General features: G+C 39.8%; 1 protein-coding gene and 1 pseudogene across 1 annotated transcript; one reads left to right on the top strand and one right to left on the bottom strand.

The window, feature by feature from the left end:
- Positions 1-4,583: 4,583 nt before the first annotated feature.
- LOC129250483 (polycomb protein PHO-like) lies at positions 4,584-13,999 on the bottom strand (annotated as a pseudogene).
- Positions 14,000-43,469: 29,470 nt separating this feature from the next.
- Positions 43,470-45,779, top strand: LOC129250482 (uncharacterized protein K02A2.6-like). Its single transcript, XM_054890108.1, has one exon. It carries the CDS (start codon positions 43,470-43,472, stop codon positions 45,777-45,779), a length of 2,310 nt encoding a protein of 769 aa, XP_054746083.1.
- Positions 45,780-70,681: the final 24,902 nt, after the last annotated feature.

Below are 70,681 nucleotides of genomic sequence, written 5' to 3'. Positions count from 1 at the left end.
AGCTCTTTCAACATTCGATGGCCGGCGTTTCCTTTTTCCGAGCGAAGTAGTAGCAGAAAGCAACTCATGAGCAATTTCTAGTTGAAATTTTATTAGAGGAGTATGCTTTTGCCTCGGATTTATCAAGTTTAAATGCTTTTTATACAATAGCCATGCGTTTTGGTGGTTGACTTTGTAGAACTCCATGAGCATGTCAGCCAAATCTACTCCTCCCATACCCTTATTGTAACAAGCAGCAATCGCTGGTCTTGCAACATCAATATAAGCTTTTTCGTTTAGATTCCAACGTTTGCATATGCTGTTAAAACAACAACAACAACAACCAACACGTTCAATGCTTTCACACGAGGATATAAGTTGAACTGGCTTATTGTCAAACCACTTGACGCATGCAATATTATTGTTGATTTCACATTTCATATCGAAAGATCCCCTTCCACGCTTTTTTAACTCAGCATCTGAAAGTAGCTGGCAATTGCTTATGCGGTTTTTACGTACGGTTCTTGTTGCAAATATGCCCATTTCTTTCAAAGAGATCAGAAGGCTTATTGACGTAAGCCAATTATCGAAATAAAGCTTAAAATGTTTGTCCTTAGGAAGACCTTTTGCCAAATATAAAACTATATCCGAGGATAGGCCCAATCCATAATCCATACCTTTGAACGCAATGATTTATTCATCAATGCTTTGATGTTATTCCTGGGGTATCTTTCCAAAATTTTCTTGGAGACAGTCTAGTAAAGGTCGTATTTTGTACAACTTGTCATAGTTTAAATCGCCTTTTTTGGATTGTTTAGTGTTATCTTTGAAATGTAAACATTGTTTTATTTTTTCAAACTTCCCACGCGGCATTGACTCTGTTACAGCGGTAAGATTTAAATCTTTTGACCATGCCATTTTGAGTTGAGGCAATTTTAAAACACCCATGTGCAACAAAATACCAATATAGCGTTTAATATCTTCAACAGTGCATTTGAGCTCAATGTCGTGTTCTTACAGCGCATACAGATCTGTTTGTTGTGTGATCAAATCAAAAACTTGGCTATTAAAAAAAAATGCAGAAATATTCTACTGGCGTCATTACATTGTCGACCATCAAAGTATTTTCTTCCCAATTGGTCTCCAAAGGTACAAATGGCCTTTTTCTCCACTTTAGTGTCTTGGGGTCAACTTTTTCAAAGCAATTATCAGCCACATAAGATTTCGGCTCACATTCCTCTGCAATCATATTTTCGAGAAGGTCCATCTCTATAGTTTCCCCTCTTTGCACGATCCCTTCCAAGTTCTTCTCTAGCACTGCAGAAATGTCATCCATCTCGTCATCACTTTCGTTGTCAGAAGAGGCATCCCAATCAAAGTTAAGAATCCTCTCAATATCGTCATTTGACAATCCTTTTTCTTTCGGTCTCATAACTAAGTACAAAATATTTATTAGCACAATGGCCCAAGGTTGCCCACAAGCAACATTGCAACTTTGAAAACTACTCGTCTGGTTAATATTTTTAGCAAATTAAATTTAAATTCAGTTTTGTGAAGTTCAATCTTTGTTAAAAAACATGACATATAAACTTTTTAAATTTTTTCATTATTATAAAAGTTGATTACTCACTTTAAAAACTCTTTTGAATTTCACAACAATATTTTCTGCGTTGCACTTGCTGTTTATTCAATATAACTTTGCTAAATGATCTGCAAATGATTTTTTTTTGGGTCATATTTTGAGTAGATACATAAAAGTACCTTTATCATTTATTACGAACAGACAAAAACAAAACGAACGCTTTCCGTAAGCTGCTAAACTGCCGAAGTTGCTCACAGGCAACGTTGGTGTCGAAAGGGTTAAAATCTTGCGAATTTAACCTCAGTATTTAATATTTTGTTGTATTTAGTTGTTAAGCATGGCACCTAGAAAAATAAACTTTATCTCATCAAAAGTTATCACATAAAGAAAAAGTTCAAAATGCCTTATTTAAAATAAACGACTAATCTAGGATTAAAGTCATGTTATTTAGGGTCATACACAAGGAAAATTTGTATTGGATGGAAGTGTTTTACTACGGCTGTGTTGCGCTAAGTGAAAAAAAAACATATATTTGGTACTCAAAACATATATTAAGTCAAAATACGAAATTGAAGTGAGTTTGATTTATGCTTCTTCAAATTTATTTAAAGTTCCTTAAAACATCCAATGTGATATCACCACACGTTTTTTAATATAAAAAACCACTTACACCTTGAAGATTCCCTTATCATTCTAACTTTTTCTTAAACTATGTCACTATCATTAACTTATGAACATACTTTACTTTTAATATTAATATTTACAAATAATTTATGTGAAAAAATATATGTATTTATAGTTTTTTGTGAAGCATTTAAATTCACACCGTATCAAAATGTGTTTTTCTTTTTTAACAAAGTATATCTGTATTATTGAAAGGTACGTAATGGCGGATGGTCTTTATAGTAATGTAAAGATCCGCATTGTTAGAGATGGTTTAAATATTGTAATCGTCCGTCTTTTATAAAACAAAGGAATATCTAAAAAACCAAAGAGGCGAGTGACTATTTTTTTTTTCAGTGATCAAACTAATAATTATTTTATATTATAATTCTTATAAAAGTACTACCGAAACACACGCTTAGACTTTAGAAAGCATCTAGGAAAGATTTAGGTATAATAAAAAACGGGCCTTGTAAGAAAACGCTACCCTACTTTACACTACGCATTTAAAGTTGCAAGATATATGATCAAACTTTTCCACCCAATTATTTTTAACACCACTTACCAACAATAACATACACTGAGATGAGTGGTATTATGGAGGAGCCGCATCGTGAGTCGGTTCGAATCAAATGAAATAAAATAATACATTCTTATTTGCATAAAAACTCATTATGAAGGTCTGGAATTGCGACAAGTTTTCAGCTTCTTAGCAGCCATATTTTGAGTATTAATTTTTATTAAATTAATGTTAACTTATTTCCTTAATGTAGGCGACAATATCACGTATTCGCTATTTTGACTCTAGGTTTTACAGATTTATCACTGCTAGAATCATTTTGCTAGTCCGGCTTCTCGTAATACATAATGAAGGAATTCGTGAAAACTTAAAGTCCCTTTCTTTACTATATAAATTTACAGTTTTTAATAATATTTAGAATAGTTTTCGCTTAGTAAATCTTTCAATAGTTTAATTTTTATCCAATACGTGAAACATTTAATTCGCTTAATAACCGTAACCCAAAACAGCCGTTCAAAATATTTTTAATGGATACCTTTGAAGAATAATTCGTGAGACCTAAGGAAATCGTATTCAAGGCAATCGATTTCGCGAAAAGACGCTTATTTTAAATAAATACGCACTAAATGTACTGCAGTTATTTTAGGCCTTTGACCAATAAAAGCCATTTTTTAAGAACTAATTCAACTCCAAGAAGCTGAAATCTACTCACTTAGAAATTTCTTCAAGTCTACTTTCAATCCAGTTACAGCAGCTCTTCTCTTCAAACTTTATTAAGTCTAATAAAACTGTAGTATAGCGTTCCAATTTAAATAAAAACATAAATTGAAATGATTCGTCTATTTTCTTGCTGACCTAATTTAACAACTCATTTTAAAGAGCTTAAGTTCGGACATAATTATTTTTAATCAGTTTTTCTGTATTAGTTTAGTAAAGAAAATGAATAAGTGTCTTCATTATGTTCTGACGTCAATCCTTTTTGATAAAAATTTTAGTATTGATGAAGTATTTGGTGAAAATTTAGTTTGAAAATTGTGAGTTACTAACACAATATATTTCCAACATATACATGTGCGGTATGAAACTTTTTACATAAAAGACTTCAACATTATTACATTATTAATGTATCTCATAGATTATTGTGCTATCCGTATTTCACATATGTTTAGCTCCAACGAATTTTTTAGTCAAACGAAAAATCACATATCAAAGTCAGAATTTAGGAGACCCAAAAAGAGCATCCAAAAATGTATTTTTTCATCGTTTAAGGTTATCTGCATGAACAAATTTTGTTTGAATTTTGGATTTTTACATTAACAGTAACAGATACTATACATGTAATGATTAAATTCAATATAATTTAAGAAAAATTGAAATCAAATATATTCACAGAGCCATGAATATTATGATTAAGTACATGTAAACTTAGTAACAAATATACCGAAAGGCAATACCGAATAAGTGCAAGAAAAACGGTTTTCTTTATTTTATAATTTACCTTTGCATTACAAGTGCTTTTCAAGCTCAGCAACTTTTTTGGTCTTCAATTACTTTTCAGTAAATTTATTCACAATGTTGTATTAAAACTAACCATTTTTACAAACGGACTAGACCGCATACCTGGACATCAGTTTGGTTTAAATGAGTTACATGGGAGGATCTCAAAATCTACGACATGTCTATGATGAATGAATTTATTCAAACTGTATATAAACTATAAAACTGAAATTTAAGCTATATAAACGGAAATTCCAACGATAAGCACTACAGATAAAGTAGCTCATCAAGTATATGTTAAAATATAAAATCATTAAAAAACTAAATGTTCTAAATGTATTATCATGGAAAGCACTTGAATAAAATTACGATTGATTTAAATAAGTTACGTGGGAGCAATTCAAAACCAAACCATTATTAAAATTGTTATATATTAACTGAAACTTCAACGTTATGTAGTAAGTGGTAGTAGTACCTTATCCAAATAATTCATATACATTCTTATGTTCAAATATAAAATTATATGACGATATTGCCTTTTAATTTATGCCTCTTCGTCCAAAAGAAACATTGAAAATATAAGGATTTAAAATAAAGTGGGCAGATTTCGCAAAACGAAACTCCTCTTCAGTGACCGTCTGTACTTGATACTACTTCATGCTGATAAAATTATATTTTAATCCGTATACACAACATAGGAAGAGTTGGAATCCATCCCATTCATCTCTACCTTTATAAGGTTTTGTGTAGCTATCTGCACCGGACTATTGGAATCATTATTGATATTACTGCGGCTCCCCCCGAGGGAATTTCGCCTGGAATATTACAATAAAATTTTTAGATGAGAAAAGTTAAAAAATAAAGTATTTACTTAGTTTCGCGTGCGTCAAAATATGCGATTTTAGATTGGTAGATTGCGCAAATTTTTTATTACAACCGTCAAAAGGACAAACATATGGCCGATCACCTGTGTGAATTCGTACATGAGTTCTGAAAGCAGATAAATTAAAGCAAAAGATCAGTATTAAACACTATTTCAAGAAGTCGAATAATGGTCATTCCCATGGCAGCCGGTTCTACGTTACCGGAATAACTCGGGTTTTTCCCGACCAAGGGCTGCCGCCCCAGTAAACTAGCCCTGTCTAGTAAACAGTATATCACCACACCCCTTACATCACAGGAGCAACTCCTCGCAGCAACCTTGCTCCAAATACTTCTCCTCAGGGCTGGAGTTGAATCCGAACCTGCTGCGTCTGCCATAAACGGCTCCACCCGAACTCCATCTCGGTTAGGTGCAACAAGTGCAACGGGTGGAGCCATCTTAAGAACTGTTCAGGCCTTAAGACACATAAGGAGTGGTCCACACGGTATGTGACCTCGTGTTGCTCCCGCCAGCAGGCGTCAAATGCCTCCACGGCTACTACCCCCCCTGATAGGCCGGCACTACCAACCGCCACCACAACCCACACCTCCACGGTGAGGAGCCTATCGGAGCAACACCACTCCCCTGACTTAACCCTCCCCCTTCCCTCCGTGTGTCAGACCGGAATACCTCGGAATCTGGCATCAGTCAAGTGCAATTTTTGCAATGGCTGGTGCCATTTTCGGAGATGTTCCGGCCTGCGCATCACCCGTGAGTGGACAACTGTCTACGTTAACCCCTACTGTAGAGCCCTGCACCCGCAACCGCCACCCATGGCGCGGCAGCCCACCATCATCAGGCCGCAACAACAATAGCGGATTGCACAGCAGGCCCAACGTAGGCAACCCCATGCGTCCCTCACCACCCGATTTAAAACGACATCACCCAGAAGCTTTAAGCTTCTTCAATTTAACTGTAACGGACTCACGAGCAAGGTCGACGACATAGTTGACTTCATGAGCCGGCACAGTATCAAAATAGCTGCGGTCCAGCAAACCAAGCTGCACGCTAGGTTCTCTCTGATCACCAAGGATGGCAACTACGTGCACAGACATGATCGCGAGCGAGATAATGGTGATCGTCTCATTGATGAAGGAATCGACCGCAGGGACAGCACCTTAGAATGTCAAGGTATAGCTGTTCAGACAGGCGATTCCGAGCTCGAAGTTTTTAACATTTATATACCCCCTGTCACCTACTGCGCGGCAGGATATCACCCTGATATAGATGCGCTCATCAGAGGTGAAATACGATTGGTTGTAGGTAACTTTAATGCGCATCACGATCTTTGGCATTCAAGCCAGCCAAATGATCGTAGGGGGCAGCAATTGGTAGAACAAATGGACGATTCGACATTCAGCACTGTGAACGACGAAGGCCCCACCAGGGTAGTGGGCAATTGTAGCAGCTCGCCTGACCTAACAATTGCTAGCGCGGGTCTGATAAATAGCATAACGTGGCGCCCTATGCTATCGCTTGCATCAGACCACTTGCCCATTATCGTCTCAATTGAGAGACCTGCCGACTTTGTTTCCGCGAATGACCGGTCCTATTTTAACTTTAAAAAAGCTAATTGCGCCGGCTTCACGGAATTCACTGAAGACACCTTCGTCGCTCTTCCCATCCCCACCGATGTGCGCGCAGGCGAACGCGCATTCCGCAAGGTGCTCACAGCTGCGCGGCCCGCTTCATCCCAGCTGGAAGCTTTAAGGACATACGTCCTCATTTCCCAGCCGAACCAGCCAGCTTGGCAAACGAGCGTGATCACCTACGCCAGGCCGATCCCGGGGATCCCCGCATAAGGGATCTCAATTTGGAGATGCGGCAGCTGGTAGACCAACACAAGCGGACAAAATGGTTTGGGCACTTGAAGACCTGTAATTTCACCTCTGGGGTGTGTAAGCTCTGGTCCACCGTTACGTCCCTGTCGAACCCGACGAAGCACAACGACAAGGTGGCTATCACCTTCAACGGTTTTACTTCGTCGGACCCGAAGAGATGCGCGAGATATTTTAACCGGCTTTTTATACTGAATCCTGCGGCCGACAGATCCAACCGTCGTGTTACCAGAAGCCTGCACAAACTGACGAACGACAGTGCGCTACTTACTTTCTCCGGTGATAAGGTTCAGGGGGCCATCAACAAGTCGAACACATCTAAAGCCATTGGCCCTGACGGACTAAACGCGCTGATGCTGAAGCACCTGGGACCTTTGGGAGTAGGATGTCTCACAAGGGTGGAAAGCAGGGAGAGTGGTCCCACTACTGAAACCTGGGAAACCCGCTAACCAAGAGGAATCTTATCGTCCGGTAACTCTCCTTTTCAAAGTAGTGAAGACACTTGAAGCCCTCCTACTCCCACTCTTCGCAAAACACCTGTCCCCAGCCCCACATCAGCACGGCTTCCGACGAGTGCATAGCACAACCACCGCCATAAACGCCCAAATAAACCGCGGGCTTAACAAAAACCGCCCCTGCGAGAGGATTGCCCTACTAGCGTTGGACCTGAAGAAGGCTTTCGACACAGTCAGCCATTCCACGCTACTAGATGATATTTATCAGTCGACACTCCCGCCAGGGCTGAAGTGGTGGTCCGCAAACTACCTGAGCGGTCGTCCCTCGTCAGTGATTTTTCGAGATCAACATCAAAGCAGAGGAAGATTAAGCAAGGTGTACCGCAGGGTGGTGTCCTTTCTCCCTTGCTGTTCAACTTCTCTATCTCGAAGCTCTCCCAACCACCGGCGAGATTTTCTCTGACGACTGTACGATAACGGCGTCGGGCAATGACATCGATGGCCTGTGTTCCAAAGTGAACAACTACCTCACCGACCTTTCTCGCTTTTGCACTGCGAGGAATCTCCAACTTTCCCCCACCAAGTCCACAGCGACCCTCTTCACCACCTGGACAAAGGAGGTCAACTTGTCCCTTAAGGTAAAAGTCGATTCGATGACACACCAATACCGACAGTAAACAACCCCAAAATTTTGGGTGTAACCTTTGACAGATTGCTCTCCTTCTCAGCGTACACAACCGCAATTGCCACTAAAGTCCAAAACCGCTACAAGGTCCTCAATTCGCTTGCCGGCAGCACTTGGGGCAAAGACAAAGAACTGTTGCTATCGACATTTAAGGTCATTGGTCGGCCGGTTCTAAACTATGCTGCGCCTGTCTGGTCGCCTGGAACTAGTGACACGCAGAGGACAAAGCTTCAGACATGCCAAAATACTGCCATTCGGACAACGACGGGTTGCCTCCTGACGTCTCCGGTTCAACACCTAAACAACGAGACACAAATGCTTCCAGTAATGGAGCTTAACAAACTGCTCACCAAGCAGTTCCCGCTGGAATGTTACTGCAGGTTTCACTCCTGCAGACACCTGCTTGAGCCTGAGCCACCTCCCAGGCACGTCAAGAAACATCTCTTAGACTACGCTGACGAAATCCAGGACAAAGCTGACCACAATCTACTAGACCTGACAGTATTTAGACAGTCAATAAACGACATTCACCGGGAGACCGTCACCACCTTCTTAAGCTCCCGTCCTGTGAATGCTGTCATCGGAGTCCAACCACCACCTACAGCAGATGAAGAGCTCCAGCTTCCTCGTGAGACGCGTGTAACACTGGCACAATTACGTTCTGGATATTGTAGCAGGTTAAACTCCTACTTATCCAGAATTGACCCCGACATACCAAACACATGTCCGGCAATTCCCCTAAAACCGATTCATCTAAAACCCCTCTCTCTCTTGACCCATCCCGTCGAAACAGCATGTTTCCTGGGCCTACCCCTAGATGAGCTAGACGAAGATGACAGGTGATATACCCGACACTGGCGGGGCTATTATTACTGTTAGCAAACAAACAATGGAGACGCAGTGGTACAAAAAAAACAAAAACTATACAGTGCAATATACGTAGAAAGACTCTGATTACCTTAAATTAAAATCCAACGAGAATCGTTTTCCACAACCTTCAAACGTGCATTGAAATGGTTTCTCACCAGTGTGTACCAACTGATGGCGCTTTAATTTTGAACTCTCAACGAATGCTTTACCGCATTCAGCGCAAACATGGACTCGGGGTCCGTGGGTATGCAGGTGCTTACGCATAGCAGAATTATCACGAAAAAATTTGTAACATCCTTTTTGAGGGCATGCAATTCGTTTTTCGCCAGGACCATTGCAATTCGTTTCCGTTGCCGGAGTATTTATTTTGTTACTATAGCTCAATGGTGGGGGTGAGGAAGAAATAGTATGTGAATTTGGTTGTAAAACAACGCCCACTGGCATGGCTGAGGCTGATAAACTACCATCATCTATACTGGTCATAGTGATCACAGCAGTATTGGCAGGATGAATGAGTGGTGCAGTCAATACAGTAGTGCGTGAAATTGGCAAAACTACATGTTTGCCGTTGTCTTCATCCGATGATATAATCGTATCGGCTCTATTATTTGATGCAGTCTTCTTTGATTTTAGTTTATCTATACTTCTAGTATTCGCTAGGTCAGATAATTGTTGTTTATTAGACACATTTAAACCTATTATTGTGGGTGTGATTGCAGCACATGCAGTGTCTGTAGTTGTTAAAGAGTCGACACCATGTACAGTATTTTGTGCAAGAACTTGTTGAGGCTGCAGTTCTTGTTGTTGCAAAATCAGTTGCCGCTGCATCAATTGCTCTTGTTGGTGCTGGAAATTATTACCTTCGATGGTGGGCATAAATCCCTGTACAGAATCTGTAATATTACATTCGTTATCGACTTCCCGTTCCTCACAAGATAAAAAATCTTGGAAGTCTGTGTCGTTCTCTGGGTTAGAAGCTTCGTCGTCGGAATTACCGGAAGCCCACATGGTCACACTGAATTCCCCCTCCAATGGTTTTTATTTGTACCTGCTTTTGTTCCCGCGGTTTAGCATGCTCTTCCATTATTTCAATACGCTTATTATAGCAAATTCTATTACCCGCACTTGAACCTACACCGCCAACGGTTTGTAATTGTGGCACTTCTGTTTTGTTTAAATATTTTTGACGTTGATTTCGTTGATGGTTAAATGATATTTCGTTATTACTGAAAGCGCCAGTGAGATTTTGGACATAATTTACATCAATGTTTATATTGGTTGAGTTGAATTTGTTTGTGTCGGATTGGTTGAGTTGAATTTGTTTGTGTCGGTCGCATAGTAATCGGCTCTCTATACAAAACAGATTTTCAATTGTAATTAGTGCGAAAACTGAAAATAAAACGTTATTAAAGCAAGTGCGAAGGTGTAGTGCTTCTATCGTGATAAATGTGGGTGCTACCCGGGACACAATAAAGAAAAATAGACTAAAACTTTATAAAATTACCTAAGTTTTGGATGAAAATTTCTCCTTCGTTATCAACATCCAAATCTCCCGCGCAACTTTTTATCAGTTGATAAACAAAAACAGCTGATAATTAACGTCAACATAGATTTTAATTAAGTGTATACCTAAAAGTATACTACAAAAATTAAGGTGTTATAATATTGTATAACAGTTTAGAAGTTCAGAGTTGCAATCTGTCCAATAGAACTTATTAAAATAAAAATTTGTAAACTTTACAATTCAAAAAAACAAAAAAAAAAAAAATAAAAAATAAAAATAAAAAAAATTATAAACATTAAAAATGACCCAAACACCACCTCCAGGAGGTGGAAGGGCCGCGGAACCATCTATAAGTCGGAGTGTTAGAGGTAATACTAACTCAGAGATCGACGATTTAAAAAAGAAATTGAAAGAACTAGAAAAGCTTTGCCTCCAATTAAAAGTTGAAAACCAAAAACTCAAAGAGGAAAGTAATATTTCAAACTCATCCAATACAAAACAAACTTCAAACATAAATCCGGAAAAGTATGAGACTGATGAAGAAGATCTTGCACGGGAAACCGACTGGATCCTTAAAAAAAGCAAGAGACAAAGCAAAAAACGAAAGGCTGAAGAATCTCCTGAAATGGAACATATAAATAGTTTTCCACTGAGAATTCAAAATGCCACTGTCATAAATCAAAGTAAAAAGCGTAACCTTCGGCCCCCACCAATTATGGTTTCAAACGTCGAAAATTATCAGGACCTTAGAAATCTTGTTCAAAAAGCAGCCAAAAGTCACTTTGCTATAAAACTTTTAAATAATGAAACATACAAAATTAATGCATCTTCAAGTGATGATTACAGATCCATTACAAAAATGCTCACCATTTCAAATTCATCTTGGTACTCCTACGAAGATAAACAAACACGTCCAATAAAAGTGATGATCAAAAACTTACACCATTCATATCCCCCAATTTCGATAGTGGCTGACATTAAAGAACAAGGCTTTAACATAACGAATGTCGTAAACAAGTTAAAATGGAAAACCCGCGAACCACTAAACATGTTTCTTGCCACATTCGACTCCACCGAAGACATCAAGAAAATTTATGAAATTAAATACATTCTGCATTCTGTCGTTATAATCGAACCAGTTAAAAACTCCAAAGTTATTCCACAATGCAAAAATTGCCAAGCTTTTGGCCACACAAGAAACTTCTGCGGCAAATCACCCAGATGTGTCAAATGCAGCGGAAAACATAAAACTATCGAGTGTACTAAAGAAATGGATGAAAAGCCCAAATGCTGTAACTGTGGTGAAGACCACCCGGCCAATTACCGTGGATGCGTAATTGCGAAAGAGCTTCAAAAAAATGCGAAATAAAACTGGTCAAAAACAAAATACGGCTACTGATAATCAGCCTAATAATATACGTCCTGTTAATATGACAAAACATAATAATAGCCAAGCAATTTTACATAGTAATCGGAATAAACCAACCCTTTCCGATGTAGTAAAAGGTAAAGGTAGTGAAAAACTGGTTATAACCAAAACCCAAACAAAAAGTGAAGATATTCTCGCTCAAATCCTTAATAAATTAAATAAGCAAGAAGTTTTTAATACAGACCTCCAAAAGAGACTAAATAATCTCGAACAAAAGTTAAAAACATTGTTATGATTGATAACCTTCGAATTGTAGCGTGGAACTCGAATGGATTATTAAAAAACCAAAAGGAACTCGAACTACTTTTAAATATAGAAAAAATAGATATTTGCCTAATATCTGAAACACACTTTACTACACAAAACCACATTTCCTTCAAAAATTATAATGTCTATCACACAATACATCCAAACAATTGCGCAAGAGGAGGTACTGCAGTAATTATTAAAAACAGTCTAGAACACTACGAAGAAAATAAAACTAGCTGTGACATTCTCCAAACAACAACTGTTTCAGTAAGGTTAAAACACCAATATATGTCAATCACAGCTATTTACTGTCCACCGAGGTACACGATATCATCTGACGACTTCAAAACTCTTATTAATATGCACAAACGCAAATTTATTATTGGTGGAGATTTTAACGCGAAAAATACTTATTGGGGATCGCGCCTTACTACAACCAAAGGTCGGGAGCTACTTAAAGCGGCCCAAGAAACCGGATGTGATTTCATTTCTACTGGAAAACCAACGTACTGGCCAACAGATGTAAACAAAAAACCAGATTTAATTGATTTTTTCATGGTCCGAAAAGTATCCCAAAACTTCGTCAAAATAGAAGAGGGATTAAGTCTGAATTCTAACCATTCCCCTATATACTTGACCATAAGTGAATCAGTTGTTGAAAAATAACCAAATCTGACACTGTACAACAGATACACTGACTGGGCTTCGTTTAAATCAACACTTAGCACCGCAATGCATTTTTCTGCACCAATATTGACAGCTGAAAGTTTGGAGGTTGAGATCGATTCTTTTACGAATAAAATTCAGAAAGCTGCTTGGGAAAACACGCCGGAATTGAGGCGGAAAACGATAGGCACCAACTACCCTAAAGAAATAAAACTTCTTCTTGCAAAAAAGAGAAAACTTCGCCGGAAGTGGCAGCAAACTCGTTCACCTGCAGATAAAACGAAACTCAACAATGCAGCAACTGCATTAAAAAAAGAAATAGCAGTTATTGAAAATGAGTCAATGCAACGTTACCTATCAGAGCTTTCAGCTGATAAAAAAGATGACTATTCTCTCTGGAAAAGTACAAAGTATTTAAAACGACCAATATGCCATGTTCCACCTATTAGAAATGAAAATAGTAATATACTTGGGCTAGAAGCGATGCAGAAAAAGCCACTGCTTTTGCGAAGTATTTGAAAAAAACTTTCACACCTAATAAGAGTAACTACGACTTAAACTCCTGTGGTACATATGAAAACCGTTCTGAAATTCCACAAATTACATTAAATGAGCTCAGAAAGGAAATCAAGCAACTTAAAGATAAAAAAGCTCCAGGCTTCGACCTTATAACTGCAGAAGTTTTAAAACAATTGCCAAATAAAGCCCTAAAACGATTGGCTTATCTTTTCAATACAGCTATTAAACTAAAATATTTTCCTGGACTGTGGAAAGTTGCGGAAGTTATAATGATTCCAAAACCAGGAAAAGATCCTCACGACGTGTCTTCATACCGTCCGATTTCTCTGTTATCACAAATATCCAAGTTGTTTGAAAAACTAATATTCCTCAGGTTGAAACCCATTATTGAATTAAAAGATCTAATACCTTCTCACCAATTTGGTTTCCGAAGTAAACACTCCACGTTGGAACAAGTCCATAGAATAATATCAGAAATCGAAAAAGCATTAGAGGAAAAGAAGGTATGTTCAGCAGTTTTCCTCGACGTCGCACAGGCGTTCGATAAAGTATGACATGAAGGCTTGATTTACAAATTAAAGACTTGCCTCCCATACCAATATTGTAGTCTGCTGGAGTCATATATTACTTCAAGATATTTAAGAATTAAACAGGGAAAGGAATATTCTGAACTGGTTGAAATAAAAGCCGGCGTACCACAAGGTAGCATCCTGGGTCCAATCCTGTATATTCTTTATACCCGAGATTTACCACTAATGGCAAATTGTTTAACTGCCACCTTCGCTGACGACACTGCAATTTTATGTGTTGAAAAGACAGAAGAAAAAGCTGCAAGGAACCTTCAAACTGCAATCGACTCTATGGTATCATGGACGAGCAAATGGGGAATCAAACTCAATAACAGTAAATCCATTCACGTGAATTTTACAAATTAAATTACAAAATACCAACCAATAATGATTTCTAATGAAAAAGTCCCTTTCGCTAATACTGCAAAATACCTAGGTATTACCCTAGATGCGAAGTTGCGATGGAAAGAGCATATAAAAATAAAACGAAATGAGCTTAACATCAGGCTAAACAAAATGAACTGGCTAATTGGATGGAAATCGCATTTATCCATATATAACAAATTATTGCTCTATAAACAAACATTAAAACCATTATGGGCCTATGGTGCACAGCTTTGGGGTTGCGCCAGTGAAGAAAATATCAATGTAATACAACGCTTTCAAAACAAAGTGCTGAGAATCATCGTTAAAGCACCCTGGTACGTCAGAAATGCTGATATTCATCGGGACCTTAAAGTTAACACTGTAACTGAAGAAATTAAGAAAATAGCAGAAGCGCACCAAATTCGACTTCAAGGGCATGTAAACGAAGAAGCTAGGAGCATCCTTAGTAACCCGTGCCCAGTTCGAAGATTAAAGAGGAAAAAACCACATGAACTTGCTGGCTATTAACAGAAAATAAGAAATATTGTTTGTAATTTCTTTTTATCAATTGTAATTTATTTTCGAATCAAACTGCTCGTTAGTTTCTGAACTAGTTGTAGTGTAATTAAACATTGTAATTTACTTATTATGTTTGAAAAAAAAAAAAAAAAAAAATGTTTATATTGCGCATTTGACCAACATTTGCTTTCATAATATCGGCAGTAGCTACGGAATTAACTTGTTTAACTGTATCCCTTCCTTTTCTAAAAGAACATAATGTTTAAACTACTGATTTTATTTTGGAAAATTTAACTTACCGTGTTGAAACGACTGTTGACGAAGTGGGCGTTGTGGTTATTTGCACGGTTGTGTCCACATACAGATGTCTCTTGGTATATGACAAAAAATCCTTATCATGTTCAACAGAAATTTTCTTGCGATTAAACAGTGGCAATCAGAATGTATGACTCTACCTTCTCTTTCGAATACTGGAAGAATTTAAGTCAACAACATCGTTAGTATATAGAAACAATTTTCAGTCTTAATTTTTAAAGAAAATTTTCTTTTGAAAACATAAGAAAGTTAGAATCAGATTTTACGACTACATATTTGATAAAATTTAAATTTCTAAGCACAATTTTCAGTCAAATGTATACATTATGAATTTTGTTACACACTTCTTTCTTATCCAATATGTGAAAACGACTGCCGTTATGCATTTGTTATAGTCCAACACAAATTGGAGCGAAGAACACGGTGCGGGAGCCATGGTTAACCCTTTCACCTGGGCTAGTGAACCTGGAAATTAGTCACAAGCATTACACCAAGATAGACACCCGTCGAGCAACCCGAGATATTGCAGCGGTCTCGAGGTTATGTAGGCGAAAGGCGACTCGAAGCGTGGACCAATCAGATCTGGTTGCTTTGATTGGGCTAAACTTATTAAACAAAGCTCTGATCTACTTTGAACTGTTTGAATGGATTGATTTCAAATGTAGTAATGTAGTTTTGGAGGATGGTTCCACGCAAGTGGGGAAAGTACCTGATCGCCATTCACTTGGGCGTGGCCAGGAGGATTCTTCTACCAATGGTTCAAGCATCTCACAACATCCGGGTTTCGCCCAAGTATCGCTTGGGAAGCTTTCGCACATCTGTTTGAGAGCGAGCTAGTATGAAAAGGCCAAGCAACTCAGGATATCTGGTTGTGCGCTAGGTTTGGGACTTGCCACGTAAAAATCTTCTCCCAACGAAAAACAAAGTCTCGGACGAGAACTGCCTGCTTTGATGACGACCACTGCAAAATACACTAAGGATTATGATTTGAGTGCTGGCACCTGGAATGTCCGGTCTCTTAATGGGGAAAGTGTCTCTGCCCGGCTGGTTGATGTAATCGTGGGAGCAAAGGCAGACAACACTGCCATTCACGAGATGCGATAGACGGGGCAAGACAAGAATACCATTTGACCTTGAAACGTCTACTATAGCTACCGTGTAAAGGAGCGTAAATTTGGTGTTGATTTATAATGGGAGAGATATTTAACGTGAAGTACTTCCGTTCACTCCGGTGGACGAACGTCTCACAATAAGGACGAAGCGTTCAAAGATTCCTTCGAAGAGCGCTTGGAACGTTCTTATGAGCACTGCTCCGTCCACGATATAAAAATCATGCTTGGCGATTTCAATGCCAGAGTGAACATGGAGGCAATTTTTGGTCCCACAGTCGGTAAATACAGTCTGCACAACGAAACACCCGGTAACAGACAGAGACTGATCGCCGGGTCCGATACATGGTAGTCCGCAGCACCAGATTCCAGCATAAGAAAATACACCAAGCAACGATAGATCATGTTGTGATAGATGGAAGACACGCTTCTAGTGTTTTAGATGTACGTATGATCCGAGGACTCAAAATCGACTCGGATCATTACCTTGTTGCAGCCAAATTACGCACCCACATGTGTGCAGCAAAAAACATACATCTAACCACACAAAGAATGTTCGACATCGGAAAGCTGCAATCGCAACAGACAGCCAGAAGATTCGCCACTCGACTCTTATTGCTGCTCTCAGAGAGTACTGTCCAACAATCCGGCATGTACGAACAATGGAGCAGCATTTATCGTTCTTTACGTCCGCCGCAGAATGAGTCGGATTTCGGAACCCGACAAACAAAGTACAGTTTGTCAAGAATATCTTTGCATAGTGAAGAAAAATTTAAAATTTTAACTTTGATCGAGAATTCCAACAACAAATAAAAAAGCAAACAAAAAATTTATACATACATTCCATTACTGTACTTGTCTACGACTATTAGGCGCCAACAGTTATTAAATAAACACACACATTACAAAAACAACAACAAAAACGATGTTTACTCTATTTAAAAAGTGTCAAAAAAATCTTTGCATAGCTGATGAAAAACAACCAAAAAATGCAATTAATATATTTTCCGCGAATTTCATTGCAAATGGTATGGAATGTGAAAGGGGTAAGAAATTATTTAGTTATAAAGTGATTGTCTTCAGTGCTACAAGTGATCTCAGATTCGAATAAAAAAAATGCCAGGAAAACGAGTTTCAAAAAATATTATTCAATTAGTGTTGTTGACTACGGCAGTTTGACGCGGCTCGATTCCGTTTTATCTAGCTCTGGTGCAGTTAATAAGGAATGTTTATTTACTGTTTGTAAAGGCTGAAAACTTTATTTTATTTATTAATAAGTTTACAAAGGTTACAATAGTTATGTGAAAATATTTTATGTTACATGTTCCTTACAATCGTTTATACGCGCGTCCATGCGCTTCCGTAACGTCTAGAATCGAAAAGAAAGCTTGCTTCTTTGACAGCTGTTGATTGGCGAATGAGAAAAACAGAGAGGTGATAAAATGCGAAATGGGTTGCCAAAGTAATCTTTCGCAACACCCCCCTTCGTAAATCTTATGCGGTTTTATGCATGACGTTTACCCCACGTGTTTCAACCTCGACGTCCAATTTTACCAACTTTACTATCGGTCGTGTACATAATCCATTTACTGTCTTGACTACTGCTCCAAAACCAGTGTGGGGACAAACCAGCAGCTCTTGGTCCCCCGCTCAGTCTGTTCCGTGTGTCAGACCGGAATACCTCGGAATCTGGCATCAGTCAAGTGCACTTCTTGCAATGGCTGGTGCCATTTTCAGAGATGTTCCGGCCTGCGCACCACCCGTGAGTGGACAACTGACTACGTTACCTCCTGCTGCAGAGCTATGCACCCGCAACCGCCCCCCCATGGCGCGGCCGCCCACCATCATCAGGCCGCAACAACTACAGCGGATTGCACAGCAGGCCCAACGTAGGCAACCCCATGCGTCCCTCACCCCCCGAGTAACAACGACATCACGCAGAAGCTTCAAGCTTCTACAATTCAACTGCAACGGACTCACGAGCAAGGTCGACGAGATAGCTGATTTCATGAGCCGACACGGTCCAGGAAACCAATCTGATCTAACAATAGCTAGTGCGGGTCTGATAAATAGCATAACGTGGCGACCTATGCTATCGGTTCCATCAGACCACTTGCCCATTATCGTCCCGAGAGAGCTGCCGACTTCGTTTCTGCGAATCACCGAACCTATTTTAACTTTAAAAAAGCAAATTGCGCCGGCTTCACGGAATTCACTGAAGACACCTTCGCCGCTCTTCCCATCCCCATCGATGTGTGCGCAGGCGAACACGCATTCCGCAAGGTGCTCACGGCTGTGCGGCTCGCTTCATCCCAGCTGGAAGCTTTAAGGATATCCGTCCTCATTTCCCAGCCGAAGCAGCCAGCTTGCCAAACGAGCGTGATCACCTACGCCAGGCCGATCCCGGGGATCCCCGCATAAAGCATCTCAATTTGGAGATCCGGCAACTGGTAGATCAAAACAAGCTGACTAAATGGGTTGGGCAATTGAAGACCTGTAACTTCACCTCTGGGGTGTGTAAGCTCTGGTCCACCGTTACGTCTCTGTCGAACCCGACGAAGCACAACGACAAGGTGGCTATCACCTTCAACGGTTGCACTTCGTTGGATCCGAAGAGATGCGCGAGCTACTTCAGCCGACTTTTTATACTGAATCCTCCGGCCGACAGATCCAAGCCTCGTGCTACCAAAAGGCTGCACAAACTGATGAACGACAGTGCGCCACCTGCTTTCGCCGGTGATGAGGTTCAGGGGGCCATCAATAAATCTAAAACATCAAAAGCCATTGGCCCTGACGGACTAAACGCGCTCATGCTGAAGCACCTGGGACCACTGGGAGTAGGATTTCCCGCGAGGGTTTTCAATCTGTCCTTGGCCACTCTCATCATCCCTGACAAGTGGAAAACAGGGAGAGTGGTCCCACTACTGAAACCTGGGAAACCCGCCAACCAAGGGGAGTCTTATCGTCCGGTAACTCTCCTTTCCCCAGTAGTGAACACACTTGAAGCCCTCCTACTCCCACTCTTCACGAAAGACCTGACCCCAGCCCCACATCAGCACGGCTTCCAACGAGTGCATAGCACCACCACTGCACTCACCGCCATAAACGCCCAGATAAATTACGGGCTTAATCTAAACCGCCCCTGCGAGAGGACTGTCCTAGTAGCGTTGGACCTGAGGAAGGCTTTCGACACAGTCAGCCATTCCACGCTACTAGATGATATTTATCAGTCCACACTCCCGATAGGACTGAAGAAGTGGTTCGCAAACTACCTGAGCGGTCATCACTGAGATTTTTCGAGATCAAACATCAAAGCAGAGGAAGATTAAGCAAGGTGTACCGCAGGGTGGTGTACTTTCTCCCTTGCTGTTCAACTTCTACATTTCGAAGCTCCCTGAACCACCAGAGGGAGTCTCCATGGTCTCATACGCTGACGACTGTACGATAATGGAGTCGGGCAATGACCTCGATGGTCTGTGTTCCAAAGTGAACAACTACCTCACCCACCTTTCTCGCTTTTGCACTGCGAGGAATCTCCAACAGCGATGGGTTGCCTCCTGATGTCCCCGGTTCAACACCTTCACAACGAGGCACAAATGCTTCCAGTAATGGAGCATAACAAACTTCTCAGCAAGCAGTTCCTGCTGGGATGTTACCGCAGGTTTCACCCCTGCAGACACCTGCTTGAGCCTGAGCCGCTTCCCAGGCACGTCAGGAGACATCTCTCAAACTACGCTGACGAAATCCAGGACAAAACTGACCGAAAGCTACTGGACCTGTGTATAGACATTCACCGGGAGACCGTCAATACCTTCTTAAGCTCCCGTCCTGTGAATGCTGTAATCGGAGTCCAACCACCATCTACAGCAGATGAAGAGCTCCAGCTTTCCCGGGAGACACGTGTAACATTGGCAAACTTACGTTCTGGATACTGTAGCAGGTTAAACTCCTACTTATCCAGAATCGACCCCGACATACAAAACATATGTCCGGCATGTGAAGGCACCCCGCACGACACTAACCACCTTTTCACATGCCCCCTAAAACTGACTCATCTAACACCCGTCTCCCTCTGGACCCAACCCGTCGAAACAGCATGTTTCCTGGGCCTATCTTTAGATGAGTTAGACGAAGACGACCTACACTGGCGGGGCTCCTATTACTGTTAACAAACAAACAAACAAACAAGCCAGTGCAAGCATGCAGTTAAGTTTTTCTTCAAAGCTGCAATCACGGACCCTATGCCTGCCTTCAGCATGATAGAATATATGCCATCTAGTCCGGGCGACTTGTACCCGCCAAAAGATTTGATGGCAAATCGAATGGCGGCCTCATTCAGCACAGATCTGGCAACGTACCAGTCCTGCCGAGAAGGTGTAGCAACTCTAACAACCGCGTCTTTCAATAAGGGCTGTTGCCGGCCAATGTTTTTCTGATTTCCTGAAAAGTGTTATTCCATCAGCAAGCTGAGTGTCTCACTTTTCCTCTCCATGAAGGAGTCATCAGATTGCCTAAGTAAACCCAGCTTTGCGGTGAGATTCCTCTTTGCCGTGTCACTCAGAGATTAAGAATTCCCTATAAGAAGCTCTTTTCGATTCCCGAATTAACTTGTTGTAGTTCTTCTGAATATGACGGTATCGCTACCAGTCCCCAGGAAGATGAGTCTTGAAGACCCGGCTTGGAAGTTTCCACGACTCACGCCTCAACACCTGAAACTCTCAGTTCCACCAAGGAACGGGAGTCCGGTCACGGAGAGGTCGGATTGGGCACTGTGACTAAAACACTCAGTTAAGGCAGTGTTGAGTTTCCCCACCAGCCGCCTCAATGCTCTGTTGTATCCAAAGCTTTGGTAAGGTGGTGGCCTTTCCTTGTAAGGAAAATACGCAGATGCAATCACAAATCTTAGCCTTCCGCTTTTGCACTTATAACGCACCTCAGCAGCTACCAGGTCTTTGCAACAGAATTGCTCAAGACCTATCACAGCGAGATGGGATGATATTATAGGGTGGGCCATGTAAAATTTGCTTTTTGAATCGGCTATAAAAAAAAAAAGAAAGTGTGTGGTAGTTCACGGAACCCGCACGATTGAAGTGAAACTTCTTTTATCAACAAATCAATAATTTAACTATTATTTCAATATAATGCATGCAGAAGTCATGGAAAGCATGGAATGGAATTTTATTAAACAGAATTATTTATTTATTTTAATATAAAAAGAAATGAATTTATTGTACTCAATTACATTTGGTTCTCGGCATTGTCATTATCATTATTGGATTCGTTTTCCAAAAATGAAACAAGGTCTTTATGGTAACTGAAATACGTAAAAAATGATCTACATTCTAATCTATCAAGGTATCGATGAAATACTGCATCAATGGTAGTTCCGCATCTTGTTGTTGGTACTACAAATTATCACTTATCGTACAACCGGAGGATTCCCTGTCACGGTGTTCAACAGTAGCTCTTAATTTTTTACGCTCCAAATACTCACGTTGCCGTTCAGCACCTGTTTTCGGTTTCCGTTTTTGTTGATTTGATGCCATATTTAACAGAAATCAATCAACAAAACAAAATATGTTTGTAAGATTTGCTCAAAACTACACACACACTCTATGACGCGTCTCGCGTTACTAATAATATTGTGTTTGGGATAACTGTCAACTGTTTCCACCGAAATGCGTTCGCAAAGTGTATGGTCTTTGGTATGGTAAACAGATTTATGATACATTATTTTGCGGCGACAGCACAGCGCGATAGCCCAGCGGCTAGCAATGTGGGCTTCCGATCCGAAATCCTTGGTTCGAATCACAAGAAAATTTTTTTTTTTTTTTTTTATACATTTATTTCATTTTGTTTTATGATATGTTTATGAGCAGATTTTTTTCATGGCAGAAATACACTCGGAGGTTTGCCATTGCCTGCCGAGGGGCGACCGCTATTAGAAAAATGTTTTCATTAATTTTGCTTTCACCGAGATTCGAACCAACGACGTCTCTGTGAATTCCGAATGGTGATCACGCACCAACCCACTCGGCTACGGCGGCCGTCAATCAAATGTCATATTTACAAATTACATTCGATAAGAATGCAATAATAAACGACCGCATTACATTCACGACGACACGCCACGCCAGTCTTTTAACAGATGGCGCTGGCATAGCGTGAGTTTTACGTAGTTTAGCGTAGTTTTACTCCTCACAGCGTTTCATCCACGCCACGCTTTTAACAGATGGCGCTGGCGTAGCGTCACATATCGATGAAACGCTATGGTTTTACTCCTCACAGCGTTTCATCCTTCGAGACAAAAGAAGTTTCACTTCAAAAACGTATCAATATTTTTTCAAACTTTTTTTTTTATTTTGAAGATTAAGCATTGTCATTTTTGAATGAAAAATAATATCGTTCAAATAACTGCCACGACTGGCTTTACAGTAGGCCATTCGATCAACCCAATTTTTAAGCATATTTTCGATTGTTCGGGCTCCAATTTCATGAATGGCAACTTCGATTTCGTGTTTTAAAGCATCAATCGTCTCTGGATGGTTCGCATAACATTTGTCCTTAACGGCTCCCCACAAAAAAAAGATCCAACGGGCTTAAATCACAGCTCCGAGGCGGCCAATTGATATCGGAATTTCGGCTGATTATTCGGTTTTCAAAAAAGGTAGCCAAAAATTCAAGTGTAACTTTGGCAGTGTGACAAGTTGCACCGTCCTGTTGAAACCAAATGTCGTCCATATCATCCTCTTCAATTTTTGGAAACAACTCGTTGAGAATGTCACGGTAACGCTCGCCATTTACTGAACCCGCGGCTCCTCGCTCATTTTCGAAAAAAAATGGCCCGATGATGCCGCTAGACCAAAAACCGCACCAAACACTGACTCGTTGTGGATACATTTGCTTCTCTACAGTAACGTGTGGATTTTCTGAGCCCCAAATCCGACAATTTTGCTTATTGACGTAGCCACCGATGTGAAAATGAGGTTCATCAGAAAAGAAGAAGAAGACTCACCACTTAGGAAATAGATTTTTAATATTTCCCAATTTTGTTCAAAGGTATAGCGTCCCATTTCGTAAATGTCAAACCTTTAAGTAAATTATGAACACATTTGACATGTCATTTGTGTTACCATTCTCAAAAAAATAGGTGGTTTAAAAAGCAAACGCTATATGGCCCACCCTGTTGTATTAGACCGGTCGTGTGTCTACTTGAATTCCTGTCATATAATACCATGGCCTCTTTGAATCTGTATCACCGTCAAGATACGGTAGCTACAGGAACCGTCTAAAACGATCATATGGGAGAAACGTGGAAGCTGACAAAGCAAAGTTCAGTCTGAGTGTCTTAGGAGGTTCCCGTACCGAGACCCCATGACATTAACACTGGCTTCATCCATTCGCACCACAAGAACAGCCACTCCCTTTCCTTCCCGTATGTGCGAAAATACTCGCCAGAGCCTTGTGCTCCCTTATGGTGCCGTCCTTTGTCTCAAAGCTCTTCGCATTGGCTTCAGGATCGGAGACAAATACCTGAAGCATCAGCCGATTTTTGCAGTATTTGATTTCTGCATCAGTCAGCTGATGGCCAGGCCCCAGTTTTCCGATCGGAGAGGACTAACAGCCTTTTCGCTATAGGTTGGCTTGGCATCACTCTTGGATGTTCTCGGGCGAAGGTCCAGCTCGCCATCCTCCACTGGCAAAATTTGCGCTGAGTAGTCAACAGTGTTGGATTTTTTTCGAGGGGCTGGTCCGCCCGTGGCTTAGTGGCCGTTTTGTTAATAAGTGTTATATCTAGTCTACTGTTAACAATGGTTTTATCTGTATGTATTGCTATGTCCCAGTATGGTGTGTATATTTCATTTTCTATTATATTGCAGGGTGTGTATTTATAAAATTGTTTCTCGTTTTTCAACAGTTGTAGTTTGTTTGCTATTTCTTGGTGTATGATTTTTGCCACTATATGTCTTCCTGTGTTTCAGGATAAAGTTCTCCATTTTGTAGCCAGGTGTAGCTGTTCTTCTGGTCAATATTTTGGTCCGGCATTATGTGTAAGTGTTTACCGTGTGATCGAATGGTTTTTTTGTCTATTGTTGTACATGCTATTTTATGATCTGTGTTGTACAAGTTAAGTGGCGAAAAGTTTCTGTCTGCTATAACTATTGCTCTATGTAGATTAGATGTTTCGTTTCGGAAAAATTGCTTGAGATTATTTATTTGATTGTTGTGCAGGCCTATAACGCCTCTTCCTCCTTGTGTTCTTGGAAATGTAATGTGTTGTATGCATGATTTTTGAGGTAGCTTTCTATATTTTGTCATCTGTTTTCTAGTTGCTATTTCTATGTTAGACTCACGTATGATCCCAAATGAGTATGATAGGATGGGTATAGCATACATATGTATTTGGGGCTTTGGTTAGATTTTTGGAATTCAGATATGTTTTAAGGATTTGTTTGAGGCGTTTTTCATATTGTGTTGCAAATTGGTTTTTAATAGTTGTGTGGTCTAGTTTGATGCTTTGTTGGAAACCCAAATATTTATAGGTTTCGTTTTCATGTAAATTGTCCATTGTTTGCAGATGTGGATGTAGATTTATGTAGATTAGATATTTGGTTTTGGAAAAAGTGGTTAATATTATTTATTTGATTGTTGCGAAGGTTGTATGCATGATTTTGGATGTAATTAGCTTTCTATATTTTGTCATCTGTTTTCTAGTTACTATTTCTATGGTATTGAGATCTGTGTTAGATCAACGTATGATCCCAAATGAGTATGATACTATGAATATAGCTTATGTATATCTTTTATAAGATTGTTCGGATTCAAATATGTTTTAAAGATTTATCATATTGTCTTGGAATTTTTTTTTTAATAGTTGTCTGGTCTAGTTTGATCCCTTGTTGGAAACCCAAATATTTATAGGTTTCGTTTTCGTGTAAATTGTTCATTGTTTGATAACCAATATTTTCTGTTTTTGCTCTACCCATCTTCCTCTCTCCACGTCTTGTACTTTACATTTACTTATTCCGAATTTCGTTATTATATCTGTTGAGAATTGTTCTGTGATCTGAAGGAGGTTCTTTAACTGGACCTGTGCTGACGCATATAGTTTAATGTCATTCAAATATATTCTAATGAATGGTTTATTCCATGTTCTGCAGCTTTTTTGTGTTTAATATTAAATTCATATTTTGTGTTGTTAAGTGCGTTGGACAAGGGGATTTAGGCCAAGCCAAAACCATGTGGCACTTAAAGAGTCTCCCTAAAATATGCCTCTCTTTGTATAGGTATTTCTTCTGTTATTATTGTATGCAATGGAGTAGTTAAGACTATGCTCGTTTTCTAGTTAAACATCGTAGTTGTTACAAAGTGTATAAGTTTTAGGTGTATTTTATATATTTCTAACATCTTCAAAAGGTAGCTTTGGGCACTGAAGCGAAAACTTGTTGATAATCTATGCAGCAGGTGTGTAGATTACGCATTTGGGTAGTGATTTGTTTCATTACTACTGTATCTATTTTTAATTGCCCTTTTCATCCTCTACTGCCATTTTTGCAGCCCTTCTGTTCATTCGTTAATATGTTATAACGTGAAAGATGTGCATATATATATTTTTTTCTAATTGCAGAAGTTATATTTTGTATAGGGCAAGTAGGTATGTTATTATGGCGTTGGTTGTTCGTGTGTTTTTTTGGTGATATGTAGGTATGTTTGCCTATAGTAAGGAAAGGAGGTAGTTTTTACGGCTAATTAATTATTTCGTATATTACTCTGGCTGTGTGTTGATTCTGCCGCCTGCCGAATGGGTTGGTGCGTGACTACCATTCGGAAGACGTAGGCTCGAAACTCCGTTAAACACTAAAATGAAGAAAAAGTTTTTTTCTAATAGCCCTCGGCAGGCAATGACAAACCTCCGCGTGCCATTAAAAAACTCCTCATAAAAAATATCGGCCGTTCAGAGTCGGCTTAAAACTGTAGGTTCCCTCATTTGTGGAACAACATCAAGACACACGCCATAAATAGGCGGAGGAGCTCGCCCAAACACCCAAAAAGGGTGTAAGCGCAACTATATATACAAAGTGAAGACCAAAATTAACAAGACTGAGCTAAAATAGAAACGGCAGGAGCTTTGTTCTGATAACTTCGAGTTTATTTATTCAAAATAGTCCCCTCTGGCCTCGATGCACTGTTTTGCGCGATCTAAAAGCTTTTCGAAAGAGTGTTTCAGGTCATTGACCGGCAAAGTCATTCGTGGATGTCGGTACAAGTCGTTTGGCTGGCCTCTACGGACGCAAAAGGTTTCCTTCCATGGCCAAATGCAATTTTCCGAATAGGTAGAACTCACAGGAGCCATATCAGGGAAATACGGTGAGTGATTGATGGTTAAAATGCGATTTCTAATCAAAAAAATCAGTCACAAAAGTGGATCGATTATCATGAAATAAGCGGTATTTAGAGCGAATTCGACGAATGCGATGCAACAAACGCTTCAAAATGCCAAGATAGAAAATTGTATTGACTGTTTTTTCCATTGGCGCGAACTCCTTGTGGACAATTCCCTTGGAATCGTAAATAGAAATGAGCATCGACTCGATTTTTGACTTCTCCAAATGCGATTTTTCGGGAGGTGGCTCGTCTTCGACCTTCCATTCGGCACTTTGACGCTTAATTTCAGGTTCATGTTAGAAACACCACGTTACATTGTTGTAAAGGAAATTCTCGTCTTTTCTCGCCTCTCTAATGACGTTCGAAAACTCATTACGTACCAATGACACAAACATACTGACCCTTTAGACGCAATAACTTTGCTTCCACTGAACCGAGTGTCACCAAGCTTTCACTTAGTTAGTAGTTAACAAGGGATGTAACATCAAACGATCTAACTCATTAAAAAGATGACGTCATCAGAAACATTTTTATGACGAAACCCTTTTTTATTTTGGACTTCACCTTGTATATATACATATGTGTGTTGACGTGCAAAAGAAAATTTTTTATATCAGAGTCTTGAATATTGGTTGCTTCGAGGCATTCCCAGTTGTGTGGTTTATTGATTATTTCAGTAAGTTATTCTGTTTATACTTTTATGCCATTTTGTTGTCTATCTTTCTGTCTCTTTTCTTCCTCATGTACCCAATGTGCTGTGTTGTCATGCTCTGTTTGATTATTGATATATTGATTATTATTTTGGTTACTACAGATATATACATATGTATGTGGAAGCCTTCTATTGTTATTATGTAAATGACTTGGTATATTTTGATTGTTTATAATTATAATTATATTCGTACGGTTTTTTTTCTTGTCATTATAAGTTTTGGAATTCTAGGAAGAAAAATTGGATCTATGTCTTCCCATTTTAATTTGAATGACTTTATTTCACTTTCAATTTTCTCTAGTAAAGCTATTGCATCATTGCCAGGATTAGGATTTGTGATAATTTGAGTTCTATTCGGGCTAAGTTCGGCGTTATTGTTTTCATCGGCTTGATTGTCAGTTTGTGGGTATATGTTTTGAGTGGTATTGTGTTTTTCTATGCGGCTGCTTGTTGTTTTATATTTTCAATTTCTATGCTAGTTAAAATATTATTTTTTACTACTGCCCTTGTTCGACCGGCTAATCTTTGCGTTTTTATTATTCAAGTTGTAGGTATATTTGTATGAAAATTTTGTAAAAGACTGTCCGATATCTTGTTTTTATAGTTTCTATTTTTGTTGATTTATAGTAGTCATGCGTAAGAGTTTTGTTTATATCTTTATTCCACGTTACTCGCTGCCTGGGTTTCCTGTCTTTGTGGTTACTGGTTCTCCAGTCAAAACATCTAGGGCTTGTTGTGGTCTGTTGTTATCACTATTGTCGGGTTCTTGATGCCTGCGCCGATCCTGACTGTTTCGGCGCTCGCCCGAGGCTCGTGTATTTCTAGGATCCGTTTTATACACTGGGGGATGGTTGGTTCTGTCCAGTGGGCGACTGGGACTCACGAGGTTGTCAGACCATATCCTCATAGGATATCCTTGTGATTAGTTGACAAGTTTCCTTCTGGGTTCACTGTTCTCTCTCAAATGCACCGTTTGCTTGTCAGTATGTGAGGCATTTGGCGGTATTTTCGTCTCTTCATCTGTAACTAGGGTCTCGCGCGGTTGTTAAGCCCGCCATCTCCCTAAAGAGGGGGATTATTATTATTATTTTTTAGTTACTGCATCCCAAAAAAGGATTAATTTACATTAATTTGCAACCACTTAGCTGCAGGCCAATAGCTTATAACATACAATTAAATATAATTATTTAAATATTATATAAAATAGTTAACAATTTTACAAACAATAAAACGTTTTCTGTAAAAAGTTTCGGACTATATGACAGGAATTGAGTAAAGCTGATTTCTGTATAACGAAAGTTAAAGATTCTGGGAGTTGACGAGTTTTAACATTGTCTGCTAAATTTTTATGCACGAGTCCAAGCGCTGACATGATAATTGGTAGTCGCTTCCATTGGCGTTTGACATCGATGCCTAAGTCAAAATATTTTAAGCTAAGGGAAACCGCCACATCAATTATATAAGCAATTATTAGATTTATCAATCAGAAATATGTCTAGCCTATTATGGTCTCTCTTTGCGTTCATTAAAATTGTTCGGTCGTAATACAGGAGAAAGTAGGCATCTTTATGCACAGGTTGTGGGGTATATCTGAAATACGGTATTTTGCTCTGGTCAAAGTAACAAATTTAGTTTCTAAAGTTTCATTCCGGCAATTGCATCTTCGACATTTATCCGCAACGGCTTTTGGATCTTGCATTGCATATTTAATGTAGTTTCTTGTTGAGATCCATCCATCTTGTATGGCGAATGACACCCTCCGTTTCGGCGAATATCGATCTGTTGGTAAGCTATAAGTGCGACAGTTTTTGATCGACATATATGCTCAACAAGTATTTTCTATAAATGCCGTGAACAGCAATTTCAGACCACTTTTGAATCTTTTCATCTGTTTATGTGGTATTCCTGATTTCATAGGATTGGCTTATTCGCAGCGGGTCGTGATTATCTTCCGCAGCTTTAACAGCCCTGTGCACTTCAGGTTGGGAACACCTTTGCTGAAACTATCCCCTGATGTTTAAGATTACTTTTAATGGAGGGATCCAACATCAATCTGTCCTTTGACACCCAGTTCTTAGGTAGTATCATTCGATTGAGCTCTCCGTGTTTGGTCATAATTGTAATAGTACGTATAGACTTTCAATTTCAGTAGATGACCATTTTACATTTCCGAAGCTATACGATACCACTGAGATGACAAAAGAAATTAAAGCGTGCATTTGGTTTTTTTCCATTTTTTTGGATGTTACATGCAGCATAAAGTCGCCTTTTAAACTCTGTTAACAGGTTTTTCCTCATTTACATTGTATCAATGCTGTTGCTTTGCATAACTCCAAGATACTTGTATACCTCTGCTGGTTCCATTCCTGTTATGTTGAGAGCACAAATTTTTCTAAGGATTTGTCGTGGAACCACTTTTCCTTTAAGTATTGTGATCTTTCGGCACTTGTGAAGTCCGATGGGTATTTTAATATCTTTAGAGAAGATTTCGACACTTTTCATTAAAGATGCCTCTTAGGAGATTCATACTGAGTACGAACCAGAGTGGACTCAACGAATCACCTTGGAAGATACCGTTTCGAATACTGATTTCGCAATATTGAACAATTTCAAAGCAGCATTTTTATTCTTGTCATCCAAAACTGCATAATTTTTTCCAGAAAATTTATGATATTGGGGTTGATTTTATAAAGATGAAGTACTTCTATAACTTATAAAGATGAAGTACTTGTTTTCGAACCTCGAATGAGTGTTCAAGTTTTTACATATTTTGTAAACTTGACATTTTAAACGTCCGAATGTATTTCCACCTGCGAATGCCGTAAATTTTCCTATTTTCCGTCGATGCTCTTCTATGTTCTTACCGAGTCTTACCAACCGTGCAGGTTTATTGCGTTTGTCAGCCGACCTGAGCTCTTTTTGTTTTAGATTTAGTTGATTGTTTTCAAAATGCTTCTTAGTAATTTCTTCAGAAATAATTTTAGCAACGCAGTACATAATTATTATCAGTTCTTCAATATTAAATTCTTCGTTCAGCATGTTTGGTAATACAACCATGTTGTAATATTCAACCAATTTTGCGAGTGTTGCACAGATGTTTCGGCAGATACGGCAGGCTCATCACAGGCATGCCTTTGTATAGGGTGATCAATCATGAGGTGCTTTTTTCAATAGTTAAAAAAAAAAACAAAAATGTAAATTATGTTCAAAACCTTTATTTATCATTTGAAAGGACATTCTTTGACATTTACTTTTTGAATATGACTTCATTCAAATGTTGGCCGCAACTACGCTTAAGGTGGTCCATTCTGAAGGTGCAATTTTCAATCACTCGTTCGAGCATTTCGTGAATAACACGCGTAATGTTGGCTTCCAGAGCTTCAATCGTAGCTGGTTTATCAGCCGTTGTTTTCTCTGGGTGTAAAGGTAGCTCTTGAACCTGTTCTGGTTGCTCTTCATCCCAAATACGGCAATTTTGCTTATTGACGTAACCATTGAGCCAGAAATGCGCCTCATCGCTGAACAAAATTTTGCTCGAAAACAGCGGATCTTCAAACTCTGATTTTCATAATACAGTTGAACAATTTGTAGACGTTGTTGCGGTGTGAGTCTTTCCATAATGAAATGCCAAACGCTGTTCAACAAATCCACGATGACAGTTTGCCACAACTCGCGCGCGATCTGTAAAAAAAACGCAAATGAAAAAAACTCCTCTTAATTGATCACCCTATATTTACCATGAAAATTTTCCTGAAAATTATTATGTGAGCCTTCAAAATCTATTGACTGACTCTATTGTGTCGCTTACGCACTCAATGCGTCGAGGTACGTTCTGTGAGTTCTCAGCAGTCTTCGGATTAGTTTGCGGGGCATTGTTTTGTTGCGAAGGACTTGCTGGATTTTCCGAGTCGAAACTGTGCACTCTGCCCACTTCCTGTGTAATTTTTTCCCTTCTTGCTTCTGTGATGTAAATATGTCTACGTATTGCTCTTAATTGATCAGACAGATTTTGTTCTGACACATCCATTTGCGGATGTTTGTCGTTAAATTTTTCATGTCAAAGTTTTCTAAAAAGAGTTTTGTGTGTTTCTAGTTTAGTGATCTGTATATATGTATATATATATATATATATATAATTGGCGCGTACACTTCTGTTAGGTGTTTGGCCGAGCTCCTCCTCCTATTTGTGGTGTGCGTCTTGATGTTGTCTGTATATATGTGCTTAATAAAAATTCGTTAATTTCTGGTGTCCGTTCGTTAATTTTTACGCTGTTTTGGTGATACAGTCGGTCTGGTCGCTGTATGCGATGCTTGCGAAGCAGCTCCCGGCTGCAAAAAGGTTTGCCTATTAGAGTTCTTGTTTTGTCTGACACACACTCCAGAAGTGCACGAGTATGATTAGAATTAAAATCAAGGTTATCCGAGGCTTGATTTATTCTTCTCATTTTAAAATGGTTCCATTTTATACCTGCTACCAGATGTAGTGAAAGCCGCTGCTAACTTGAAGTACAGACGCTCACCAGATAGCCGCCCATTTTGGAACAGTCGCTTCCCGGTTTGGTTTTCTAGTTTTGATCCGTGTACAGCGATTGTTTCCTTTTTCGTTTTATTTCTTAAGTTAGTTCACTATATATTTCCGGTGTATTGCGCATTATAGTTTTATCGGTGAGTATTGTAGTGTCCCAGTATAGGGTATTTTCTTCACTGTCTAAAGGGTATATATTAGGATTCTATTTTTTTATGTATTTTTTTTTTTTTGCAATTATGTTGTGCCTATGTATATATTCTGTGCCTGCTAAAATTTGCCACCCTGCGGTTATGTGGCATTTGTCGTTAATTACAATCGGGTCTTTGGTTATTCATTTTCTGTTCATTTTCTGAATATTTGGGTCTTCCATAATGTGTAAGTGTTTGCCATGTAACTGATTATTATTTATTTCAATGTTTTGTAGGTTTAGTGGAGTGTAGTGCTTCTCTGCAAGGACTATTGCTTCGTGTAGATCGGATATGTGGTTGTGGAAAAATTGTTTTAATTTTGGAATTTGGTTATTTTGAAGGTTTTGGATATCAAGGAATCCTCTTCCTCCTTCTAGTCTTGGTATTGCAAGTCTCTGGTGCATGAGTAGGGAGTGAAATTTTCTACATTTGGTAAGTTGTCTTCTTTTGTTCTTTCCAGGTTGTCAATATCAGTTTTGGTCCAGTATATTATTCCGAAGGAGTATGTGAATATTGGTATAGCGTACGAGCTGATTGCTCTTGGAATTTAGTTGGGTTTTAAGTATCTGGTTAAGGCGTTTTTTGTATTTCAGTGAAAGTTGGTTTTTAATGGAGATGTGGTCTATTTTTGTACTTTATTGGAATCCAAGATCCGTACAAATGTACGTTTAATGTTCTTCCATGTTTTCAAGAATTTGATCGTCTAGTTTTTCAGCTTTGTGCTGTGCTTTACTGATGCCAAAGCTCATTTGTATATCGTTAATTAATTGTTTTGTGATTTTTAAAAGTGTTTTTAAGTGTGTTTGCGTGGATATGTATACAGGGTTTGATTGAAAAGTAATGAGCCTTCCCGCGCGGAGCGTCTGCCAAGCGATCAACCGAATCGGCTGGTGGGGGAAAATGATCGTTGGACCTTCCCCTCCCACTAGAAACCGGTCCCAGTTCGCTGGCAACACCGCTGCAGTTAACATCGTTCCGCGTGGAAAAGCTGTTTTAAAAGTGTGTTAGGATTTTACAGTGGCGAAAATGGAGCGATCGTCTTTTTCGACTCTCGAGGCATCGTCCACAAGGAGTTTGTACCTCTAGGAAATACTGTAGGCGCGGCATTTTACAAAGAAGGGCTCCTTCGGCTGAAAAACCGCGTCGCCCGGGTTCGGCCCGACCTCGTCTACAATTGGATCCTTCATCACGACAATGCGCCGGCACACACCGCCTTCCTCTGCACCTCTGCATTGGCCAAGATCTGTCCCCTCCGGACTTCTTCTTGTTCCCGCGCCTGAAAAGAAAGCTGAAGGGGAGGCGTTTCGACTCCATCGAGGCGATCCAAAAAACTGTGACTGCCGAATTGAACGCGATTCCGGCGGATGAGTGTAAAAAATGTTTCCTGCAGTGGAAGGACCGCTACCTGCGGTGTATTGACGCTCAAGGGTCCTTTTTGAAGAATATTAGATGTATAAGCCAAAAGGTTTAATAAAACTGCTTAAAAAAAATAAGGCTCATTACTTTTCAATCAAACCCTGCAGTTTGATTTCGTCCATGTATAGAAGATGGTTTATTTTGTGTTTTGTAATTTGTTTGTGTTTTATATTGTATCCATATGTTGTATTGTTGAGGGTGTTGGAAAGAGGGTTTAGACGGATGGAAAACCAGAGAGCACTTAGAGAGTCATTTTCATTTTTTTATGTCAATTTATTCTGTTCTTATTGTTTCTGTGGATGTTATTAAATTTATTTGTCTTTTCTATTTAGAAATATTAATTTTGTGGGTGTATTTTGTATATTTGAAGCACTTTTATTAGCCAGCTATGTTGCACGTAGTCGAAGGCTTTCTGGTAGTCTATGTAGCATGAATGTAGATTTCGTTGTTTTAACGTGGCTTGTTTCATAATTATTGTGTCAATTGTAAGTTGATTCTTGCAGCACTGACTGTTTTTTGGCATCCTTCTCGCGGAGAACTACTTTGGACCAAAGCAACGTTTATCGGTGGTACAAAATGTTCTCAGAAGGCTGAGAAGATGTGAACAACGAAAAGCGTGTCGGATGCCCGAGCAACAACAGACGAAAAAATTGATTAAGTGAAGAAAATTGTATTGGCCAATCGTTGAATCACCGTTAGAGAAGTTGCTGAGGACCTACACATATCGATTGGCTCGTGCCATTCGATTTTTTCAATGATGTGGGCATGAGACGGGTCGCCCAAAATTCGTATCAAAACTGCTCAATTTCGACCAAAAACAACATCGCATGAACATTGCTAATGAGATGTTGGACTCTGTCCGCGACGACCCAAATTTGCTCCAGAGTGTCATAACTGGTGACGAATCGTGGACTTATGGTTATGACGTGAAAACCAAAGCTCAATCATCTCAATGGAAGCTGCCGCACGAATCAAGACCGAAAAAAACGCGCCAAGTTCGGTCGAATGTAAAATTTTTGCTTTCCGTTTTCTTCGATTGCAGGCGCGTTGTGCATCATGGAATATTACCTACAAGTTATGCGCAATTTGCGCTAAGCAATCCGCCAGAAACGCCCGGATTTATGGAAAAACAAAAATTGGCTCTTGCGTCACGATAACGCCCCTGCTCACACATCGCTGCTTGTGCGCGACTTTTTGGCCAAAAACAATACCCTAATGATGCCACAGCCACCGTATTCCCCAGATCTGGCTCCCTGTGACTTTTTCTTGTTCCCGAAACTGAAGAGGCTCATGAAAGGACGACGCTACTCTATGATTGACGAGATAAAGACGGCTTCGAACTAGGAGCTGCACAAGATTAAAAAAAAATGATTTTTTGAAGTGCTTCGAAGATTGGAAAAAACGTTGGCACAAGTGAATAATATCTCATGGGGATTACTTTGAAGGGCACAAAATAGATATTAATGAATAAATAAAATGTTTTTGAAGAACACACCTCGCAGTGTAGGGAGGCATGTTATTGGCATATAGATCGAAGTTTAATTTTTTGTTCTTTTGTTGGGGGGATTTTTTGAAAGTCTTCTGTAGATGCTAATTTTTTGTAAAATGTTGTTTGGTTGTTTGTGAAAAGCTTATAATCAGTCCTCCTTTGGTTGGCTTATTTATAACGTGCCAGTTCTACCGCATACACTTTCAATTTTTTGTTTATGGGTGTACATCATTTCGTTCAACGGTTTATTATAATATATATCTGTTTGTAGAACGCTTAGGCATTTATTTATTTTATTATACATTTTTCGATCTATTGTCGTTCTGTTCTTGTATTGTGTGAGTTGTCCTAAATTTCTCCGGAGCTTATTTATTAAATTTTCAATTCGTATTTGTCACTTTCATTTTCTTGGGTTAGATACATATGTACAGGGTCCGGCACTCGAAGTGTAATCATTTAAAAAGACAAAACATTTAGTATTGAAAATTACGTTTATTCAATTCAATGTAAAAAATGGGTGAACATAATACACAATTCAGAATCAATTTACTTTTGCTCGATATCGCTGCTTGCCCGAATCTGACTTGCAGTTATTTTGGTACACTCGCGGACATTGGCTTTTTTCAACGCCTCGGGACTGGTGAACTTTTTAGTTCGGACCATGCTCTCCAAACTGGCCAAAAGAGAATAATCCATCGGATTCGCGTCTGGTAAAGTTGAGAGCCATTGTGTGGACGTTATAAAGTTCGGAACATTGTTTTTTAGCCATTCTTGGTTCACTTAAACTTTGTGAAACGGAATACTTACCCGATAATATTTCGCATTTACCTTGACGCCAGGCTCGATGAAAACGATTAAAGAGTGTCCATCTGAAGTTAAAGCGGCCCAAACCGTTACCTGTGGCGGGTTCTGCACCCTGGTTGTCAATTGATGACTCAAAGTCTCGTTTGAACGATCGGTCAAATAAACCCTATCGTTTTGGGAGTTTACGAATAGCTCGATTCGAAAAATTTTCTCGTCAGAAAACACAATGCTCGGAAATTTACCGCTTTCGGCCAGGCGAGCAATTGACTTGTTGCAGCTTTGGTGTAAGATTATGTCCATGTGATTGGCACTTCGTCGGGGATTTCACTCAAGTGGCTTGTTCACTTTTTGAACCATTTCACGTGACGTTGAAGTCTTCTGAGGACCACCTTCATGACGTTTCGCCACGCCACGAGTATCATTGCAATGCGTAATGGTGCGAAAAACAAAAACTTTACTTGAAGGGGCTCGAGCTCACGAACAATCGCTGGTTGTGATATTCCAGCCAGCTGCGCGAGCGGTCTGAAGTTGGTTACGCATCGAGTGCCGGACCCTGTATATATGCATGTGTGGATGTCTTCTATTGTTGAGTCATTATGTAAATAAGATGGTAAAATTTGATTGTTAGGAGCAGCTGATTGCAAAACAATGGCGTGGCCTGAGGACCATCAGGACCAAGTCGAGTAAGATCCTGATTATGGCATACTGGAGTGAAAGCAAATTGCAAACGAGCTGGAGCAGAGAACCTCTGCAATCCCAGTAAGCGGAGTGAAATCTTGCTGAAACGTCTTATAGAAGGGTTCTCTGTTTCCCCGCCATATTAAAGTATGTCCTCCCAGTTTCCAAGAATAACCATAGGACTTACTGGTACTACATACACGAGCGGTGATAGCGGCTGTAAGTTTGGGCCTTAAAAGCATGGAAAAGCATAATAAATTAATGTAAAAAAAAACAGCAGTAATACAATTTACACAGGGAACAAGGACGAAGTTGTATCGCCCTTTAGGAGGAGCTCTGTCATAAGCAGCACACCTCCAAAAAAAGCAGCAACCACAAGTAATACACCGGTGGCAGTAACAGCTGAAAATAGTTCAACAAACTTGGCGGCCAGCCAACGACGGGCAAACAAAATGGCTGCACATACAATTCCCCTCAGTGACTCGGCAGGTACTCCGACAAGCCACCAGCAGCAGTTAGACCCCGAAGGTGAGCAATGGACAGCGAGCTCTGACAGCGCGTGGGAAAGGATATCGACGGTCTTCTACAGTAGGTTGAACCACATCGAAATGTACACGGAAGTAGCAATGAAAATCGTTGAGCGCACCACCGGCATTATGTCTGCAACAGCGCATACAAGGAAAACAACGGCGGCTGAAAACACTGCAGCTCTACCCGAAAAAAGAGATAGAACTAAATCTAGTCCTAATGTAGCTCATGGGACAGAAATATTGCCAGACACCAAGAGGAGAAGGTCAAAATCTCAACAGAACTTACCCCCCCAAGGATCATAGAGAACAACGGCAGAAAGTACAAAGCAAAAAGAAGCCGGCAAACGATAGGATGACCAGCGGCTCACTTCGCCCGCGTTACGATGTGATCATTATCGAAAGAAAAGTGGCAGGAACAACATACGCGGACATGCTTCGCGCTATCAAATCCAACGCTTTGTTGAGCGAAATGGGCGATAAAGTGAGGACAATGAGACTTACGCAAAAAGGAGGGCTATTGATAGAGCTCAAAACAAACAAGGACAGTGAATCATCTAGTTGTCAAACTGTTTTCAAAAAAGCCCTGGAAGGTGTTGCAACAGTCAACCTAAAGACCCATTGCATCACACTGCAATGCCTTATAACAGAACTGAACTTGGAGGAAGAGATTGCTGGACGCGATATCAGAGCAAGCACAAATAAAGAGGCCAGATAAATGCGCCATCAAAAGTTATGCATGCCACGTACGGCAGGCGCTCTACAATTGACCTATCATTTGCTGATCGTACCACAACGAATCGCACAAAATGGAAATTATACGAGTCAGTTTATACTCATAGCGGTCACCTGACCATTGTAATGGATGTACGTACTGTAATGCCAAAGATTCATCTAAGACAGTCAAGAAAAGATAGAAACAAAAGTACATAGTAACTTTTGGACAAGTATGGAAGACACTTACATCTTCCGCAAGATCTAGATACTGGGGAAACGGAAAGCCAGAATATTAGTGGATAGATGAAATAGCTAAACTTCGTAAGGACAGTAACTCTGCTAGAAGAATAGCTCAAAGAGCGCGAGGTCGTGCAAACTACTGTGAACTACAGGAGAAATATAAATACTGAAAATGATGGGTTAAAAACGCAATTAAAAAAAGCAAAAATCGGTGATTTAGGGAGCTGCGAGAACAAGGCCACAACGATCCTTGTTATGAGCAAAATTAAAGGACTAAAACCGCCGGACAGGTGACCGGTGCTAATGAAAAAATAGTTTCAGTCCTCTTTCCCCCACAGGAAGCAAGGGAGTCACAAAATTGCGTAATATGAAAAATTGCAATGGTTCCTCAAGTGACAGAAGAAAAAGTTTTTAGGACCTTAACGAGGATAAAGGATAGCAAACCCCCCCTGGCCTGACGTGATTCTCAATATAGCGTTAAAGGAAGCAATACAGTCAACTCCGAAATTTTTTTCAGACCTATACACGGCATACCTTACCGGGGCAAAGTTCCCAGCGAGATGGAAAATACAACGTCTGGTTCTCATACAGACCCCTATATCTGCTGGACACAGAAAGTACTGGAACACATTATCTGCGAACGACTTCAGGAGCATCTGGAAGGCTCGACAGCATCAACACGGTCCTCAAAGGTCTCAACGTACCAGCCTACCTTGTTCGCATTATTAGCAGTTATCTGAGTGACCGAATTCTCGATATGAAACTGAAAATAGCCAAAAAACGTACAAGGAATCCGGTGGTGTACCATAAGGATCAGTACAGTGACCAACTTTGTGGAACATCATGTACGATACACTTCTGAAGGTGAAGGTGGGCGGAAGCCAGCGCCGAAATTGTGGGATACGCCGATGATATTGCCCTGGTGGTAGTTGATAGGAAACTTGACCACTTAACGAATCTAAGTTAGATTAGCCGGTCACAAAACCGAAGCAGTTCTAATAAGCGCTGGAGGACGAAAGTCCTTTGAGCTGAACATAGGTACTCACCGTATAATCTCGGAAACGGCGATAAAATATCTTGGGGTCTGGATCGACAGAAAACTTTTCAGGCAGCATTTAATAGATGTAACTTCCACGGCGGCTTCTGTCAATGGTGCCCTGACGCGATTTCTCCCTAGCATAGGGGGGTTCAGGGAAATCGCAGACGATTACTGTCATTGGTTGTTGACTCTATAACTCTTTATGCAGCACCTATCTGGGCGGGGACCAAAAAGTCTAATGTACGGGAGGTCACCCAGACATACAGGCAAGGTGCGCGGCGTGTAGCTACGTAATAGCTATAAAGATACCTCTGAACCTCTAAGCAGATGAAATGTTTTGGCGCTGTAGAACCCGGCTGGTGAACGACTGCTGACAATAGGCCGGTGGCAGCAGCTGTAGGATGAGTCACAAAGCGGACGTTGGGCCTACAAACTCATACCACGTGTTGATGAAAAGTTAATGAGAAAACATGGAGACATCGACCATCACCTTCCGCAGTTGCTCAGCGGACATGGCTGTTTTCAGGAATACCTGCACCATTTTAAGCTGACACACAGCCCTTTGTGTCCAAACTGCACGAATACTGACGAAAACGGAGAGCACGTTATGTTTTATTGCGACCGCTTCAGAGAGGAACGAGCTATCCTGGAGCAAGGCCTGGGTCATCAATTATCCCCCAGCACCCTCAAACAAGATATATGCGCAACCAGCGGTAAGTGGGAGGCAGCCCAGCATTCCTTCTCTTACATAGGGAAGCATAACCGTTTTCAATAATCCTTTTTCTCTCATTATTTTCCTGGTATATCTGGGGTCGTACTTATGGGTCGTCGAACATATTGTTTTCCGTCAGATCGAAATATGCATATTTATATTTGTTTTATCCGTCCATAGCACATTTCTTCAGTTTCAACGGAACTACTATTTTGCAAATTCTACTGTTTGATTAATCGTTTTTTTTTTTATTTTCGTAAATTTTTCATTAATCTGACTCTTTATTCAGTTCCATGTAACCTATATTTAAAATTTAGTTAATTAGTTCTCCATTTCAGGGCAACTAAGAGAAATGCATTACGTTTAAAATTTGTTGCTATTACGAAATAGTTACCGCTTCCATTATTCGAGCACAGAACTCATTTTTTACTCAAGTTTGCCGAAAATAAGAATGAGGCAAAATAGAAGAAGAAATGTAGTATTACAACATAAGCCATTAGCCACTGATAAAATATTGTAAACAATTATAAAAACAATTTGAAAATATGTGCCAATTCATACACAGAGACATCTGGAAGCGAGACATTGGAAATTCGCTTTTGATATTTCATTCGCGGTCACACGGGCAAAACTGTTTTCGGCAACATTCATTCGTTGCTTTTAACGTTAACTTCTTTGGCATCTTCTGTTTCGAATATATTCTACAATCCGCGAACATGTAAAACCGAGCCGGTTCGTCAACAGTTTCTTAAATATTTTATGGAATAAGGCAAACTGGATTGGTTAAATAATTTTTTTTTTTTTTTTTACATATATGTATATCTAAATTTGTATACTTGAATAAAAAAAAATTTAATTAAAAATACTTCATATTAATAAATACTCCCGGTGGTCTCGAGCTCGAAAATTTAGGGTATTTTTTTACAATAAAAAAAAAATTAAAAACGATATTTCAAAATACAAAAATCAGAATTTTTTTTTTTAATTTTAATAATTTAAAAAATGGCGCTGAAGTTGACCTGCCGAAAAATTGAACCTGGTTGGTGTTGTTCATTTTGAAAAAAATTGAGAAAATGGCGCGGTGTTGAATTTGACACTCTAAATATCGGGGTTTTTCAGTTGTTTAATAAAAAAAAAACCAAATAATTGAAATAATAATATGATTCTAGTACGCGCGATAGCCATTGATGTTGTGAACAACATATTTAAATTTCAGACAATTCGTTTTTTTTTTATAACACCGGGCCGAAAAAAGTCGTTTCGATATAAATGAATTTAAAGCAGCAGTGGGACATGTTCTGCAAGCACCAGTGATGCCCACACATGCAGTCATTCCCATGGCAGCCGGTTCTACGTTACCGGAATGACTCGGGTTTTTTCCGACCAAGGGCTGCCGCCCCAGTAAACTAGCCCTATCTAGTGTACCGTATCCCATCCCACACATGCAGTTCTATGCACTGTTTCTAGTTCAGTGGTGTTGTAGCCCTTCTGAAGAGCTACCCACCAAACAAGGCAACCCTACGTCAAAATTTGCAGAACCACTAAGTTGTACATTGTTGAGGAATGCGAAATAGTAATATGGCAACCCTGATCTAAAATGTCAAAAAGCACTATAATTGAGAAGACAGCCTAGCACGTTGCTGAGGTCGATCGTAATAAGCTGAATTAATTAACCACTTTAATTGAATTGTATTTGGTATAGCATTTAATATTGTTAACTAATTAGAAGTAATAAACGTTCTGAAGTAAACATATAAGTGTGGTGTCGGTAGTTTGGCACACATCAGAGAGTATAACAGGTGGATCATACCACACATCGCAACAGGTGGCGACGAGGAAATTGGTCTCATAACCTACAAAACTGCAAAGTAAGAACATAAACGAAAATGGCAGAACAAGAGGAACTTATGAAACTGTTGCAGATGCAAAGCAAATTACTGGAGCAATTGACTCAAAGATCAAAGCAGCCAGTAGAATATTCAAAAGAACAGTTGATGGAGACATTGGCAAAAAGCATAGCAGAATTTTGCTATAATGCCACAAACGCACTCACATTCGACACGTGGTATGCACGTCACGAAGACGTTTTCTTGGTCGATGGCAAAGATTTGGACGAAGCATCACGTGTTCGCCTCTTAATGAGGAAGCTAAATCCAATTGCGTATAACAAGTATGCAACATATATTTTACCAAAAAATCCACGAGATTTCACATTCGAAGAAACAATCTCCAAGTTGGGAGAAATGTTCGGTGCAAATGAATCGCTCTTCAGTATAAGATACAAATGTTTACAAATTAGTAAGAATCAACAGGAAGACCTGGTATCGTATGCAGCCAGGGTCAATGCTCAATGTGAAAAATTTAGACTGTCGGAACTTTCGGCAGATCAATTCAAATGCCTCATCTATGTCTTTGGGTTGCAAGCACACACAGAAGCCGACATTCGTATAAAAATATTGGCAAAACTAGAAGAAGATTCACAGCAAACATTAAACTCCCTGGTGAGCCATGCGCAAAAATTCATCAATCTAAAGAAAGATACAGCAATGGTGGAAGAGACAAAAGCCGTAATAGCCAACGCAATACATGCAAATACACGCCAAAGCAAGAACGATGCAACTAAAATTAGCAAAACAAATAAGGCGAAGATTCCAAAAACACCCTGTTGGAGTTGCGGAGACATGCACTATGCAAAATATTGTACATATCACAATCAAAAGTGTAACAAGTGCAACAAATACGGTCATAAGGAGGGGTACTGTAATTCATACAGCGCCAGCAAAAGCAAAAGCACAAAACCTCAGCGACACAAGCAACAACAAACGAGCAGCAAAGGTCACAACAGTTGCTTACAAGTAAATTCAATAACGCATGTTAATCGACGCAAACACACAACAGTAAGCATAAAGCCGATAGAAACCGCAACTTCATCGTTTCCGTCGTGTGATGTCAGAATGCAGGTGGACACCGCCTCGGACGTCTCGCTAATCGGAAAGTCCACATGGATACAAATGGGTCAACCGGGAATACGGTTGGAGAACAAATACGTTACCAGCGCATCAAAAGATAAGATTCAACTACTAGCCGAATTTTCTTGTGAAGCTAGGCTAAGCGGGGAAGTACAATAATGTCATTTATTCGTAACAAATATTGATTCTTTGAACATCTTAGGAGTTGACTGGTGTGACATTTTCCATATTTGGGAAAAGCCTCTCAATCTCATTTGTAACAACATCATATCGGTTCAAGATCAACAATCTACTATTTTGAAGCATATACAGCAAGACTATTTGGACATATTCAAGCCAAACCTGGAAAGTTGTAGCACAGTTACATCAGCATTGCATCTAAAGCCGGATGCTAAACCAATTTTTCGCGCAAAAAGGCCAGTAGCATATTCCATGCTACCGTACATTGAAGAAGAACTAAATAGATTACATCAATTAGGGGTTATCACCCCTGTAGAATTTTCTGAATGGGCAGCGCCTATCGTAGCAGTGAAGAAACCGTCTGGCAAGGTTCGGATCTGTGGCGATTATTCATCAGGGCTAAACGCATGGTTAGAGCCGCATCAATATCCGCTGCACACGCCAGAAGAAATTTACGCTCGCGGGAAGTCATTGTTTTACCGTAATAGACCTATCAGACGCGTATCTACAGATACCCGTCACAGCAGAGTCAGCCAAGCTGCTCACCATTAACACGCATATGGGTCTGTTTACGTTCAATCGACTCGCACCAGGTATCAAAAGCGCTCCAGGAGCGTTCCAACAAATCATGGACACCATATTGGCAGGCATAGATTACACCGTCGCTTACATAGATGACATCATTATAGGCGGTGCAACCTTTGAGAAACATGTCGGAAACCTTCATAAAGTGGCGCAACAGCTACAGAAGTATAAATTTCGGGTCCAGTTCGACAAATGCAAATTTTTTGCTGCACAGGTAAAATATTTGGGAAACATTTTAAGCAAAACAGGTATAAAACCTGACCCCACCAAAATAAGCCAGATTCTAGCACTACCAGTACCCAAAAATGTGTCAGAAGTCCGAGCATTTCTGGGCAGTGTAAACTATTATGGAAAATTCATCGCAGAAATGTCCAAAGTCAGAACACCTTTGGACAAATTGCTTCATAAAAATGAAAAGTTTAATTGGAACGCTGATTGCCAAAAAGCCTTCCAGCAATTCAAACGCATTTTAAATTCAGATTTAATGCTTACGCATTATAACCCCAATTTACCATTGAAAGTGGCAGCAGACGCCTCCAATAGAGGAATCGGTGCGTTTATTTGTCACGTTTTTCCGGACGGATCAGAGAAGGTTATACAACACGCCTCAAAAGTTTTAACGGATGCAGAGCAAAAGTACTCGCAAATTGAAAAGGAAGCTTTAGCATTAGTTTTTGCGCTAAAGAAGTTCCACAGATTTATTTTTGGACGTAAGTTCACATTGTGCACGGATCATAAGCCGCTAATCGCAATATTTGGTAAAAATAAGGGCATCCCAACGTACGCAGCAAATAGGCTTCAGCGATGGGCACTAATATTGATGATGTACGACTTCAATATCCAATACATTAAAACAACAGAATTTGGATGTGTAGACATGCTTTCGCGCCTTATAGCAAATCACACAAAGCAAGACGAAGACATGGTGATAGCTTGTACTCAAATGGAAGAAGAAATGAACACGATTATTGAAGACCAATGTGAAAAACTTCCGGTGAGTTTTGAAATGATAAGAAAAGCTACAAAGCAATGTTCAACGGCCCAAGCTGTCATAAACGCATTATCAAATGGATGGAAACAAGAAATAACACCAGAATTACAGCCATTTTATGCACGGAAAGATCCACTCAGCGTGATTCAAGAGTGCCTAATGTTTCATGAACGCATAGTGATTCCGAAGAAATTACAACCACGAATTTTACGTCAACTACACAGAGGACATCCAGGTAGAGAACGGATGAAATTGTTAGCAAGGAGTTACGTGTATTGGCCTGGTGTGGACGAAGATATAGTCTCGTATTCACGAAATTGTCAACTTTGTGCATCAACAGCAAAAATGCCTGTAAAACATACACTACGATCATGGCCGTTAGCAACAAAACCAATGGAACGGTTACACATTGATATAGCAGGACCATGCAATGGTTTTTATTACTTCGTAATCGTAGATGCATTCTCAAAATGGCCTGAAATTTTTCAAATAGAGAATATCACAACGCAAACAATCATTAGCAAGCTAAATGAAACGCTTTCACGTTACGGAGATTGTGACACACTGGTCTCCGATAACGGCACACAATTTACGAGTGGAGCGTTCGAACAATTCGTAACATCGCGGGGTATTCAACACATAAGGACATCGCCTTATCATCCCCAGTCCAATGGACAAGCGGAACGGTTCGTAGATACACTGAAAAGAGCATTAAAAAAATTAAAAATGGAAGGAACGGATTCAGAAAACTTGCAAACATTTTTGCAAACGTATAGATCCACACCAAATCCGAATGTGGTAGAACGTAAATCTCCTGTAGAAGCCTTCCTTAACTGGAAAATCAAAACAACGTTAGACTTAACTAAGCCACAAACAACGGAAATCAAACAACGAAATTTAAAACAAGAAAAGCAGTTTAATGTCAAACACGGAGCAAAATCTAGAGAATTTTCGAATGGAAACCTTGTAAACGTTAAATGGCATCAAGGCAATGATACGTTTTGGGTTCCTGGCGTTATCATAGAACGGATTGGTTCTGTGAACTACAATGTCAGAATTGAAGTAAAGGGCAACTCAAAACTGATTAGATCACATGCAAATAAAATGGTAAAACGGTATGGAAACCATACTGGCAATCGCGATGTGACTAAATATTTATGCGACGTTTTTGATCTCACAGAACTACCACGGTTCAATGAAGAAAATCAACCCGTACTACAGCCAGAAACTGTTGAAGTGGCTCCCCTAGTGGAAACCACCTCATCTGGTTCTAATGCACATGCAGAGACAAATAGAGGAACATCAACGAGTCGCAGGATTCGTAGACCACCAGCATATTTGAATGAGTATGATACTTCCTAACAAAGGGAGGTGTTGAGGAATGCGAAATAGTAATATGGCAACCCTGCTCTAAAATGTCAAAAAGCACTATAATTGAGAAGACAGCCTAGCACGTTGCTGAGGTCGATCGTAGTAAGCTGAATTAATTAACCACTTTAATTGAATTGTATTTGGTATAGCATTTAATATTGTTAACTAATTAGAAGTAATAAACGTTCTGAAGTAAACATATAAGTGTGGTGTCGGTAATTTGGCACACATCAGAGAGTATAACAGGTGGATCATACCACACATCGCAACATACATCCAAAGTACGACACGTGGCTTGAAACCCCATTTTTTGGGGAACATAGATTTACAAGCGTTTTTCTGAGTGTAGCCAGTGCACCTTCCAAAATTTCAGCCATTATTGATGGAAAGGGTCCTGAGAAATGCTGTATCAAGAGTGCGCAGCCTTCTCATAGCTAGGCTTTCACATTCACATAAAAGGTGTCTGACTGTTTCCTCTTCTTCTGTATTAAGACAGCTTCTACAGAAATCGAAGTACGGGAGTCCTAACCTTCTAGCGTGGCTGCCTATTAAACAATGAGCAGTTAATACACCTATCATTTTTCTTATAGATTCTCTGTTGAATCTTAGCAAGATCTTCAATCGACCGCTGTTCCAGTTCGGCCATGTCTGTCTGCTTAGTTCGCATGTTGTGAGGTTTTGCCAGCTTGTATTATATTTACCTTTTTGATGGTTTCCCTGTCTATAAGTAATTTACAAGTGGCTATGGGAATGGGTATCAGCGCCTTATCCGGTTCGAGATCGAGCGGTTCGTGCAAGTTCATCCGCGTTACAGTTTTCTTCAATGTTCCTGTGGCCTGATACCCAGATAAGGTGCACCTTGTAGCACTTAGATACGTCATCTATAGCGTTTTTCAATAGGTGCGCTTCAACTTTTTTGCGATAGGGAGGGCGAACGACGCAATATTTTTTATTTTTCGCTTGTCATTTGTAAACTTCATTAGTATACATTTCATCATGGAACGCTACACACTTGAGCAACGATTGCAAATTGTGCAAATTGTTTATGAGAATAATCGTTCTGTTGCTGCTACTTTAAGAGCATTACGGCCATTTTACGGTCCATTTAACAAGCCATCCCGTTCGACAATCGACCGTCGAGTAACAAAATTTGTATCTACGTTTTCGCTACATAATGTTCCGGTGCCAGTGAGAGCAAGAAGTGCACGAAGTGTTGAAAATATTGCTGCCGCCAGGGCTTCAGTTCAAGAAGACGCAAATGTGTCGCTCACACGACGTTCTCAACAATTGGGCCTTTCTGTGTCGTCATTGTGCCGAATTTCGCGAAAAGATCTTGGGATACATCCGTGCAAGATCAAGCTGACACAAGAACTGAAGCCGTTTGACCATTTGAAGCGACGTCGATTCGTAAATCGGGCTGAAGATCAACTCGAAAATGATCCAGATTTTTTCCAGAAAATCATCTTCGGTGATGAAGCTCACTTTTGGCTCAATGGCTTTGTCAACAAGCAAAATATGCATTACTGGGCAGAAAGCAATCCACACGTGATTCATGAGGCACCGTTGCATCCCGAAAAAATCACTGTTTGGTGCGGTTTACATGCCGGCGGCGTAATTGGCCCATATTTTTTCGTTGACGAGAACGATCGTCACGTTACTGTGAATGGAAATCGATACCGCGACATGATAAACGACTATTTTTGGCCGCAATTGAATGGTATGGACTTAGACGACATGTGGTTTCAACAGGACGGGGCCACACGCACACGCTACAATTGATTTGTTGAAGAGTAAGTTCGATGAGCGCATTATTTCCAGAAATGGACCAGTCGAATGGCCGCCGCGCTCGTGTGATTTGACGCCTCTAGACTATTTTCTTTGGGGTTATGTGAAGTCATTGGTCTACAGTAACAAGCCGGCGACGATTTGTGAGCTCAGAGCCAATATTGAACGCGAAATTGCTGGAATTTCGGCCGATTTATGCAAAAGAGTGGTCGAAAATTGGGTTCAACGATTGGCCTTCGTAAAACGTGCACGCGGTGGTCATGCAAAAGAAATCGAATTTCATACTTAAATGTATATGTTCAAACTCGATAATAAAAAAAAAATAAGTTAAAAAAGTCAAACCGTTTGTGTTTTATTCAAAAAAAAAAGTTGAAGCGCTCTTACTGAAAAACGCTTTAGTAGTTTAAAACATTCTAGAACTGTTTTTGACGAGTGCGTTTTTGATTCAAGCGCTTTTATTGCTGCTTGACTGTCCGAGTAAATGAAGACTTCATTTGTGGATAAAACTCTCGTTTTTATTTCTTTAAGTCCCTCTTTTATGGCAGTGACTTCCGCCTGAAATATACTGCAATGATCAGATCAATTATCGGAGTAGACCCCTCCACCTACTTTGTTGTCCAGTTTTGAGCCATCTGTGTAGATGTTTAAGTCATTTTTCTTAACAATAAGCCCGTTATCCCATTCCTCTTTGGAAGGAAATACTGTGACAAAGGATTTATTAAAATTGATGTCCTTGGTCTTACAGAAATCCGTTGTGCTGGGAATGCAGGGGAATTGTTCTAAAACTGAAGAGTGTCCTCTTTGGTTCGTTCTGAGTAGGCCGATTTCTCTTAGTCTGAGAGTTGCTTTGGCAGCTGTTTGCTTACCGTATTGCTCTATTGGTAAAATGTTAAGCATAATATTTAGTGCATCTGTGGGTGTGGTTCTGAGGGCCCCGCCGATGCAAAGACTGGCCATTCTTTGTACATGTGCCATGGTTCTTTTAATGTACAATTTATCTAGAGCTGGCCACCATACTAATATGCCGTATGTAAGGATTGGTCTGACAATTGCCGTGTAAAGCCAGTATACGATAGATGGGGAGAGACCCTAACTTAGTCCTATCAGCTGTTTTCAAGAGTATAGTGCTATTGTCGCCCTTTTTACTCTATCTTCGACATTAGCCTTCCAAGTTAGCTTTCGGTCTAGTATTAGACCTAAGTAGCGGGCCTCATCACTAAATGACAGTGCCGTTCCACCTAGAGTCGGAGGAGCTATATTTGGAATTTTGTGTTTCCTGGTAAATAGGATGAGTTCAGTTTTATTGGAGTTGACGCTTAGCCCATTTGCTTTTGACCAGTTTTCAACCATGTTGCGATCACAAATCTGCTCAAGAGCATGTTTTTGATGAACTCAACCAGAGGCCAGAGATCCCGAAATCCGTCAGTGCCTTTATTATGGTATCCGGTAGGATATTGTTGAACGCGCCCTCGATATCTAGAAAGGCTACCAGTGTGAATTCTTTATTATACATTGACTTCTCGATTTCTGTAACAAGTGAGTTAAGTGCTGTTTCAGTAGATTTCCCTTTACAATACGCATGTTGTGAGATACTGAGCTTATTAGGGCTGATGTTAGCCCTAATATGCTCTTCTAAAATTCTTTCTAATGTTTTTAGCAGAAAGGAGGATAGGCTAATTGGCCTGAAATCCTTAGGTGTTGTGTGTGAACTTTTTCCCGCTTTAGGGATAAAGACCACTTTTACCTCTTTTCATACTCATGGGACACTTTTAAGTTTCAGAGCAGCCTTAAATATGGTCGTCAACCACTCCATGATGTAGTTGAGTGAATGTTGTATTTGGGCCGGGAATAATCCATCTGGACCCGGTGATTTAAATGGTTTGAACGTGTTCACTGCCCAGGTTATCCTAGTTTCAGTGATTATTTCTTCAATGTTAGAGTTTGGTCTTTCTGTACTATTGTTGATTAATACGTTAGATGATTCGTTGCTGGAAAAGTGTGTGTCCACTAGCAACTTCAGAGTTTCGTCACTCGAAGTAGTCCAACTCCTGTCCGGTTTTTGGAGGTATCCGGTGGAATAGTGTTTTTTTGAAAGGAGTTTACGCAGTCTGGAAGCCTCGATTTCTCCACAGAACGTTCTCCAACCAGACCTTTTCGCTTTCCTAACTTCTTTGTCAATTTTTAGCTTACTGTAATAGCAGTCCCAGTCTTTACTCTCTCGTGTCGCTTTCGCTCTATTAAACTGTCTTCTGCTGTCGTTTCTTAATGTAGTCAAGTCTTCTGACCACCAGGGCGGCTTTTTCTTCCCCTTATGCTTAATTAAAGGGCAAGCCTTGTTTAGCGCAGTTCTACATACCTCCGTAAGGTTTTGTACGTGTTCGTTCAATGATTCTCATGATGAATATATGCCAGTTGGTCTTTTTCAAGTTTCTGCTGGCGGGCGGGGCCCGTGAGTTGTTTCCCCAAATTTTATTTTTATGTAGCGATGATCGGAGTAAGAGTGGTCATTCAGAACCCTCCACTGCGTCATCTTTCCGTAGAGGGTGTGACATGCTAGCGTAATATCAAGAACTTCTTTTCTATTGCGCGTAATAAATGTGGGTTCATTGCCTTTGTTACACACTAAAAGCTTACTACATATTATATAATTAAAGAGAGACTCACCTCGTTCGTTTGTATCCGAGCTCCCCCATACGGTATGGTGGGCATTGATATCACCTCCTAGGACTAGTTTGCGGTTGTGTGCTTTGCAGTCTTCCACAAGGCTTCTTATTAGCGGCGACGGCAGTGGACCTGTGTCGTCTCCGGCAAAATAGAACAAGGTTAGCCAGATGTTGCTTCCGCTCACTTCCCAGCTAACCGTCGTAGTATCTGCGTTACTGAAATATTGAATCATAAATATGTTAAGATGTGCTTTTGCAATTATGCATGCTCTTTTAGTACCTTCACAATTGGTCTTGTATACTTTATAACCTGATGTCCTCAGACCACAGATTTCGCCATTCCGTACCCATGGTTTCTGGATGAGGACTACATCCGGCTGATCTACTGCCAGACGATCCAGGAGGGCAAGGCAGGTTTCCTTACAATGGTGTAGGTTTATCTGCAGAAGATACATCAGCTGTGAGCGTTATGTCTGGGTCTTCTTTGTTTTCGCATAAAAGTTCCCTTTTGGAATACTTACGCTGTTGTACGGAATACTTACCCTCCCGTTCGAAGTACAACCTCCCTAAACCCATTTCTGAGCCTGAAGAGGCGTATTCTTCTTCGGTGGGATGGTCGTCTTCGCTCATGGGTTCTAGTTCGCTCATGGGCTTTGCACTTTCCTTCGTGGTGAGGAAATCTATTGCATCCGTGTCGGTTTTATAAATGTGAAGCTTTACCTTTACAAAACCGTATCTCAATTGCCCATCGCATTTCGCTAACGGTTCAATTGAGTTTTCTGTGAGGAGCAGGAGATCCTGCATGGTGGCGCGCTTCTGTTCTTTCGATTCTTCCACGATGTTCTTGTTGGTAAGTGTTTTAACATACCTCCACTCCTGCGTTGGGATATCCGAATTGCAGAAACGAATGAGCTTCATTATGTCTACCGGGTCTTCGACAGTTGAAGGTAACCAAACCCTTGCTCGCGGCCTGGACGGAATATCCTTCCTGTCCACGACTACTAGCTTGGCATTTGGGTACACTTCGCCGACTTTAGAGATGGCCTCTTTATGCAGCTGAACCGATCTCTCATCGTCGCACGCTATTATTTTTATCTGGCCTTGGTGCCAGCTTAAGTCTTCGCACGCAGGCGGGGGGCCGGAGCTCTCCAGAATAACCTTTAGTGCCACTTTCGTTAGTTCGGCCTCGATCCATTTCCATTGGACCTTGGGGATCATTCCTTCAGGATGGTTCTCGTCCAGAACTCCTATGATAATGCGGTCTTTTGCAACCTCCTCAAATGATCTTCTGGGCGTCACGCCCATTGATTTGTGCCTTTTTGCGCTTGGCTTATTATCTTCCAAGGACCGTTGTCGTTTTGGAGCCGATTGTATTGGTTTGAAGTCGGGGTTAAAATCAGGAATGATCGCTTTCGCTCTTTCAATCGCCTCTTTCAACTCCTGTGACATTTCACCTTCCTTTGAGTGAGTTTCGTGCACCCTCCTTAGGAGCCTAGCTGCGTTTCTGCGATCCTGGTAGCTCGCTTTCACTGGGTCTACCACCCTCACAAGCAGCCATTCTTCGGTACCGGAGCTAGCAGTAGCAGTGCTTCCGGTCGGGACCGTTTTTGGGGGCTGAATCGCAGTTGACTGCCGGGCTAGTGCACCCCTACTTGTAATTGGACCTTTGTCCAGTTTTGGTTGTGTGGCAACTGGCCTCGCTTTCGCTGAGGCTGTCGCTGTGTGTTTCGATCGCCTTATTAAGCCGATGTATGGCGTTTTCTTCGAGCTCGGTGCGACCGTTGCTCTTACTGCGGAACTGTTCGTTCCTGTCGGTCTATTAGAAGGAGGTCCGATCTCCTTTTTTTGTTTGTTTTTGGATGGTCTCTTTGCATTTTTGGACCCACGAGGGTCGGAGAAAGGATGTCCACCCGTGCATAGCTCCGAACTACACGAGTAAGGCTAGTTATTACGGAGGGCGCCAGTTATCCGTAAGCTCCGTTCGAGACTTGGTTATTTATTAGAAGGGCCCCAAGCCTGACAGATTCTCGGCACGGGTCGCATCACACCCTAATCCAGCCCTTCACCCCCGACCACGTTAAAAGTACTTTGAGTAGTGCTGTACTATTGAGGAGTACCGAACCCTACCCATAGTACCCTTACTTAGCTAAGTACCTCCTGAAAATAGGAAAACTGTGGTACTTATTACCACCTGGCACCCTAGGGGAGGGCTCAGTGGAGGATTTTCGCCAGCCATATATATATATATACGCCAGAAATTTTTGCTCTAGTGTAGATGGTTTTGTCTGCAAGTTGCCCATCTTGGATAATCTTATTTCCTAGGACCCATATAGCTGCCTTCCTTGTTCTATCCGAAACCCACGTTCCAGCGTCTGGATTGGTTTATTCCTCACATATTACCGCCACGTCTGCGTCCTGTTCGTGCATCGTTTTCACTTTCCTGCATGATTTTTTTAATTTTTATTTGTATCACTCTCATTTTCTTTTTGTTTTGCATGCTGTCTTGTAAATTGGGCATTTTTTACTACCCATTTGGTGCTTGATGTTAAACCTTCCGGCTCTATTCTTCTTCTTCTCTTCTAGCGCTGGAAGGCTTATAGCGCCTGTTTAAGTACCTGCATATTCCGATCTTACATTTTTAATTGAGCTTTCGCAAAAGTTACTTAGTTCCTTGATTTGTAATTTAGCAATCCCTTCTTTATATTCTCGAGTACGCCCTGTCTGTGCTCTTGTAAGTTGCAGCAGTATCTCTCCTTTGGCTGTCTTTCTGATTCGTGATACATTTTCATCAAGCGGCTAGAGCCTTCATTTGTTTTGCCGGCCCTCAATAAATCGCTATATGACATGTTGCCAGTTTTTGTGATAACTACGGCATCAGGTCGCGGAGTAGGACTCATCTTCTTCTTTTTTTTGTGTGTAAATATATGTATGTAAACATATAAATGGCAATATTGTGTCGATACAATCAAACACAAACGCACACAAACCGATGTATTGTGTAAATATATAACTAAACTAAAGCAGCTGTTTTCTACGCGCACAAGTTTTGCTCAATTTTGTGTATCTCACGGACAACTGACAAAGACTACAGTAACGTCAGTGAGTGGGGGCGCCATATCGCCTTGTCGATAAAAGCTTCAAATAGAAGAGAAAAGGTTAGGCTTAACCAAGTTGTCCTGCAAAATGAATGCACGTCTCGATCTATAAAACATAACACTTATACTTTGGTTGAAATTGTCAAACTGTCATTGGTATCAGCTGCATCATATGTTACATCTGCAGCGTTGCCAGTTTTGCGCGTACTGTTGAGGTAATCATAATTTTATATCTTATAGTTTAGATGGCAAAATAATTTTTTTTGTAATTAATATACCAGTATTGACTAATGTGAGAGAAAAAGACAAATGCATTGAAATTTCTTGAAAGAAGAAATAAAAAAAAATGTCTGTAGATTTTTAAACCGATCCATAAAATCGATTTTTCTAAATTTGGTTACGAATTTGTTACGTTCTCATTCAAATAAAATGTCTCACAATAATTCTTCTCAGTTTAATCACTGGATTGCTAAATAAAAGTCACAAATTAATGCCTTATACATGTGCTTAATAACTATCGTAATTTCTAAATTTGGCGATCCGTATCTTCTGTCAACTTCTGTCTCGCTATTTGGTGGTGTTCATTTTCGTTTTATTGTTAACAATTTTACTTAATAGTTTATTTTAGTGTACCTATAATTTAATAAGTTATAAACACAACATTACTTAATATTATTTTTTAATGTTTCCACTGATTTGCCTTTGCTAGATGCATGTTGAGAAGGTGATAGCTTTTTGCTTAATTGCTTGCACTGCTTAATTGGCAATAAACACATACATTAGGTAGCTACTTTCCAGTCTTTTCAAATGTGTTGTTTTTCGCTGCGATGACGCCCGTGAAGAAGAAACTCTCACAAGTACTCCTATCCCGGCATAGCAATATGCACGATTTGTAGCCTCACAGACACACCTACGTAATAATCACCTCTCCACAATCGACCACTTCCCGCAGAACTGCCAAAATGGTATAATCTCACGGGGTTGGTTGGCTCATAGGCTGTTAGGTATAACGTTTACGAACCTCCGCGGGTGCTAAATCATTGGGGATATGTTTTGCATGCGCGCAGGTTCGCTTCCAGTTATCACCCGATTTCGGCAAAATATATTTTCTTCGTTTAATATGCTACAGGCTTCGGGAGGATAGCCTGGGCATGGAAATAAGACATGACGATAGAACGACGAATTTCTTCTTCTGCAATATTTTTACGCCATGCTTTAATATCTTTTTGGGATAGCTTTATATACATTTTCTGCATTTCGTGCGACAAAATGTCTACGAGGACTAGACCTGCAATAACGAAGGAGGCATCGTCCGAAATTGTTTGGGATATCACATGGCATGGTGGGTAGTAATACGAGTAGTGAATTGTCGCGTGGAATGCCTTCACCTTTCATCTTTTGCGAATTCTGTCACTACGTTGCGAAGCACACGTCAATCGATTCAAGCTTGATGTCTTGCCATATGCTTGTGAAAAAAGGTGCTGATGTTGAAGCGAATCAATTTTAAGCTAAGTATCTCGGCATCACATTACGATATCCTTCTGAATTCAGCATTATGGCTCACTGGTGTAATTGTACGCCCGTTCGAGTTTTTTGAAAAAAGCTTCTGTACCAGTAAAACTGAACAGATTCCGTTCCCAAAGAAATTATTTCTAGGTCTCTAAGGATTTATTTCTAAAATGCTTCCTGTCTTAGAGCTAAGTCTAAGGCTCTCCTTAATCTGTATATGTTCTTGTTGTGGCTTGGTTAAATGCTGAATTTAATGAAAATGAATACTTTGATTTGAATCTCTTTAATGTATACCGGAAAGACCGAGCTCCCCAAAAAACATGACTGTCAAGGGGTGGAGGCGTTTTAATAGCTGTTTGGCGTCAGTATCGATCATTGCTGGTGCAATTAAACAATGAGGACTCAGTTCTGTATCATCTTTGCATCATAGTACATGCGAAATCAAATCTTTACGTCTGTGCTAGTTACATTCTACCGACCAGTCCAGATAATTTTGTTGACAATATAATAGCCCTTGTGGGCATTCATTCTGGCTGCAACTTGTGCGTACTTGGCGATTTTAATTTGCCTAAAAAAATAACTGTGCTTAAATTGCTAAAAACGTCAACAGCTTTTCGGAATCTTACTTAGTTGATAGCTTTTTAAGTTCAGATCTTATGGAAATTAATAGCTCTGCTAATATTAATTAATAGCTGTGCTTTCTCGAATTCTAGATCTAGTTTTCTTAAACGACGACATGAATTTCTCACGTAGTGAATGTGGTGATCCGGTGTAATTTTAGTGTTGGTAATACTGAAATCTCCATGTTGGATTGGGACTCACTATTTGCTGGATCTAGTCTGTCAACTTGCTATGCTATTTTTAAAATGAAAAGGTATGATAGTTTTTGTAAATATATACCATCTACTAGAAATAAGAGCTATAAAATTCCTTGGTGTATACTAAAATTAAAAAAGCTTAAGAATTTGAGAAACAAGCTTTTTAAAAAAATTTTAACTATCTCATGCAAAAGTTCATAGAAATAAATATTTGCGCTTTGCTAAAAAATTTAAGTATTTAAGTAAGGTTCTACAGTGTAATTATGTTCGAGGATTTGAGGATGAAATTAAAACGAATCCTAAGCGTTCTGGCGATATGTAAAATCCAGGAATACTTGCCTTCGTTCGGCGGTTTGCCTTGATGGAGGCCTTATCATCAGTGCCACATCAATAGACTTGAACGTATTCCAAAGAAATTTCTTTGTTTTGCACTCAGATCTTTGAACTTCACCGATCTGATTCCTTCATATAATGCAAGGTGCGCATTTCTAAACTTAAAATCGTTACAAAGTAGAAGAAATATACTGTCACTCTGCTTTTTTTTCGATATTATAAATGGGGCACTTGTCTCGCCCTTACTCTTAGAGCGCATTCATTTGCACAAACCTCGAAAAAACCTTCGGAGTAATGATTTATTCTTTCTAGACCGTGTTAGAACTGTTTATTCCTCGGAAGCACCTATGATTAGAACATTGAATGAGTTCAACCCTGTTTCAAATTCTTTGGCTAAATTTAAGTTTAAATTATCTCTTCAAGATTTCTTAAATAGAATCGAAACATGTCTATACATATATATAATTTTTACAAATACTCTTAGTTCTATGTAGTCTGTAAGAAAAGAATAAATGAAATTGTACGGAAGCCGCAGATAGTCCGCAAAGAGCTTAGCCGATGGACGGCTATCAGTTTTTTTCAGTAGCTATTTGTGTTCAGTGCATCAGCGGCAGTGCGGCATACAAAAGAACTGAGCTTGCTACCCTGCTATGTAGTTTTCTTTTTCTGTGGCTAGGTCCGCCGCTGTTTAGCATTATTCGTAGCAGGCAGGACTGCAGACTTGATGCCTTCTCACAGCATATTCCAGATGCGTTTTAAAATTAAAACGACTGTCAATCATTACTCTTAGGTACGGGGTTTAAACTAATAGTTACAGTCCCAACATTTACATTCATAGTTTCTACTATCTTTCTGCTGCTTTTTAGCACTACATCGGTCTTATCCTGAGCTAATTCCACCTTCATAGACCTTAGCCAAGCCTTAATCCTGCTCACTGATTCACTGGCTATCCGCTCAATTTAGTGGATATGTTTTACCACGATTACCATCGCGACGTCCTCCGCGAATCCAATGACTTTAGTTCTAGGGGGCATATCTAGTATTGGAACCCCGCCATACATTAAGTTCAATGGCAGTGGACCCAGAACTGATCCCTGTCGCTTTTAAACCTCTGTTTACGGTCCGTGAAATAGCTCTCAATTATTCTTATAATATAACTAGGCGACCCTTATTTTGAGAGGGCTTCTAGTATACGCTGCCAGCTAACTGTAAAAAGCGTTTCTAACGTCTAGAGCAACCACAGCACGGTATTATTTTTTCCCACCGCGCCCTCTCTTGCCTTCAATGACTTCTGTTACTAAGTCTACCACGCATTTAATAGCATCCACAGTTGAACGGGAGTATCTTCAGTGAAAGATGACAACCTGTGACAAACAATTCTCTCGATAATTTTTCCCATTGTGTATAGTAAACATGAGATTCGGTAAGATTCGGGTTCGGCAGGCTTTTTGTTGCGCAAGTGTTTGCTTCTTCCAACTCTTTGGGAAAGTGCCTTTGTTAAGGCAGGCTTGGAATACTGCTAGAAATATGTATGAATATTTGGAAATCGCTTATTTGAAGTATACCATCTGCAGAACCTGGGTTTACATTTATTGGTGACAGAGACCAGTTTGTATTATTCATTGTTCAAACCGCAAACCCAATCTTTTACGAACCATGGTTCTCAGATGAGCCCAATATCCTCTTCTCTTTTTGCGAGACGAAGGATGAGTGAGGCTGAGGCCGCCTTACTGTGGGGAAGATTGATTTGTACAGCCCTCACCATCACTAGTATACGTTGTTGAAGGGTAAGCAACCACGGCTTGGTCAGCGATCTCCTTATCAGATGTAGGGGGGGAGATTCCTCATTCTCCATAGCAGAGAGATCGGAATATTCCTCATGTCCTCTAAGGTAACCCTTTCAAAGAGTTCGCCTAGAATACCGGAGTTGGATGCCACCTTATCATTATCTGTCGCAACCTCGTTCGCCTCCGCAGATGAAACTCTTGCTGGTTACATCCTATCTGTAGACATGGAGAGTTAATGCTTGGAACCCGTAGTTTATTGTCCATTTCCGGCTCGCCAGTGGGTCCAATGATGCCTTATTTAGGATTATCACGGCTAGTCTCCTACTGCTGTCACCAGACGAATGGAGTCTCGTCACCAACTTGTTTTAGGACAGGGTTGAGATTGTTTATATGGTGGCCAGTAAAAGGCCTAGCTGCTGTAGAGGGAATCCTTGAAGGCTTAGTCTCAGGATTCACTCCGCTCGTATGTGTGGTCTTATATATATAGCACCTGGCCATTGAATTATGACCGATGGCACTTTTTCTGACTACACTAAATATCAGGTTCAATGTTTTTAGAAAATGGGCCGAGAGTCGGATTTGACATCGGGACAAAAGCAACAAATTGCAGTTCTTTTGAAAGCCAAGAACCTGAGCTTTGCATACATAGCAAGAACCGCTGGAAGATCCAAGGCGTCTGTGGTAAATGTTGCCAAAAAGTGGGAAAATACCAACAACTTTTTACCGGTAACTTCCAACAATCGCCAAATTGTCGCCGAGAACGCATCACCTCAACCAGGCAGGATCGCAAAATCGTCCAAACAGTTCTCTGGAACAGAAATGCTTCAAGACGGAAAGAACGTTACGATGACGCTTATACGAAAATGGACTTTTTTGTAGATGACCCGCAAAAAAGCCAAAATTGTCCCATGTATGCGAAATCCGCGGAAACTTTGGGCACAACTTCACAGAGACTTCGACAGAACTTACGGAATATTAGAAAAAAGTAACTTGAAAAAAAACATTTTTTTCCTTTGTCAAATAGCAGTAAGAAGATGTGAATATTCACACTTTTTTGTGGTTTTGTTTTTCTTTTTCCAGATCATCTTCAGCGATGAATGCCGATCGGAAGCGGTCACTGAAAAAGCAAATTTTGCTCGCAGAAGCGCCGGAGCACGATATTCTGAAGATTGTGTGCTTTCAAGGGTGAAATACCACCCAGTGTTATGGTTTGGGGCTGTATAACCTCAAAGGGACCAGGTCCGCTACATTTTGTTGAGGGAGCAATGCGCTCTGTCCAATACGTGGACGTGCTGGAAAACATTTTGCTGCCATATTTAGAAACCCTGAAGTGTCCGAGAGACGAATACACCTTTAGGCAAGATGGAGCTTCATGTTACACATTCAGGATAAGCATGAATTGTCTGAATTCAATGAAAATAATGGTTTCGCCATGGCCTGGTAATTCACCGGACCTTAACCTAATCGAAAATTGTTGGGCATACCTCAAATCGGCAGTATACCAGCAGAATAATACTACAATACAACAGCTTAAGGAAAACATGGAAGATGTGTGGTATAATGACCAAAATCTTAAGATGAAGATAACACAGTGCGTAGCCAGTATGCCTCAACAAATTGCGGCCGTCTTAACAGCAAGAGGAGGAGCTACGATGTATTAGATGCTTTAAAACCGTTTGCTTTCTATGCTTTTGCTTTAGGAGAGGACGTGATGAAATAACATGCTAAGGAATAACAGTGAGATCGTCATCGGTACGGTAATTTTCGCATGGTACCCATATGGAGCTACCCTCTTAGTTCGTGGTGAGTTAAACCCCATGATATTGTGATTAGACCACCACTTAAGGCTCTTCACCGGCATGGTGACCAACATGATACACGCACTTACTTCCTTTGAAATGAGGAATGCGCTGCCACTTTTGTGAATGGCGAGTGCTTTCGAGCCATGCTGACTAAATTTTTGTTTGCAAAAACTAATCAGGTAAACATCGACAACATTTGGCTCCAACAGCATGGCGCAACTTGCCGTACAGCGCGCTTAACACTCGATTTATTGCAAAATGAATTTGGTGACAACTTTATTTCCAGAAGTAATCCTGTCCATTGGCCCCCTTGTTCGTGCGCTATATGGCTATATTAAGAAATAGGTTTAAGCCGACAAACCAGCAACTTTTGAAGTATTGGAAACCAATATTCAAACCACCATTGACGCAATACCGCCAGATTTATTGGAAAAAGTAGTCAAAAATTGGACTGATCGAATAGACGAGGTAAATCGTTGCCGCGACGGACACATGTCGGATAACATATTCAAAAAATAAATGTCATTAAATTGTCTACCAGATTATATAAAAAAAATGCATTCAAACTATTCCTGTTTTGTGTTACCATTTCTAGTTTTCAAGCTCATAAAAGAACACCCGATACATGTGCTTAACAACTATCGTAATTTCTTGATGTGGCAACTCGTATTTTCTAGCAATTCCTTTTCATCTGAAAAATATGAGAATAGTGATTAAACATATATTATGTTAGCACATCCATTTTACCAAAAGAGTATCATCCAAAGAGAAGGTAATAGAAAAATATTTGATAAAATAGTATTTAATGGAAAAATAACCAAAGAAAGTGATGCTCCTGAAGTTTTGCTCACGGCTAGATATCCTTCTGATTGACCGTTCGGTTGTTTTGTGAGAAATATTAGGAATGCAATAAAACTCACAGGAGATGTTGGTTAAGTGCTTAGTTTGCTAAAACTAGCACCAACACTATACAGTTATTAATAGTTTTTAAGTTATTTGTTTGTAAAATTAGTCTTTACCTTCATCAAATTTTTATATTATAAGTGCACTTATCATATTTATTTTAATCAATATTACTATTCTGTAACATACACACACGTTTCAAATATGTACTTCTTATTCATACATATGTATATAGCGTAAATTGCATTTATAATTTGTAAGCTCCTGACGTGCCAGCCAAATTAACAATAAAGTGTATATATAAATACAATATCGATATGATTTACGGAAAACAGTTAAAAGTCAGCTTAACGTAAAAATTCTGTGGGCAGGGTAAACGGTGTTGTATTGATGACGGTTATTTTTTTGAAACGCGGCCGGAGGGCACCTACGCAGAAAAAAGTACTGTGGACAGGGTGGACGGTGTCGTAGCCGGTTATTTTTTTGTTTTTATTTTTTTTAAGCGCCGTCGTAAGCCGCCTGGGCAGAACGGAGATTTACGCAAAAATACTACTATCATATATTTTTCCCCTCTTAATCAACCCCACTGGAAAAAGCAAAGCAGCCCTGCATCTTCGAAAAACGGTAATTTTTATTTTTGATATTTTTTGTAATTTTAAATATTGTTTATTGTCGAGTGGCCAAAGATGTGTGTGGTCTTGCATTAGCATGATGGAATATAATACCTTTTGGATTTGTCAATTCGGGCCGCTTTTCTTCAACTGCATTGTTTAATTTCGTTAGTTGTTCAATGTTGACATCAGAATTGATCGTTCGATAGGTGGTAAGAAATCAAAGTAGACAATTCCTTTGTAATCCCACCAAACTGATTACATAAGCTTCTTTTGATGAATATCAAGTTTTGATTTTGTTTGAGTTGGTTCGCCTGGCCTGCTACATGATCTTTTCCGCTTGAAATTGTTGTAAACAACCCATTTTTCATCGCCAGTTATCAATCATTTTAAAAATTGATAATTTTCATTGCGTTTCTTTAGCAAATCGCAGCTGTTAATGCGTTGCGTTAAATGCGTTTCTTTCAGTTCGTGTAGAACCCATGTATCGAGTTTTTGAACATAGCCAAGTTGTTTTAAGTGATTTTTAATGTATGTATGTGATACATGAAGCTTCTCTGCAATCCCACGTGTTGTACTGTGACGAATCGATTATTGGTTTGTTTAGGGAGTCATCAGCTTCAACTGGACGACCAGAACGTTTTTCATCTTTGAGTGAAAAATTATCAGAACGAAATTTGGCAAACCAATTTTGACAGTGCCGCTCTTTTAAAACTTCGTCAACATAAACAGCACATAACTTTTTAGGAGCTTGCGCTGTGGTTTTCCCTTTGCGGAAATAAAAAAGCAAAATATGACGAAAAGGTTCCTTTTGATTTTCCTTTTTTCAACGAACGCCAAATGAAAACTACGCAACTGATTAAAAAACTTTATTTACTGATTGACAGCTGAATTGCCAACTATCAAATAACAAAATGAGTTTTACATTTGTACTATGTCTGCAAACCTGAAAATTCAACTGAAGCCTTCTATAAATGAAATCCGCAATTACTAAGTTGCTAACCCAATATAATATTATTATCGAAAATTATTTAAGGAAAGTTGCAATTTTTCTTTTTTTGCATCTATGTAGCATTTCACATTTTGGCACAGATATTGCTCCACCAGATTGTAGTCCCCATTTTTTAAATATGTTAAGAATTTGACAAAAGGTGTTATTTACAAGATAGGAATCTTTAATAATAGTATACCTTATTGCGTACATCAGTGGTCGCCAACCCGTCGATCGCGAGCTACCGGTAGCTCGCAAAGGCAATTCTGGTAGCTCGCGCTGCTCACGTTGCAAAAAATCCAAAAGTCTGAAAATCATACCAGTATTAGCAAATTTCAGAAATTTTCATAATAAATCGATAAACAGCGGCAACACTGCGGTAAGCGATTTCGCGCCGACAAACACGACGCGAAATCGCGTCTCCGTTCTAGGATCGGCTGGAACCGATAAGCGTGTTCGAGAATTTTTTGGCTTTATATATACGCAATGCACGTCGACATTGCGCTCAGTTTAATACTGAACGGCATTATCAACGTTCTACGTGCAGCGGTTGGGTTAGAGTTCGAAACATTATGGCAAGCAGTAGTAAGAAGGCGAAGACATACCATTTCCATTCGGAATGGGAAGAACAATACTTCTTCACAGAAGTTAAAGGCAAAAGTGTTTGTTTGTTACGTAATACATCTGTGTCAGTTCCTAAAAAAGGAAATATTGAGAGACATCATAAAACTATACATTCGAGTTTTGAGAAGGCATTCCCGTTAAATTCTGCCACCAGAAAAGAAAAACTTAAAAATCCAGTTAATTGGACAACAGTCAATATTTTTGAAAACAATCGACAAAAATAAGGCTGCAACTGAAGCATCTTATCGTGTTTCCCAGATAATTGCACAAAAGAAAAAACCTTATGAAGACGGGGAAATCATAAAACAAGCATTTTTGGAAGCTGCAGATTCTTTATTCGCCAACTTTAGAAATAAAGACGAAATAGTGTCTGCTATAAAATCTATGCAACTTTCTGCTAATACATTGATGAGGCGAGTAGAAGTAATGAGCAATGATATTTTTTTACAGTTAAGAAGTGACTTAGATAACTGTATTTATTTTTCACTGCAACTGGATGAATAAACAGATGTAGTTGACACCTCACAGTATGGTGGGTTGTGATAAGGGGCTCGTGGCGCTATGTCATAAGGATGAAAGTTTTCCACAATTTCTTAGTTACCACTGTATTATACATCAGCAAGCATTATGTGGAAATTTTTTAAACTTGAACAACGTTATGAAACTGGTGGTGAAAATTGTGAACAAGATTAGAGCTCAAGCGTTACAAAGAAGATTATTTAAAACCTTGGCTGATGAAATTGACTGTCAATACGGAGAGCTACTTCTTCACTCTGAAGTGCGATGATTAAGCAGAGGACGAGTGCTCAACCGTTTCAATGATGTCCTGCCTGCTATACTCCAATTTTTCAAAGAACGCGATGAACCGATTCCTGAACTGGAAAATTCGACTTGGCTCAGAGATTTTGGTTTTCTTGTGGACATTACAGAGAAATTAAATGAGCTTAACTTGCTGCTTCAAGGCAGAGATAAAGAATTAGCGGAAATAATTTCTGATATAAATGCATTTATTACAAAACTTGAATTTTGGGAACAAAACCTTAAAAACCGCGATACTAAGCATTTTCCTATTCTTTCCGAAAAGATATCCAAAAATCTATTAGAGCCCTATGACAGTAAATATCATATGGAAATAGTTTCTAACTTGAAGGAAAACTTCAAAAATCGTTTCAAGGATTTCAGCAAAATTGCTTTAGTGACGCAATTTGTTGTTTCACCCTTCATGGACATTGATATACAACAGTTTGCAACTTGTGTTATGAACAACTTTGACGAAGACATTGCTGTGACAGAAATGGAACTGATTGCTTTTCAAAGTGACTTGACTTTAAAATCTTTAGGTTCAAATACAAAATGTATATGGACTTTAGTAGGTAAAGATAAGTATGTATTCAGTTTTATGTCGTGTTGCGTTGAAAGTGAAAGCGTTATTCAGTTCAACTTATTTGTGTGAATCTTCTTTTTCCAATATGAAATTTATTAAAAATAAATACCGCAATCGGCTTACAGATATACATTTGGATAACTGTATTCGAATGACTGTATCAAATTATACTGCAAATATTAAAAAAATTATCGATGAGTCAGAATGTCAACTTTCTCATTAAATATGCTCTTTTTATCTGCCCATATTTTATTTATATAATAATGTACTATTACTGTTTTGTTGTTTTTTTAAGTCGCTTGTGATTTGCCATTATGACTGCAAACAATTTTGTTACGATTGATAGGTGTGAACATGGATGTAGTTATGCATAAGTATAAGCACTATGGCCCCTATTATGAGTTGCATTCGATCTTCGATATTCGTTGGTTGTCGAAGATCGAAAATCGAATGTCAATTTGGTATTATGAGCGGTGCAATGCTGTCGAAATTTTCGTTGAATACCGAATTTAGAGTCGAATGCAATTTTGCTTTCGATTGTGTAGCGTATTGTGGGAAAACTTGTTAAAATGTAAGTTGTTTGCGATTATTTATGGTTTTATAGTAACCAAATAATAAATATATACTAATGTTGTTAATTATATGCAGGTCGAAAGTCTTGAGTACCAAACAGCAATAAGAAAGGCTAGTTGCATTAATGGAAGAGAATCCACAATTCGCAAAAGGGATTTGCACCAAAGTTCAAGCAGCAAAAAAATGTAAGGAATTTACAACGGAGCTGAATTGCTTGGGACCACCAGTTAAAACGGCAGCAAAATGGATTAAGGTTAATAATGGTTTTTTTTTTTTGTGATGTCTATAGAAATACATTTTTATTTTCCCTTGGCAGGCATGGGCTGAAATACGTAGAGGAACTGAAATACATATTTTTTTCGAATGTCGAATAATTGAATAAAGAAAATTTATAACAAAAATAAAACAGAAACTGTGGCGTAAAGGTTTCTATTTAATACTTTTTAGATATTTCTATAATATTCAAGAGATTTCATCTCTTATGCTGTATTTGCTATAAAAATGTGCTTTTCTTTGTTGTAGATCAGCCTCTGTACTACTAAATTGTATCCATCTTTGGCAAATATAATTTTCCAGGACATCTATTATTTCCGATAGCACAACGGACACAGTGGGTTGAGCAAGTCCTAGCATACCTTCATTACCAATACTCAATTGGTACGATCCCTGATCATAAAATCGCAGAACTGTGGCTAGCTTTAAAATATTTGGAATGGATTTGGCTCGAGTGCACTGCTGCAACTGGTTTTCTGTACTGGACAGTAGGTTCATAAACGCCTCTTTAGATAATCTAAAGTTCTTTAAAAATCTGTAAGAAAATTTCTGTAATATTAAGTACGTCAACACATTTTGAAAATACTAAACTTACTCAGTGGAAGCCATTTCAAGGGGGTTGGATGCGCCCCTCAGCTATTTTCTACATCTAGCTAGTTCCACTAATCTTTCATCGAGCGATGAATCGTCGAACCACAACTCCGTTGTACTCATTTTCACAAAAAATACTTTTTTTATCTTTTAAAATTGTTGTTAGCAAAGAATTTCAACACAATCGGGTTTTCTTTTATTTTGATTTACTGTATCAGCTGAGAAAAAATTATCTATTGTAAATGCGTCGAGCGATCGAAATTCACAATAGTCCTATTCTTCAACGAATGAGGACCATAATACCAAATGAAAATTCGTTCGATCAGCACTTTCGACTACAGTCGAAGATCGAATGTTGCTCATAATAAGGGCCTATAAGTCATAAGTTTATTATATATAGAACGTATATTAGTAAACAAATAAATACATGTATTGTATGTCGAATATAACTGTGTATTATTTAATTTATGTTGGCTTGTGCAAGTAGCTCGCTGTTTATTTCAAAATCTTGAAAGTAGCTCAACACATTGAAAAGGTTGGCGACCACTGGCGTACATAATTAATTTAACATTCTTGATACTCATACAAATTTCATTCAACTTCAAGTCCTATTATAAATAAAACTACGGATAGGCGGACCTCCATGGAATACCGTTAAAAAGGCAGTAGGGTTCAGATAGACTATTGTTCAGATTATTATTACCTTTTGAAAACTAGATGTTAGAATGGTAACATGATGTTTAGTGCTTAATGAATCAGAAACATAGTGTTAAATTTGTATCAAAGAATTCACCATAATCGCGTTTAAAAGCTGATTATGGCTGATAGAATCATTTTTGTTATGAGCCACATTAATTTCACAGCCAGTACTTTTCCAGTATTTTACTCAAACAACTCAGCAGAAAAATTAGTATTTACGAAGTTGTAAGGTGAGGTAATTTTTTGGGTTTAGCTATTGGAACAATAATGGCTGATCCCCATCGTGTGGGAAATACTATTGTAAATTTTTCCTCGTAGCAGTCTTTGTCCTTTTCCAGGTATAATATATACGAGTATACTGTGGAAAAGAAATTTCTTTTTCCTTTGTATACTCCTGTGGAAAATTACTATCTTTGGAGTAATTAGATCAATATTGGGCAAACAGCTGATCTATGGCAAAAGAATTATAGTTTTAATGTGGTTTTAAGGGACTCCGGCTAATAATCTAATATCTGACCAAATTTTACTCGGCATTGAAAGTGGGGAAATTTGGTATGTAAATGATTCGAAGCTTTGTTTTTTGACACCTTAACAGCTTTCTTACATTTGTTTTTTTTGTTATTTAGAAGGTTGGTTTCCGACATAGATTAGGTTAGGTTAGTCAGGTTGCTTGTTTAACACAAGACACTCCGTGGCCCTGTGATACCTGCATTTGTTTTTCTTCCCCCAACTAAGTTGCTTAAACCACTTAGATATTTTTAAGAACTTAACTAGTCTCTCCAGTGAGACATTTTGCAAATTTCCCAGGTCCTCAAGGAAATAATCGCCAAGATATTTAGCACGGATTCTTTGGAGTTTACAACATTCACAGAGGAGGTGTTGTACCGACTCAATTTCTTCTTCATATCCACAGCTACTACAGAAGTTATTGTGAGGTAGCCCATTCTACTGGCTAGGGTGCTAATATTGCAGTGACCCGATATAGCACCTGTGAGGACGCTAGATGGTGATCTGTTGAGTAAAGCAGACATTTTGTTCTTTTAAGATTCAGTTTTGGCCAGAGCGCTTGGGAGACCCTGCAGTTAGTAGTAAGATACCACCTTCTATAGGTTTCCGCGATTACGCTCAAGTCAATCCTACCACTCACTGAAGGTCCAGCTCAGCCTATCCTTGCACACCCGTCCGCTCTTTCAATTCCCTCCACTCCAGAGTGGCTGGGAACCTAACAAAGGGTGATGTTGTGTTGTTGCATGAGCAAGAGCGACAGTCTGCATTCCTTAACACATCTTGAATTAATGAGCGTTGAGACCAGTGCCATGACTATCAACAAAAATGGTAGGGCTTGCTGGAGGTAAGTCCATCAGTCTTATCGTTTTTGCTGCTTGATCTATAGCGTAGATCTCGGCGTAGAAGACGCTGCAACAGTCTAAATGAGCAATTTAAAGATAACTGTTCTGAGTTTCCTGATCCAGTGCCATTGCCCACCTTTGAGCAGTCAGTATAAATATGGGGAAAACATAATCTGATATGACTCGGGTCTGCCAACCCTTCCTGTCGGGTATTCATATTTTACTCTCTCTTTTCAGATCTATCTTGGGAACCAGATAGTCTGTTTTCCATGGGTTTTTCAGGTGTTCTACATACAGTAGGACTGATGCGTACACGTACGTGTTTTCTTTTAGCATGCCTGCATGCCCGGAAGCAGATATCCCTTTAACATAACATCCAGCGCCGCCTGGGGCGTCGTTTGGAGCGCACCTGTTATGCCTACACAACCTAATCGTTGGATTTTCATTACATTCTTTAGGTAGGATTGTGTCTGCACCGCCTCCCACCACACGAAAGCTCCATAAGTCAAAATAGGTCTGATCCTCGTATTGTACGCGCAGTGGTTGATATACGGTTTCAGCACCCATTTTTTTCACAATTTCTTCTTACAGATAAAGAAGGCATTACAAGTTTTCTTCATCCTTTCCTCGGTGTTCCTTTTCCAAGAAAGCTTATGCCAAGGTACATGCCTTCATTCGATAGGGTTAGTGTTACTCCATCTATATACGGTAACTGAAAACTCGGTACCTTATATCTTTTAGTGAACAGAACTAGTTGGGTCTTGGCTGGGTTAACCATTAGACCGTTTGAGGTCGCCCACTTAGAGAGTTTCCTTAACGCTCACAACATGAGCCCGCTGATAGTTATGAGAAACCTCCCTGTCATGAGGATGACTACATCGTCCGCATAAGCAACTATCTTGATCATTTTCTTGCTCATGGTAATAAGCAACTCATTTAAGACTACGTTCCAAAGACTAGGGTTCCTGTGGTAAGTGTTTTTCCTAGACTAGTGATGCCTAAGTTCGCGGTGATTACTCTATTACATATCATATTGCCTATCAATCGACTAATCTTTTCGTTCGTACCTATGTTCGTTAACGCTGAATTTATCGATTTCACATCAATATTGTTGAACACTCCTTCGATATCCAGAAAAGCTGCCGTAGTAAACTCCTCAATTTTAAGAGATTTCTCCATTGTTCCAAGAAATTCGTGCATTGCTGTTTCTACAAACTTACCTTCCTGGTAAACATGTTGTGCCTTGCTGAAGTTATCGGTATTAGAAGTGCTTTTGATGTGTAGACCAATCAGCCTTTCTAATGTTTTGAGTAAAAACGGAGAGAGACGCAGCGGTCTGAAATGGTCCGGTTTCACTGCTTCGTGAATAAAGGGATATACTCTGAGGATAGGGATTCCCTAAAGATCTTAACTAACCATAAATTAATCATTTGTATTGACTGCTATAACATCATTGGTATAATTCCGTCCGGTTCCTCATGTACGTGCCTTTGAAGCCTGAGGGAGTGGGCGTCTGCTTATTTCTTAATTTCTTCAGCAACTGTAAGGATCTTGACGTCACGCTGAATATTCTTATTGTGAACGAACGAAGGAGTTGAATTTCTCGAAGGATTTTATTCTAGAGTCGTTGAAGTATATTTATAATATATAATATTACTTTGACTGGCGCAACTCCTCACGGAGGATCCCCCTTGCAAGCTCATCCATCTGAATTCAAAAAGGGCTAAGTAGGTAGGTAGATTAGATGGCAATAGCACACTACAAGTAGCACTTTCGTGCCGTTTTGATACCATAATGTGGACCACTTCTTCTTGCTCTTGAGTTTGGAAATTGAATGGCGGGGGATTCCCATCACCTTAAGCGCTCTGTTTATATCGTATTGCGGCCATAGTGTTTTCGAAATAGCACACGATGAGACAGACCTCCATCTGTCTTGCGCTTTTTTTAGAAAGAAATTGTGTAGTTTCCCTTTAACAACGGTCAAGGGGGCACCAATGTCAGAGAAAGGGACAAATGAAACCGGTTAAGTCGACCCTTTACAGGCAAGCTCATCGGCAATTTCATTTCCCTCTATATTCCTGTGGCCAGGGATCCAGATAGGGGAAATGTTTCCTACACGTTCGGAACGTTTGAGTTCCTCCTTACAGGAGTTTACACGAAGAGAGCCCTAAGCATTTTGCATGCTTGCAGGATCGCGAAGACCTCTGCTTGAAAAAAGCTGCTCGTTTCCGCCAGTTTAAAGGAGACTAAATATAGAGAAAACCCCAGCTCCCACTCCAAATTCTATCTTGGATCCATCAGTGAAAACAGAGGTACCTATATCCGTAGTGACTCTCCCTCTTTCCAATCTTGCCTGCTCGGAAAGATAGCCCTAGCACAACCCTGAAAACCCAGTTTGTGGATGAAGAGATCAGTGCGAAGTACAGAGAAGGAAGGGGAGATCTACTTCAAGATGCTACTATGTCCTACAGGGAGCTGCCTCCAGAGGAATATCTCCGTCAACCTTATAGCGCTCTGAGTAGCAATAGATGGGGCATCTCTAGTTTAGTGGTGTTGTAGCTCTTTTGAAGAGCTACCCACCAAAATAGGCAAGCATATGTCAAAATTGGAAGAACCACTAAACTGTACATCCAGAGTACTACTCGTGGCTTGAGACCCCATTTTTTGCCGAACATAGATTTACAGACGCAGAAAACTTGCCTTCTTAACTCGATTTTCTATGTGCAGCTCCCAGTGGAGCTTGGGGTCAAGTATTACACCAAGATACTTGACTTCCGGCGAGAGTGTAAGACACTGGTTAATTAGTCCTGGAAGCTTAGAAGGTGGAGACTTGCATTTCCTGGTAAATAGAAAGAACTATGTTGAGTGTAACCAATACACCTTTCAAAATTTCAGCCATTACTGATGGGAAGGGTCTTGAAACTATTAGGACTAAGTCATCGGCATATGCTACCACCTTTACCCCACCCCTGTTCTAGCGACTTAAAGCTTCATCAATAGCTACTAGCCAAAGGAGAGGCGAGAGGACGCCGTCTTGCGGTGTACCCCTATGTACGAACCTTCTGCCACAGCATTTATTTCCCTACCACCTAGCAGGGACGAG

The sequence above is a fragment of the Anastrepha obliqua genome, chromosome 6 (genome assembly GCF_027943255.1).
Source record: "Anastrepha obliqua isolate idAnaObli1 chromosome 6, idAnaObli1_1.0, whole genome shotgun sequence".
In the NCBI taxonomy this organism is placed as follows: Eukaryota; Metazoa; Arthropoda; class Insecta; order Diptera; family Tephritidae; genus Anastrepha; species Anastrepha obliqua.
Note: the sequence above shows the minus strand (reverse complement) of the source record. Positions and strands in the feature narration are given on the sequence as shown.

Excerpts from the sequence above, each read along its gene's own strand:
- LOC129250482 (XM_054890108.1), top strand. The coding sequence starts at position 43,470 with ATGGACACCATATTGGCAGGCATAGATTACACCGTCGCTTACATAGAT.